Source organism: Lynx canadensis, chromosome B1 (genome assembly GCF_007474595.2).
Source record: "Lynx canadensis isolate LIC74 chromosome B1, mLynCan4.pri.v2, whole genome shotgun sequence".
Classification (NCBI taxonomy): Eukaryota; Metazoa; Chordata; class Mammalia; order Carnivora; family Felidae; genus Lynx; species Lynx canadensis.
In genome coordinates this window covers 179,144,901-179,216,989 of record NC_044306.2, presented here as the reverse complement: position 1 = coordinate 179,216,989, position 72,089 = coordinate 179,144,901, and positions in this window count along the sequence as shown.

The following is a 72,089-nucleotide window of genomic DNA, read 5'->3' as shown; positions in this document are numbered from 1 at the left end:
TATGAAGAGTCTGTTTTAACAATTTGGAAACGTAAAAAGTTCAGGTTATTACTCTGTTCATCTTACACTCATACCTGCCATCTATTAATTTATACTTTACTATTAAACATAACTGCCATTGTATTTAGTAAGCTTTTAAATGTATTGAAATTTAAGTTCAAATATTTGCGATTAATGTTCTTTGCATATACTCATCTGTAAAAAATGATGTAGTAAACAATTTGGAAAAATCTAATATATCTTCTAAGCAGTCGCTCAAAAATAGGTCTTCCTGGGGCGCCTGGGTGGCGCAGTCGGTTAAGCGTCCGACTTCAGCCAGGTCACGATCTCACGGTCCGTGAGTTCGAGCCCCGCGTCAGGCTCTGGGCTGATGGCTCAGAGTCTGGAGCCTGTTTCCGATTCTGTGTCTCCCTCTCTCTCTGCCCCTCCCCCGTTCATGCTCTGTCTCTCTCTGTCCCAAAAATAAATAAACGTTGAAAAAAAAAAAATTAAAAAAAAAAAAAAATAGGTCTTCCTGAAATTAAACTTGTCAGTGGCACTCTTAAACTTCCTATATATCTATTTAGATGTAGAACTTCTTTGATATTACCTATAAATGCCATGATAGAATTCCAGGAATCAGCATTGTAATCTTACTGTGACAATTAACAATAATATTTTTCATAAAAAAATTGGGAAGGGATTTTCAAAGAGAACAGATAATGCCACATATTTTTAGAAGGTTAAGTAGAATTGGATTTTGAGGGACACTTAGTATCAGGAGAAGACTAGAATAAGAACTGATAGCATATCTTTGGGTTCCTAGAAAGAAATATAATTTTCTTGCACCATGTAAAATCAGCTCAAACTATAAATATTTTCTAAACAAGGCTCTAGACCAATTGTGTATCAAAATCACAAATAAAATAAAGTTAAAAATGCATGTTTGAAATACAGTTATATGAAGTCCTAATAAAGAATTATTATTAATTGTGTTAACAATGATAATGTAATATTTTAATGTAAATAAATAACAGAGGGAGCTTAGTATGTTAAAGATCCTTGCAGAAATTAGTGTGTGAGATGATTTAATAACTTGGATTTTAAAAAAATCATGCAGCAAAAGGATAAAAAAAAACAAGTGAAAAGGAATTTGCTAAAACTTATATTCCCAAGAGCTAGTCTCTCAGATAGAGATTGATATTTCTAATGTTTATTGTATGTACTCTTGGGATCAACAAATGCCAGGACAATAAAAGCATCTTCTACTTTGTGAACAGGAAAAAGTAAGCGCATATTGCCATTTTATTCTTTGTCCAAAATATGAAAATGAATTTGTCTCTTTATGTCTTTTAAGTATTTGATATTAAGTGTCCTGAATGCCTTGAAATATGGAAATGAACTTGGAAAAACTTACATGAGCTGTCTGTAGGCTATTCAGACTGTTCAGAATCTACTTTGTTACATTTTTTTTATTGCTAAGTATCACTAATATTTTAACTAACATGTTAATACTCATATGGTCATTTCTGTCATTACTTGCAATTTGCAAGTTGGAAATTATTAGCTCTTAGACTACTTGCTAGGTTTAATGATTTCTTACTTGGTCCATTATTTGCAGCCATGAACCAAACTCAATCTTGACCCTTGTTACTTAATAAATGGTCTATAATCATAACTCAGTCACCATCACTTCAGGGTGAGCTAAAAATGCAGGATAGAACTTGGTTCCGTGACATAATTTTTCGATAAGTAAATTATATACTTTAAAAAAGAAGTTAGGGGGCCTGGGTGGCTCAGTCGGTTAAGCGTCCAACTTTGGCTCAGGTCATGATCCCACGCTTCGTGGGTTCGAACCCCGTGTGGGGCTCTGTGCAGACAGTTCAGAGCCTGGAGCCCACTTAGGGTTCTGTGTCTCCCTCTCTCTGCCCTTCCCCCACTCGTGCTCACGCACTCTCTATCTCAATAAATAAATAAATAAATAAATAAATAAATAATAAAAAAAAGAAGAATGAAAATTAGGAGGAGTAATCAGAAGAGGAGAAATGAGACAGGAGGACAGATCAAAAGGTTGAAAGGAGAAAAGAAGGTGAAAGTGTAGAAGACACTTTGATGAAGGAGTCATAGTGTTCTAACATTGCAGTCCTGTTTTTGTGTGAGGCTACTGGCTCTCAGCTGACACTTAGGCATCACCCAGATACCTTTATCTATATATAGATATACATCTATCCATATCTGTATACCTGACTTGATTTAAATAAAGAAATCTCTGTATAAAAGGACAGTGGAAGCGAAGGCATATGGGCATATGGCCTTTATCACAGGTCCAAAAGGGATATCTGTGGGAATAATGCAACTGGAAGCAGACTTCAGCTGCTTCAGCTCAGGTCATGATCTAGCAGTTTGTGAGTTCGAGCCCAGAGTCAAGCTCTGTGCTGACAGCTCAGAGCCTGGAGCCTTCTTCGGATTCCGTGTCTCCGTCTCTCTTTGTCCCTACCCCACTCGTGTTCTGTCTCTGTCTCTCTCTCAAAAATAAATAAACATTAAAAAATAAATAAATAAAATATAAAAAAATAAATCTTACTCTTTTTTTTTATCTTACTAGTATTCAAAACAACCCCAAGTAAATGTGGGGCCTATATCTAAATTTTGATGAAGAACATATGAAAATGTCTAGTCAAAATTAAAATTTTAATGAACAATATGTGAAAATGTCTACTAAAACTTTGTCTATTGTAAGCACGAACCTACTCTAGGGGAAAAGATGGTCTTTGGAGATCAGCACTTAAAGACTAAGATACTTGCTATTTTGGCACAAATTATATGATTTCCATAAATATCAGATCAACCAAAAAACAACTTATTGCTTGCATATTAAAATAAATGGCTCACTACATATATATATACACATTATTTTCCATGGCAGCTGTTGTCTATAGTTGTACACATAGATATTTTACACTTGCTTAGCATTTATGCACTTGACATGCCCTTGACATATTTTGTCACTAAATCCTTACAAAAATCTGTAATGTTGATATAATTAACTCTAATTTTCAAAGGAGGAAGTTAAGAATCAGAAAAGTAGATATTAAACAAACATATTAAGCAAATAAGTGTAGGAACTAGAAGTTAGACAGTGTACGTCAATGTGAAGAGCCTACATATCAAACATCACATGTCTACATAGGATGTGAACTTGAGTTATTTAAAATGCCAAAAATTTATTTTGAACATTTATTAAAATTTCAGTGTAAAGAATGCCATCAACCATCTTAAAATATGAATATTATTTACAGCATTTTACATGGGTTTTTTTTTGTTGTTGTTTTGGTGCAAATAGTGATCTTCCTTGATGTTAAGTTATATTTTTCATCCAATGTGCAGAAATTAATGATGTAATTACAAATGGTTTATATGTTTAAATTCCATTTACTTTCTCTTTTCCTGAATTGAATTGATCTTTCATTATATACCCAAGGTCCTTAATTTGTTTTTTTTTTTCTGTTACTGACTTCATATAAAAAGACCATATTATCCATTCTGCAATGAATATATTTTCAAGATGTTTTAAGTACTGTGAACATTATTTGAGTAACCGTCTAAGCATATATTTTTCTCAAAACAACTGAAACACAGAATAATGTCAAAAGGTAATTTTTAAGGGGCACCTGGTTGGCTCAGTAGGTTAAGTGTCTGACTATTGGTATCGGCTCAGGTCATGATCTCACGGTTTCATGAGTTCAAGTCCCACATTAGGCTGGGAGCCTGCTTGGGATTCTCCCCTGTTTGTCTCTCTCTGTTCCTCCCCCCACTGGCACTGTCTTTTTCTCAAAATAAATAAGTAAACTTAAAAAAAAATTTAAAAAATTATATGTACTTATTTTTCATTTATGAAAACTTAAATAAAACCAATATATAATTTGCATTAAAAATAATGCAAATAGGAAGATTTAAAACATTTCATATACTAAAATGTGTGTATATAAAGTTTACTTCCAAGTAGTTTAACAACTGCTGAATTTCTAAATGTTATTTTTTTTAAAAGCATATTGTACTGTTTTGTTCAAGTAATTGTGACTTTTCTTTCTCTACCACATTTGTAAAACTCTCTCTACATAACTTCTTCATAAATGAAACACATTTTCACACAAAAGTTTAAAAAAAACATTTATGAACTAAACTGTAAGAATTAAGCATGGAATCCACTATTAATGACATGATCAAAATAGAAAACTTTGAATAATAAAACCTGATAATGAGAAGTAAAATACATGTTTTTGGAATTGGGAGCCATAGTAATGAGGTTTAAACTCAGTCCTGATCAAGTCAATTACCCGACATATGATTTTAGACAAGTTCCTCATTCTATCAGTACACTAGTTTACTTATCTGTCACGTGGGTTAATATTTAGCTCAGAATGTGATTGTGGCATTGAAGTATTATGAGATCATAAAATAAAGCACTTAGAAAAATGACTAAACCTGTGTATTGATAAAAATGTTATTTCTTTTTCTTTTTCTTTAAACTTTATTTTTTGAGAGAAAGAGAGACAGAGCATGAGTGGGGGAGGAGCAGAGAGAGAGGAAACCACAGAATCTGAAGCAGACTCCAGGCTCTGAGCTGTCAGCACAGAGCCCCATGTGGGGCTTGAACTCATGGACCATGAAATCATGTCCTGAGCCAAAGTCTGATGCTTAACCAACGGAGTCATGCAGGTGCCCCCCCCAAAATGCTATTTCTTAACGATTTACTATAGTTAATATTATTTGACAAATATGGAGTCCAAAAATATAGATGACCCAAACTCAAACCCAGTATTAACTATGCCCTATAGCCACCTATTATTCTTTAATTTAATCAGTCCATCTTATTGATTGAGAAACATCTCTGCGACGCACTCTGGATATGTCGTTGAGATATAAGAACAGAAAGAAGCACACATCCTTGGTGTTCCTCCAGCCTGACATAGTTAACTTCCCACAACTGCAGTTTTGGTTTTTTTTGTTTTTGTTTTTTTTTTAATTTTTTTTTTTTTCAACGTTTATTTATTTTTGGGACAGAGAGAGACAGAGCATGAACGGGGGAAGGGCAGAGAGAGAGGGAGACACAGAATCGGAAACAAGCTCCAGGCTCTGAGCCATCAGCCCAGAGCCCGACGCGGGGCTCAAACTCCTGGACCGCGAGATCGTGACCTGGCTGAAGTCGGACGCTTAACCGACTGCGCCACCCAGGCGCCCCTGCAGTTTTGGTTTTTGTAAAACAAACAGTTTCATAAGCCTAAGTGTTCATCAGTTCAAAGGTCTGGCTTGCCAACCAATAACAATAATGAGGAAAACTGCGCATGTGCAAACAGAGGAAAACTGGATCAAACTACTCGGGCCCAAGCAGATTCCTTTAAATAGGCCAGATGCTACTGTGCTAGAAGGATTGATGGGTAATTCTTGTATCAGTCTGCCATCCGACTCCATGCACTTGTATATTCTTGGGCAAGTTAGTTCTCTTCGATCTTCAGGTGATGGAAATTATCCCACCTGATATAACTGCTGTAAAGATTAAAAGAAACCATATATGCAGTGGCCTTGGCACTAAGGGTAAGAAAGAGAAGTACCCTACAAGTGATAGTTAGAATGAGGAAGGGGAGGAAGGGACATGAATCCAGTATTGCCATAGTTTCACATTACCAAGGACAATTTATTAGGATGACAGGTTTTATATAAAATGTCCTCATTTTTAACATTGATCACTAACCCTAAATGTGAAAGAAAAAATATATTTGCTGTGGCCAGTGATCCACCAGTTAGTGATCTGCTCGTTAGATAAACTTAATGACCTTTCTCCTCCAACACTGTCTTCATATGTTATTCACCTGGAATGGAAAAAAAAAAATGTGCTTTTCAATAGATCCTTGTGGAAAGTAATCAAGTCGCTTAGGACATCCAATTAAAAACAAAACAAAAACAAAAACAAACAAACAAAAACCTTCCACCTCCTTTGAAAGAATAACAAAATTACATGCTGACTTTCTTCAAAGGACCTATATAGTTAATCAAATGAATCTGTCTAATTCTACACCATGGATTGAGAATAGCAGACAGACACCATATGTGTGTATATCTGTCACCGAGAGCTGAGCTAGGTCATTCAAGTACTGCTTTCTCATCTTGACAATCCAGTGACATATTCTTACAAATTTAGCTAAGATCCAGTGACCCTAATTCACCCAATCTTTCTGTAAGAAACCTAATATTGCTTAATAAACATTTTCCATTGGCAGAAATTAAGGGCTTCACTTAAAAATTTTTAAAATTATGCTTACTACTTTATCTCATCTAAATAAGTAAATATTATTTCTTCATATTGATAATGTTTCTGTACCTGAATATTCTTTGAATAAATTTTTCATTATACATAAATAGTAAGTTTAGTATACTCCACCATGTAGCATAACATGTAAAAGGCATATTTTAAAATATATTGAAATCATACGGAAACATCTCCCCTCATTAAAAAAATATTTCAACTTGAGTAACAGTAATGTTAAACTGGAATAGACTGAGATTTAAGCCCATTAAAAGCAGGTGTTTTTCCTGTGTTTCATTGCATCATTGGAAGAAGGTCATCAGTTTGGGGCATTTAAATACATTTTACTTTTCTATGCTGAAATGGTTAGTACTAAATTAATACTGCCAAGCACTTTAGTACTATAATAGTAAGGTTAGTAAACTGTAGCAGAAAAAAATAAGGGGAGTAAAAGCACTCCTTTCAACACAGCAATATTGAAAGAAATGGATTTGAGATGGCAAAATGAGTGTTTTTGACAGTAACACAAAAAGGTTGAAAATGGAAAGATTTTTCATTGTAATAACATTGGCTTAGTGTGTGTGTGGGTGGGTGTGTGTGTGTGTGCGTGTGTGACAGAGAGAGAGAATGCATTCAATAATACAATTTTTATTAGTTTATTGCACTATGCTTTAAAGTTTTCAAAGCCAATGCACATATATCATAAATTTGTCACAAGGGCACACATAGAATGTTCATTCCATTTTACAGAGAGCAACCTAAAGCCCAAAAAATGGTTGGTTGATTGTCGTGAATATATTTAATTGTGTTTCTGCTTTCTTCCTCCCAGTCTGGAACTATTTTCACTGGACAAAATTTTGTTGTATTTATTTCAAGAGCAACTGGCTTATGGAGCTATAAGAATATGTATAAAAATACATATTTATAATATATAAGCAATTATATATTATGTATTTACATATACATTTGTGTGAGTACTCTCTGTATCTATTTACCTATCTAAAGAGAGAGACAGAGGCAGAGAGAATTATAAAGATGAGGCAGTGTGCAATTATTAATGTGCATATATTGCATATTTTTTTCTTAGAAGTCAATATCTGGCACGGAATAGGCTCTCACTCAATAAGTAGATATCTACATAAATAAATAATTTAAATTAATAACCATTTCAATAGCAGTTATGATAAGAACAGACTTAGTTTATTTTATGTTAATTTACCTGATATTTTGATGCGACATTAATACATATGCAAGTTTATGTGAGAGAGCCATCACTGTGGTCAGGGTTGAAAAATAAATGTTTTAGAGATGAGGAAGGTTTGGACTTATGTGAAGGCATAATTTAGAAATATTTTTTAAGGAGTGACAATTGTCTGAATGAAGGTGGAAAAGTTCAAGATTCTTTCTAAAGAAAGTTAACAAGTCCATGTTTTTTCAGCACGGAAGCACAGAGAGAAGAGAGACAAGGCTCGAGCACAGTTTTGAAAGGTCATTAATCCAAGTTAAAGAGTTTATTTCACCACAGGAAGAATCCTTATGGGAAGGAAATGGCAACTTGAAAGCAGTGTTTAAGCTGGCTGCCTTATGAAGGATGTGTTACAGTGGTAGAAACTCCCAGTTGTGACTCTAGTAAACTAGTGCTTATAGACATGATTGGTGAAACGCAAAAGCCTGACTGGAGAACTTAGAAACACTTGAGTATATATTTTTCTGTGTGTGTGTGTGTGTGTGTATGTGTGTGTATGTTTGTGTGTGCATTCATTAATGATCTAGTAATTTTCCAAAGTCCCAGTATGGCCTAGACTTAAGCCAAACAGTTACCAGTAGGGTTAATATGGTGGCTTCTAGGGATTTTTGCTTGTTTGTCTTGAGTATTTTTTTTCTTTTTCTTTTCTTTCCTTATTTTCCCCCAATTTCATGAGTTTGTGGATTGTGGGGAGAAAAAGGGCATCTGGCCTAAATAGATTATTGATATGGACGATCTATAAAATAACTTAGCAACATGGCGTGATTTAAGCACAAGGGTACCTTTCCCCCCTAAGTTTTAGTAACACAATTTTAATTTTTTTAATGACCTGATTTCACAACTAGCTGGTGGGAGATAGCTATCAAGGAACAAGCAAGTAACACATTGTTGCATCTACATATCTGCCAATAATGGACATGAGTTTTGTAGACACGGAGGTCTGGGTTTGAATCCAGGGCTTCTTGGCAGTGTGACCTGCAGCAGTCAGTCAACCTTGCTAAAATGTTTCCTCATCACTGCTCCTCATGGTGATAAGATTGAAATAGAAATAATATGTGTGTATGCTTTGCGGAAAGCCTGGAACATACAATATGCAGTGAATAAGAGGCAATGATTGTCAGTAAGCCCCGCCAGCTCAAATCCACAGCCAGAAGTGGCTGATTTTCAGGTATTTCTGCACATTCCTCAGAGGAATTCATAATCGGTGGACACCTTGTTGGAAAAGATCCTCCAAGTAAAAAAAAAAAAAAAAAAAAATCATATGTATGGCCATGTGACATAAAGGAAGAATTAGAAGTGGTTTAGTAGAGTTAGAGCCTAAGGAGTCTAAACGATGATAGACACGTTGGATAACAAATCATGGGGATTTTTATATACCACTTAAAGAATTTTGCATTTTATGATGTGTATACTGAGAAAAAATTGAATGCAAGCAAGAGAAGTGATAATAGAAAATTAATAAAACCATGTAAGAAGGGGTGAGAATAAAGGTAAACATGTAAGGAAATAGTAGCAATAGTATTCAGCAACCCCTTGGGTGTGTAATCCACTAAATATATTGTAGTCCGCGGTCTTTTCAGCATCTCAGCAATATTCATTATAGCTATTAGCTATTAATCCTTCCTTTTTGGAAACCCACAATTCTAGGCTTCCAGGATGCTATTCTCCTCTGTTTTCTCTTTCTCTATGGGGCGTTTCATGTTACTTCTCTTTGCTATTGCCATCTCTTTGACTTTTATTTTTTTAATTTTTTTAATGTTTATTCACTTTGAGAGGGAGACAGAAAGAGAGTGTGAGCAGGGAAAGGGCAGAGAGAGAGAGAGAGAGAGGATTGCGGATAGGCTCAGCTCTGTCAACATGGAGCCCAAAGTGGAGCTCAAACTAACAAACCATGATATCATGACATGAGTCAAAGTCAAGAGTGAGACGATTAATCGACTGAGCCACCCAAGCACCCCTCTTTTGACTTTGAAATAATGAAAAGTCTCAGAATTTGGTTCCAAACTGTCTCTTAATCTATTTTTCCTCCTAAATGAAATGATTCATTTTCATATCATTTGTAGTTAACAAATTTATTAAAAATAGATTCATGTTGGGGTACCCGGCTGGCTCAGTTGATAGAGCATACAAGTCTTAATCTCAGGGTTGTGACTTCCAGACCCATATTGGGTATAAAGATTACTTAAAAAATAAAATCATAAAAAAAAAGAAAAGAAACTCATGTTGCCTGTAACATAAATATTCTGACTCTGAGAACTTGAGTTAACATAAATTAAAATAACACCATACCATTTCACACATATCAGTTTAAAAATGATAGATTTAAAAAAAAAACTGATAATGCCAAGCATTAGTAAGGGTATAGATAAAAGAAAACTTTTCTATACTATTAGTGGGTATAAACGGATTCAACCATGATATGTAAGTTTCATGAAGTCAGAGACAATCTTCGTTTTGTTTATAGCTATATGCCTAGAACAATGATACATTCCTGCCTAGCACATAGTAAATATTCAATACGTATTTATTGAATAATCTAAAATAAATGTAAGCAATTTGAAAATATCTAATTAAATTAAAGTTACATATTTCTTATCTAGAAATTCAGATCCTCTGTGAATTCCTGAAGGACACCCAGAATAATATGCTCAAAGAGACTAGGACTATGATATCCATTGCAACATTGTTGTAATGGCAAAAAATTGAAAATAAAGAAACATGGAAAAAGGTATAAATAGGGTTGCCTGGGTGGTACAATCATTTAAGCTTCCGACCCTTGATTTGGCCTCAAGTCATAATCCCAGGGTCTGGAGATCAAGCCCCACATAAAAACTTCACATTGAACATGAAGCACACTTAAGATTCTCTCTCTCACACCCTCTGCCCCTCTCCTGTGCTCATGTTCACCCTCTCTCTCCATCTCAAAAAAGAAAAGAAAACAAGAAAAAAGGAATAAATACATTATAGATCATTGTATCTCTGGTGAGATCCAAAAAAACCCAAAAAACAAAACAAAACAAAAAAAACAAGATGGGGAAATACACATAAATATTTTGAATTGTATCTACAATATTTTACTCTTATAAAAACAATCTAAAAGAATTATGACAAGATATTAAAATATAACTAAGCCTGGGGATAGGTAGGTTTTAATTATGTTATTTCCTATACTTTTCCATACAGTTAAAATATATCGTAACTTTATTTTTTTTTAATTTTTAGTGTTTATTTATTTTTGAGAGAGAGAGAAACAGGCACAAATAGGGGAGAGACAGAGAGAGAGGAGACACAGATCCGAAGCAAGTTCCAGGCTCTGAGCTGTCAGCCCTCAACCAACTGAGCCACACAGGTGCCCCAAAATATGTCATAATTTTGAACATGAGAAGGCACACTGAAGCAAGAACCATGAGGCTTAATATTATAGTTCCTACTCTGCTACAGTACAAAATTTCTGAGCCAATTTATATAATGTTAGTGCTAGAAAACACTTTATTAACATAGTATGATTTTTTCAGCAAGAAAAAAAATGTTTTCCTTACTCATAATTCTCCTTACTTTTACAGAAGATATAAAAATATTTTTCCTCAAATTCTTCCTCTTCATTTCTGTGCTTCGTCTATTAGCATTCTCAACTTTTACATATCATCATGTATTCTTGCTTCTGTTCTCGTTTCTTTATTTTTTTGTAATTACCCCTTACTTAATAATTTAGCAACAAAATCTGTAGATAAGTCAAAAAACTTATTTTTACCCCACTAATTAATAATAATAATAATAATAATAATAAAGTGATGAGGGAAATACAAGAAAAATGGGCATAAAATTGACTTCTCAAGTTCTCTGTCACAGTAGAAGTCATGTAATGAGACAGATTCGTACCAAGACCTCAAAATACTAGATCTTATTTGGTAAGTGGTGGCTGCTCCATGAATATTGGTCAGATTGATGAGAGAATGAGTGGATGGATGGTTCACCATGAAGGTATTATAATCTTAAATCTGTGTAGCTCAATAGTTCAAGAGCATCATGGAATAGTATAAAGTGGGATATGAATTTTCTTTAAGTTTTTCCATAAGGAAAATCAAGTGGAACATCTATCTCAGGATAGTGTCAGCATTTTTCATTACTACTAAATGTTTGGTTAGAAGTCCCTTCATGCCAGTGGTACAACAATACAGTTTGCTGAAATGCATCAATAAACGAAACTAGTCTGTGTCTATTTAAAATGTTAGTTTGCCTGCAGAAAAACATGATGACCTAAAGTGTCATCCTTAATGAGACAGACTTTATCAGAGATTCTGTAATTTATCCACTCTTACAATTTTTACCAAGTCTAAAAAGCAGTCAATTTACCTCTTAATGTGCGTATATGTTCAAGGTTTGCAGAAAGGAATAAGAATGGCTTCTCATCCCTTATATCTTGCCTCCTGTCTAATCAAAGCATTTTCTAATTCAAATTGCATTAAGTAGTGCACATCAGATAAGTTCATCTAGTCATTGAATGAGGAAAGCATCCCACTGAGGGCTGAGCTGAGGAATCACTTAAAGCTTTTAACTATCAAGCTGTTTTCAACCTATTTATTTTCCATGACATCAATTATCATTTTCACAAGACTGGTTTCTCAATACTTTCTTTTCCTCGTGAGGTCGCATGAAAGATAAAAAATAATAATAATAATCTTCTTTCTCAATTGCATAAATCTTAATACCTAACCCCCATCACATTCCAAACAACTATCCTACCTAAATTCACTGACATAAAATATTACAAACTATAATACTCTCGTCCAAAGGAGGTGTTTAACGTTTTGCTTCTTTTATGAATAAAATGCTGGTGATGCAGGCAGCAAGGACCCAGATGGGGTCTTGCAGGATCAGCCAAGAGTGTCCTTGGCCAGCAGGAAGTGAGAGCAGAATTTGTTGAAGATACAGAGATCAGATACAGACAGAATTATCTGGGAGACTCAGAAAGGAAAAGGAGAGTGAGTCTCATTCTTGATTAGGGTCTGGGATTTTTATTAAGGACCATGGTCTGGTGTACACGTGTCCTCTTAGGCATCCAGGAAGCAGTTAAAATAAGGATGAGTGCTTGGGTGTCTTCCATAAGTCACTTATGCCCTGGAGATAGAGGTCTTGGCGTCAACATGTCTGGAGTCAGTCATCTTGGAAAACGTACATGAAGACCTTCTCCAGTCATTCCTTAGATGTCATCATGCCGGAAGACTTCAAAGCTATCATTAGCTTCTTGACCTTGACAAGGAAGCCATACATTAAGGCATGTGTAAGGCGAGGGTACAGGTCCTAGCAAGCACAGAAGCAGGAAAAGTTGCCAAGAAAAAAAATTCTTTTTTTCATGGGGTCCCTTCAATTTCCCTTGTTGGGAACTTGGGACTTGTTTAGCTAGATATGAGCAAAGTCAAACCATATTAAGTGTAATCATTCACTGTGTGCTTTGACCACATTCATTTAATAATTAAAATATCAAGATCTTCAGACCAGTTTCTGCTTAATTCCTTGATATTAAGCCATTTCTCAGTATACATTGTATTTCTTACTAATTGATTACAGTAACATAAAAATCAGTCTAAAATTGTCTATTTCTCAGAAATCTATCAAAAATAAAAGTGATATCAGAGCACCTGCGTGGCTCAGTCGGTTAAGCATCTGACTTCACCTCAGGTCATGGTCTCGTGGTTTGTGAGTTTGAGCCCCCCATCAGGCTCTGTTCTGATAGTTCAGAGCCTGAAGCCTGCCTCAGATTCTGTGTTTCCTGCTCTCTGTGCTCCTCTCCTGCTCACACACTCTCTTTCAGTCTCTCTATCCCTCTCTCAAAAATAAATAAACCTTAAGAAAAATAAAAAAAAATAATAAAAGTGACATCAATGAAAATTTTAATTCAATTTTAAAATAGAATCTGATGTTCACAAACATTTCACCAGTTTCTCCCGATACCCACAATTCGAAGCCAAATGCCTCATGGTAGAAATTCTTTAATTATATTTAAAACTATGCTTTAAAACTTATGTTTTTGTTCTGTTAACTCCCCCATAACCATGCTAGCCTGTCTCAGAAATTTTTATTTATATTGTATGATATTGATATACCCTCAATGAATGCATGAAAGAGGAGATGAACATCAGAACAAGTATTAAAAGACCAATTATTCTGTCTTGACAATATGCAATTTTGATGATGAAATGAAAAGATGGCTTCCACATGGGACTGAAGCTGAGGCATAGAGATGCTACGTGGCTTCTTGGTCACGAGGACTAGAGAGGCAGAGGAAGCTATTCCACCACACCATAGAATAAAGCTGATGTTTGGAAAAAAACGTAGACTGGACAAAAGAATCCTGATTTCTTGATAATGCCCACAGTAGTTCAGACATAGCTCTTATAAGGGAAGGATCAGTAGGTAACATGCAAAAAATATGTGTACATGTGTAAGTGTGCACGTGATTCACTGACAGACATTAATTGAAAAATTTTATATGACTGATTCAAAGGTCTCAATGAAAAGAAATTGGAGTTGCTATTTTCATGAAAACTTCAGATAAGAAGGAAAAATAGGTGCTATAGATATTATTATAATATTTTGATAAGGGTACTTATAAAGGACTTTTTAATAATATAAAAAGAAGCAGGGGTGCCTGTGTGGCTCAAGGTGATTAAGTCTTCAACTCTTGATTTCGGCTCAGGTCATGATCCCAGGGTTGTGGGATCAAGCCCCACATCAGGCTCCTCACCAACAGCACAGAGCCTGCCTGGGATTCTCTCTGTCCCTTATCTCTGCCCCTCCCCTGCTTGCTAACACATTCTCTCTCTCTCTTTCTCTCTCTCTCAAAATAAGTAAATTTTCAAATAATAATGCTAATATTAAAAAAACATAAAACTGAATGGCTGATATTGGAAGGTGATAGAGAAGTGTTGATCAAGAAGATGGACTTCCAAGTGAATGAAAAGTAAATAATTATGTCAAAAGAGGGAATCTGTATATATTTTACTCAATGTGCTGTGATTATGTTCAATATTTCATCAAGGGATCCACTTAATTGTTAATCATTTTCTAATTATTAAATACCCCAAAAGACTATCCTTTCCCCATTGAGTGGCCTTGGCATTTTTGTAAAAAATCATCTGAATATAAATGTGAGAGTTTATTTCTGGGCTATCTATTCTATTGGTCTATGTCTGTCTTTATACCAGTACCACTTTTGTTTTGAATACTGTACTTTGCAGTTAGTTTGAAATCAGGAAATGTGCAACACCCAGATTTGTTTTTCTTTTTCAAGATTGCTTTTGCAATTTGGAATCTTTAGAGTGCATATGAATTTTTGCATGACTGTTTCTATTTATGTAAAGCAAGTGTTGCTTGAAAACTAGAAATCCACATGTAAAACAATGATACCTTACACCTTCTGCAAAAAGTAACTCAAATGAATCAAAAAACCCTAAATGTAAAAGCTTAAGCTATAAAACTCTTAGGAAAAAAAAAACATAGCAGAAAAACCTTATGATATTTGGCAATGATTTCTTGATATGACACCAAAGCCTCAGACAACTAATGAAAAGATAGATGAACTGGACTTGATCAAAGTCAGTAACTCCTGTGTATCAAAAAAAAAAAAAAACTATCAAGAGAATAAAAAGGTAACTCATAAAGTGGAAGAAAATAGATGTAAACCATATAATTGATATGGGATTAATAAGTAGCATGCATAAAGAACTCCTAGAACTCAAGAAGAAAAAGATATTTTAAAAAATGGGACTTGAATAGACATTTCTTCAAAGAAAATATACAAATAGCCAACACATATATGAAAAGAGCTCAACATCACACATCATCAGAAAATGAAAATCAAAATTATCATGAGATACCATACCACACACATTAGGATGGATATTATTTTTTTAAAAAGGAAAAAAAATAGCATATTGATGGAGATGTGGAAAAACTGGAACTCTTAATCATTGCTCCTGGGACTATAAATGGTTCAGTTACTCAAAAAAATTAAATACAGAATAACTATGTAACCCATCAGTTACACTTCTGAGTATATACTCAAGAGAACTGAAAGCAGGGATTCACACAGGTATTTTTACAGCAAGGTGCATATCAGTATTGTTCACAAGAGCCAAAAGCAGAAATGGACAAACAAAATGTGATATATACAGATAGATAGATAGATGATAGATAGGTAGACAGATAGACAGATAAATAGATAGAATGAAATATTTAACCTTAAGAATGACTGGAATTCTGATACATGCTAAAATATGACTGAACCTTGAAAACTATTATCCTGAGTGAAATAAACCAGACACAAAGGACAGATACTGTCTGACTTCCTTTATATGAGGAACCTAGAATAGCACAATTCACAGGGGCAGAAAGTAGAACAGTAGTTACAATGGGATGGAGAAAAGGAGAATGGGGGGTTCTCATTTAATGGATATGGAGTTTCAGTTTGGAATAATGAAAATGTTCTGGAGGTAGATAACCATGATAATTGCAAAACAATATGAATATATTTAATGGCAGTGAATTATATACTTAAAAATTAAAGTTAAAGTAATTAAAATGGTATATTTTATGCTATGTACCTTTTATGACGATAAGAAGTTCAACAAAATACCTCAATTGAGGTTTTTATTCTTTTCGTGTTCTCTGAATTGAGAAATCCGGTTACTCACCAAGTCCCCTCTCTTCAAGACCAGTTTACATTCGGTAAGATCGGAAATTTCACACATGCTAAGCTCCATTTGAAATATACATGTAAGTGACTTTTAAAAATAATTCATGCAGCCTGAGAAAAAAGATGTTTTTAAAGGCTGCCCCTTCTACATCACTGCAGAAAACAACAAATAACTCCTGTGCGGATGCACAGACATGATACAAACTAAAAGAAAAGCATACTTTTAGATATTCCTGGATTTTTTTCAGCAGAAAAAAATGAATAGAATTATTTAGAACTACTTATAGTTGACATAAAGACTTTATACTTGGAAGTTTGATCTTTGAAGAAATGCTGAAAGAGAAAACTCGCATGGCAGAGTGTCAGTCACTCTTATACAAAATATGTTTTAATACAAGGAAATATGGCATTGTTCCATGATTGTGCTGAATGAGTATACAATAGTATTCACAAAGAAGAAAATATATTGGAAATATGCAGTCCTATAAAGTAGTGGCCAAATGTAGACTAAAATAAGTTGTAACAAAAGATGTTGAGGATAGCTGAAGTTTCACCTTTTGGAAATATATGAAAGGTGTAAGTTTGAATAAATAACTTAATGTTAAGAATAATCCAGCTCACAATGGTGGGCAATAAATAGAATGATATTAATGGAAAATTAATATCATATTATTATACATAAATCAAGATGGCAATCAGCATTTGGCATAAGAAATGTCTCAGGATTACATAATTTAGATCGTAGTATAACATGACCTATGTTCTCTCTCCATTCTTGTCTAATTCCATATGATGCTTTCACTTTAGCTCCATTGAATTTGTCTCAGTACATCTAGCACATTCTTTCTCTCCTAGCAATAAATTCATAGCGATAAATTAAAGATTTTCATATTGAATGGCTTTTTCAGAGGAAAAAGTAATGAAATTTTTTCTTCTAAATAACTTTCTTAGTCTGAAGTATATTAATTGTCATGTCATGACTATGGCTGATTTTCAAAGTTATGGTGGTATGCCACAAGGACTGCACTGATTAGAATGTTAGCTAAACACTCTGTTAGCAGGATAATGTGCCATGGTTTATATATTTTTCAAGTGATATGCCCATTATTGTTTCGGTGTGTTGAATGTAATTTATGTATTTTATGTTTTTATAGATACTATTTTTCCATTAAAATCTTAATGCCTAAGTCTGGGGAAGTTTTCTAAGTTGATTCCCTAAAGCATTAAATAAACCCAAAACGCTGATTTGATTGCAGAATGTGAATCTATATGTACAAAGACAAGACAATTCACAGGTATGATGCTTTGCACAAGCGACTTAAATGGAGTATGATAATGAATATCTAATGATTGAACCAGTGACCCAATGAGTCTTAGTTTGGTTTCCATTATGAAGTATCATCAAATGGTATTATTTAGTTATTGATTGCATCACATTATGTTCAACAAAAGCACAGTAACCACTATGAAAAACCAATAAGGATGTTCCGAAACAAGTACTTTGCGAAATTTATAAATGTTGTCCATAAAGATAAAAGAGCTCAGACCACAAAGACATAATTAAGAGGTGTAATATGTGTGGGAAAAATGCTCTATCTTGTTACTGGGATTCTCATAAATCGAGTTGAAATATTGATAACAATATGCCCACAAAGGAAGTGGAAACTATAAATACTGAGAACCACCTGATGGTTGCCAGAGGGAAGAGGGGTAGAGAGATGAGCAAAATGGGTGAAGGGGAGTGGAGATACAGGCTTCCAGTTAAGAAATGAATAAATCACAAGGAATAGAAGGTACAGCATAGGGAATATAGTCAATGGTATTTTAATAGTGTTGTATGGTGACAGATGGTAGCTACAGTTGGGGTGAGCATAGCATGACATACAGAGTTAATAAATCACTATGTTGTATACCTGAAACTAATGTAACACTACGTGTCACCTTTATTCAAAAAAAAAGTCAGGTGTAACAATAGGAAATTTTTCTAATTAAACAAAACACATCAATGGCTCTTAATATTGAAAAACAATATCATGGCCTTTCTGCAAATAATAGATGCCCGTTTTACAACAGGGTAGAAATATTGAATTAGTGTACGAACCAATAGTTAGCCTAAATATATTGTGTATTCAAACAAGATTTATTTTTTGCTAAACTAAAAATAGTTTTGTGAGTTTTGATGATGGCTACAAGAGATAAATAGTACCTGCATGCCAATCCACATTCGATGCATTCAAAGGGAATAGTGGAAATTAAAAATAAGTATGCAGTTTTGATTCAGTATTGTAGTAAATTTTGAAAACCTTAATATGAATTACCAGCTTCATATAATTTTTAAACAAAGAGAAAAAAATGGGCAGGAACTATAAGATTTGGCATTTCCATTCTAAATTTAACTGTATATTAAGGCAAATGAGATAAAGGGCTATGATTTTATTTGTTTTAGGTACAGATATGGAAAATATTTCTTCATGAAACTGATAATGCCAGAAAAGACTACATCTGTGACTATAAAATATTTATCAAGTGAACACCATGGACAAATGTTTAAATGTCTTTAATAGCCTTTAATTAAATCATAACTTATCATATTTACACTTAGAATGAGAAATTTTCCAAAATAAATTTGAATATTTAGTACAAGATAATAAGTCTTTAAAGACAATAATTGGCAAATGTACGACCTTGGAAAGTGTTATGCCTCTGGTACTAGTGTATAATTTAACCTTAATCCTTAGGAAGAATTAAATCCATAATTCCTCATTGCATGTTTCACCTCCAATATGAGATAGTTGTTGCTATTTGAGGATATTTATAATTCTTTGATGGGAATTTTTAATTTATTCCAAATAAAGAATAAGAAAAACTTACCTGTTGGTATATATGTAACCTGATTTACAGCTTAAGCTATTTACCATGGAATGAGTCATTTGTGCTAAGGTGAAAAGCTACAAATCTTGTCATTTCTCAGAGTTATTTAAAAAAAATAGTTTTAAAAATGATAGATTTTATTTCAGTTATTAACATTTATGAGCACCCAGTGATGTAATTTATATCACATTTAGTGGGCTAATGTGCGTCAATGTTGATCATTTGAAAACTTTCCTCTAAAACAACATGTATATTTTCCTTCTGGGAGGTTAAGTGGCCTGTGTGGGGAAACAACAGTGTGTGTATGTCTTCAATCTTATATCACAAAAATGAACTACTGGGACCTCTTCAAAATAAAAAGCTTCTGCACAGCGAAGGAAACAATCAGCAAAACTAAAAGGCAACCAACAAAATGAGAGAAGATATTTTCAAAGGACATATCAGATAAAGGGTTAGTATCCAAACTCTATAAAGAACTTATCAGACTCAACACCCAAAAAACAAACAAAAAAAATCAGTGAAGAAATGGGCAATAGACATGGATAGACACTTCTCCAAAGAAGACATCCAGATGGCCAACCAACACATGAAAAAATGCTCAACTTCACTCATCATCAGGGAAGTACAAATCAAAACCACCATGAGGTACCCCCTTAACCTGTCAGAATGGCTAACATTAAAAATTTAGGCAATAGATGTTGGCAAGGATGTGGAGAAAGATGATCTCTTTTGCACTGCTGGTGGGAATGCAAGCTCGTGCAGCCACTCTGGAAAACAGTATGGATGTCCCTCAAAAAACTAAAAATAGAACTACCCTACGACCCAGCAGTGCACTACTAGGTATTTATTCAAGGGATACAGGTGTGTTGTTTCAAAGGGACACATGCACCCCCATGTTTATAGCAGCAGTATCGACAATAGCCGAAGTATGGAAAGAGCCCAAATGTCCATCGATGGATGAATGGATAAAGAAGATGTAGTATGTATATAGAATGGAGTGTTACTTGGCAATCAAAACGAATGAAATCTTGCCATTTGCAACTACAAAGATGAAACTGGAGGGTATTATGCTAAGTGAAATTAGTCACTCAGAGAAAGACAAATATCATATGACTTCACTCATATGAGGACTTTAAGACACAGAACAGGTGAACATAAGGGAAGTGAAAAAAAATAATATAAAAATGGGGAGGGGGACAAAACATAAGAGACTCTTAAATATGGAGAATAAACAGAGAGTTACTGGAGGGGTAGTGGGAGGGGGAATGAGCTAAATGGGTAAGGGACATTAAGGAACCTACTCCTGAAATCATTCTTGTACTATATGCTAACTAATTTGGATGTAAATTAAAAAAAAAAAAATAACGTTAAAAAATTCTTTAAAATGGCAACATTTGAAGGGGGCCTGGGTGGCTCAGTTAGTTAAGTGTCTGACTTCGGCTCAGGTCATGAACTCATGTCTGTGAGTTCATGCCCCGTGTCGGGCTCTGTGCTGACAGCTCAGAGCCTGGAGCCTGCTTGATTCTGTGTCTCCCTCTCTCTCTTCCCCTCCTCTGCTCACACTGCCTCCCTCCCTCTCACAAAAAAAAAAAAAAAATAAATAAACATTAAAAAATTTTTATGGCAATATTTCATCCATTAATTTAATGTTTTAGTTAGATTGCAACTCTACATGTATATCTGAAATGTGTGATAAGTTTTATTTACATACAAAGTGGAAATGTTGTGTCTTATATATTTTCAAAATCAGGATTAATTGAATGCCACAGGAGCCTGCATAATTCATAGAAGACTGTACATCACCAGTAATATTTTCTTAGAAGGCTCTGACTTCTAGGAGGTTGACCAGCTCAGGGATTTATTGGTCCTCTAATAATGTCAGAACAATTTCTGACATTCACTTAGAATGGAAGCTATTCAGAAAAAGATGCTTTCTGGGATTTGAACATTATGACTTTCACTAATGCACTCCCACTCTTTTGCCCAAGTATTTTCTCTCTATTATTTCAGAGATGAAATTAGTGCTATTGTCAAAAGTTCATAACTAAAGTGCCATTGTTATTCAGTGTTTATATTATACCCAAAACAATGATGAAAACTGAACTAAAGGTCAAGGCACAGTAGGTTAGAAAACACACACACACACACACACACACACACACACACACACACCTGGCAATTAAAGTTAGAAGCACATAGTGGCAAAACTCCTTCTTGGTGATGAAGTATATACTGCAAGTGAATGTAAAAACCCAAAGTGGTAGTGACAGAAATTAATTTTGCTTATATCATGGGCATTTATAGGAATCACAGCACTAGGCAAGTTCATAGAGTCACAAAAATTGAAAACACAAAAGACTTATTAAAGCCATCAAGTTCATCTCATAGCCAGTGAAAGCTTGTTTAGAGCAAGAATGATGGATGGTTCTCATTCTTAGTCTTCTCTAGTTTGGGATATTTTGAGAAGCAGGGATTTTGCTGTTCCTCATTTCAATTCATTGCAATTTCAACCTAACACATCACTTTCATCCTAAACATGCCCCATGTGTGTACTCAGAGCTCTACAAAAAAAAAAAAAAAATTGCCGCCTCTTAAGCATAGTCAATTTTGTCTTTCTGTGTGTGTGTGCCTTTGCATAGCTTTTTATACAGTTGAAATGGCCTCCCCATATCTTCCATAGCATTTTCCCCAATTTTTCTAGGTCACCACAAAGGCCACCACTTTCATGAAGCATTTCCTCATCTCTTCCATTTTTATTGGTTTATTTTTAATTTTTAACTATTATTTTAAACTAATTTTAGATTTATACAAAAGTTGCAAAAATACTAAAAGAAAAAACACCTCCTTTGTATCTTTTTTTTATTTTTTCCAGTCTTAATATTTTAATTAGCCACAGTACAATTATCAAAAGTAGGAAATTAATATCATTACAATACTATTTAAAAACTGCAAACTATACGAGTGTTGCTAGTTGTTTCCACTCTTGTCCTTGTGTTGATGACCTGTAGGTATCTATATCTATATCTATATCTATATCTATATCAGGTACACAGGGAAATACTGATGGTTCAGGAAAGGATTGTTAATTGTGATAAAGAGGTCCTTGGATGTGGTATTTGATCTTATTTATACAGAATAAAAGTAGGATGTTTGATTATTGTAAAAGAAGAAAAGGTTGTGTTTAAGCGTACAGACCCGAGAATGTCAGTAAATAATAGTTTTGGTAACATGAACATAGCAATTCTCTTCTGTTAGCTTTTATTTTTCACAGTGAAAAAAGAAAACAAGATTATCAACCAAGACTACTGGGAAGGAGGTGGTGAAAATGAGGGCATTTAATGCAAGCAATTTTAATGATCAAACTCTAATCTCAGAGGCTTAGCACAGGGAAAGACCATTTTTTTCTTACCAGTTATCTGAATAATCTTGTCTAAACTAATCTATTGGGTGAATCTCTTCCAAATGGCTCTTGGAGCTAGTTGCCCAATATTTGGCTTCGTAGACTTCAACACGCGGCTTCTTCTAAGATTGCAGAAAGAGTTGTACAGAGTGTAGAAAAGGAACTTAAGTTCTTAACCGCCTTAATCCTCAAGTGATTCATAATCCCAATCGCATTTCATTGTCAAGAATGAGTCACTTGTCTCCACTCAACTGTGACAAGGCCAAGCAATATTGTTTAGGTCTATAACCAACCAGGCAGAGGAAATGGCTTTTGTGAGGCTCTAACTTATCTCTGCTAAGGCAATATTGAAGAGTTGAGGAGAAAAAAAAATGGATAGCATATTATTTTATGTCTTTAGGAAAATAAAAATTACTAGATACAGAAAAACTGTTGAGCAGAATGAAAGTCTCCCTTGAGATTCATAGTTTTAAGTTCAATTATTAACACGGTTTGATGTTAGTTCTTAAAATTATGGTCATGGTTTTAAAGGCAGAATAGCAGTATGATTGTAATGTGTCTGCTTGTGGGGAATTGAAAGAGAGTTGGATTGACCATATTACAGTTTTGCCTGGAAGTTTCTAATAAAGGAAACAAAGCAAAAGAGTTGAAGGAATAAGTAAAGGAGTGATAATAAAAGAGATCATAGAATCCAAGGGAAGAATGTAGGAATAGAACTGTGTGAGTAACAATAAAAATATCACAGAGTTAACGGATTTATGGTACCATTGTGATTTAACAACAACAATAAAAAAAAATGTTGAGTCAGAGATCAGAGGTAATGAGATAGAGATGCAGGAATTGTGTGGTCCAGCATTGAGTGGCTTATAATTGGACAATGAGTGGGGACTCAAGGAAAGAATCTTTGGAAGCGAAGATACTGGAAGTTTCTCTACAGGAATATTAAAATAAGTATGAATTATGACAGGAGAGGTAGAGTGGTTATGAAGTTATGAAGAGGAATAGACTAGGAACTGCAGATAACCCTGATTTTCTAAATTTTTTTTTTCAACGTTTATTTATTTTTGGGACAGAGAGAGACAGAGCATGAACGGGGGAGGGGCAGAGAGAGAGGGAGACACAGAATCGGAAACAGGCTCCAGGCTCTGAGCCATCAGCCCAGAGCCCGTCGCGGGGCTCGAACTCGCGGACCGCGAGATCGTGACCTGGCTGAAGTCGGACGCTTAACCGACTGCGCCACCCAGGCGCCCCAGATAACCCTGATTTTCAAAGGAGCTTGGTGTTTTATACACTAGAAAGCGTCATCTGGGACTGACAAAAAGGGGTGAGGAAGATGCCTATTCTGCTTTGAAGCAGTGATATGTTTGAGAGGTAAAATAACACCAGCAGGGCACCGCAAGGAAAGCCAAATCTCAGGGCAGAGTAACAATTTTCTTTTCAAGATGGTAAAGGAAACCTGTAAATAAGGAATTTTGTGGATGAGAAAGCATGAATTTCAATGGACAAATAGAAGATTCATTATTGTCCAGAAAAGTTAAATTGGGTCAGATGAGGGGATTTGCCGAGTTATTTCAGGAGGAGAATCTTGTCAATGAGGGATGATATTAGGGTAGTAATTAATTCCGGTAACTTTAATCAGTCGACTGTTAGTTTACATCTTTTCCCAACGATCCCTGGAGCACAATCCCTCTGGTTAGATGGTGGTTTAACCTCACAAAGCTACACACATAGACACATACTTACACGCAAACAAAGGAAATATGCCCTGGGATATAAATTGCATGTATAATACTTGAAAGGCCAGACATAAATCAATAAAAATGTCAAATGCATCATTAAGGCTAAAATATTTTGATAACCAAAGGGAAGAAGCTAATTTATGTAAGTATTAGAGGATCTTTTGTGTGTATTTTTGTTTTTGTCAATGGTCTTATTTGAAGGAAAATAAATTATTACCTAAAATCAAGCGAGTGCTTTTCTTGTGATTATAATCATCAGTATTTGGAAATACTAAGGGTTCCTCACAGTAATTTAAACCTAGGAAATTGTAATATTCTTCTTTAAAAAATTTTTTTTTAATGTTTATTCATTTTTGACAGAGAGAGAGAGAGATAGAGCATGAGTGGGGGAGGGGCAGAGAGAGAGGGAGACACAGTATCTGAAGCAGGCTCCAGGTTCTGAGCTGTCAGTGCTGAGCCTGACAAGGGACTCGAACCTATGAACTGTGAGATCATGACCTGAGCAGAAGTCAGACGCTTAACCAACTGAGCCACCCAGGCGCCCCTCTAATATTCTTCTTAAATTCACTAACTGCTATCATAGCCCAAAGGAGAGACAACTATGGTTCAGATAAATAAGGGACTCATATCACGGATATACAGCCAGGACTTTAATTAACATTTGTGCTAATTGGTCTTTACTAATTGGGATGATGAAATATTGTATGATAATTAGATAGTAATAAAAACATATCCATATTTTGACAAGATTTAAATCAACCAATACTTCCAGAATGGTGCCGTAGGTTTTAGTGGTAGTAATCATGGCCAGTCCTCCTTCTAGGTACAATCAGTTGTGCAAAAATGTTTGTTCTGAACATACAAATGAGTCTGATGACTGATATACTAGGGAACTGTTTGAGCAACATGAGAATATTGTATCTGCTTATGTGCAAACTCATCATGAGAAACACTAGGTGAACAGAGAAAACTGTACCCATTGAGCCACGCAGGGATTGTACAAACTGCACACCCCTTCCAACATCCCTGCCAGCTGCCTCAGTTCACTGTGCGTATTAGAACTTTCCATCCTACTTGCAGTAACTCTTTCCACTGCTTTGCAATAACCCCCAAAATGTGATCATTCTGACTCTCACTTCCACATGTAAACCTCAGATCTGTTTCAAAGGTAGAGTGCCACTGTTTCTTGTAGTATTTATATAACTGTACTACTATTTTTATTCAGTTCCTAAGGTATGTTGTTGTTGTTGTTTTTTAATTATGTGTCATCAATGACGTTTTTGAATGCTGTTCCCCTAACCTCATCTCTTTGTATAAGGTCTGTGGTTTTTATTCATGATTGCTTAATGTTTATTTTATTTTGAGAGAGAGACAAAGAAAAAATATGAGCCAGGGAGGGGTAGCAAGAGAGGCAGAAAGAGAATCCCAAGCAGGCTCTTCTCTGTCAGCACGGAGCCCAACGTGGGGCTTGATCCACAAACCATGAGATCATAACTTGAGCTGAAATGAAGAGTCGGATGCTTAACTGAGTGAGCCAACCAGGCGCCCCCATGATTTTATATTTGGGGGAAAGAACTGATTGTCCTGGAAATGTTTACCCCTCAGTGTCCTTTCAGTGGGGTAGGTAGGATCCTGTGACTTAATTTGGCTCTGGGCTGTGAGCATTGGTAACATGTAACTTGTGGGAGAGAGTACAAAATTGCAAGCAAACAGCCCTCCAACTGTTTTCATCCCCCTCATCAACAGGGAAGTAAAATGTTCCAGACAGTGCAGCTGCAGGAGGGTGGAGCCTCTGTCAACGACATCATTTTGTCTCTGCGTGAAAGACATTTTCTTTCAAGAAATTTTGGAATAGCATCTGACTTTATATGAAAGGAAAATAAGCATTTATAATGTTAAGCTACTGAGATTTTGAGCTTGTCTCTTATTGAAGCTTAACTCTAGTATTTTGACTTTTATAGAAGTCAAAATCAATTGCATGAGCGTGAGGTACAGAATGTTTCACCATAAGCTGATTTTTTTTAAGTTTGTATATATAGATTTTTAATTTTGAAACAGAGAGCTAATGCATGCACACGAGCAGGTGGAGGGGCAGAGACAAAGAGGAGAGGGAGAATCCCAAGCAGACTCTGTGCCATGAGTGCAGAGCCTGACATTGGGCTCGAACCCATAAACGGCAGGATTATGACCTGAGCCAAAATCAAGAGTTCGACACTTAACAGACTGAGCCACCCATGTGCCCCTCACCCTAGGTGTATTTTGGAGTTTTTAATATTTGTCATTACTAATTTTATCTTGAATGTGCATAAGGTGCTCTGTATCAGAGGTGTTCTGATGTTTATTAAAAACATCACAGTCAATTAAGTCTCCCCAGTCCTGCCCTTCTGCAGCCCTCGTCCTGGCTCTTAAACCACTTAATGAGAGTCAGATCAGTCATCCTAAGCAAATCACTGGACAACTTATAGATGAGGAAGGAGAAAAATTATTTTCTTGTGTTTATAAAGAAAAAGAAGCAGCTGTCTCTCTCTCTTTTCCCGAGAGTCTATTCCTTACTCCAGCTCTTCGGTATAAAAATAAAGTCTCGCCAGGAGCCAGATAGTCAATAGTTTTTCTGCTTCATCACCTAGAGTTGTCTCCAACTTCCTGACTCCATTGCTCCCTAAAATGCAAATACCCAGAAAGAGAGACGATCGAGTCTTCCTGGTAGTTTGGGAGTTTAACCTAGGTGCCTCCTTTGAGATGTAACCATTGCCCCTCTCCAAGAGATAAGAGAAGTTTTATAATCCTTTTGGATAAAAGCAATTAACGAGACAAATGGCTACAGACAGAATTCCCATGGTTTGGGAAGAATCTTAGGAGGCTGGGGCTTTTTACGGAAAACACTGAGAAATCCAGGAAATTTTTATTTCCTCATACCTATTAATGCAGCGAAGAGTGTATGTACCTCCTTTTTTATTGCCTGTTAGCAGATCGCCACAATTATTTTTCGGGCCCAAATTGACTTTGATAGTGGCTTCTGACAAAGTTGGCAAGTTATGTTTTCACTAAGATGGGATTAATAATTTTGTGCTCCATATAAGAGCAAACACTACGAAGATATTTTTTCTAGATTTTCAAACAACAACTTCCGGTTTCTGATTTAATATATATAGATAACACCTTTAAGACACAAACTTTGGGGCAGGTACTATTTTAAATTTATATTATATTCACGTATTTGTTTCCCACAACCCTACATTTAAGTATATATTAAATAGAATATACACTTTATATAATATATAAAGTAAGGGACTGACTCACACAATTATTAGAAACTGATGTCCAGCTCAAGTGACAAGGCAGAGCAGGTAAATTGTCCCTTTCTTCATCCTTTTGTTCTGTCAGGTCCTCAGTGAATTGGATGATGCCCACCCAACACTGAGGGGTGCAAATCCCCTCTACCCCAAATGTTAATTCTGTTCTGGAAATAGCCTTGTTCATAGACACATCAACAAATATATTTAAACAAATTTCTGGCATTCCATGATCCAGTCAACTTGACATATACAATTCACTATCATAATGGGCATGAAAACACTAAAGATAGATTCTACGTGATGATAACAACATAATGGGTTTGGGGTTTGTCTTAGTCCATGTGAGTTGCTACAATAAAATGCCATAGTCTTGGTGGCTTAAACAAGTTATTACTCCCAATGTTGGAAGCTGAGAAGTCCAAGACTTAGTGTCTGCTTGAAAAACCCTGTTCCTGGTTTGCAGACAGCCACCTTCTTTTTTTCTTTAAATTTTTTTTAACATTTATTTATTTTTGACAGAAAGAGAGAGAGAGAGACAGAGCATGAATGGAGGAGGGGCAGAGAGAAAGGGAGACACAGAATCGGAAACAGGCTCCAGGCTCTGAGCTGTCAGCACAGAGCCCGATGCGGGGCTCGAACTCACGGACCGCGAGATCATGACCTGAGCCGAAGTCGGACGCTCAACCGACTGAGCCACCCAGGCACCCCAAGACAGCCACCTTCTTGCTGTATCCTCTTATGACAGAAAGGGGGGACTCTGGTCTCTTCTTCTTCTTATAAACTATCCCATCATGAGGTCTCTACTCTTATAACCTCATCTAAACCACCCAAGGAGCCCACCTCCAAATACCATCACTGAAGATGAGGGGTTCAACATGACTGTTGGGTGGGTCACAAGCATTTAGTTCATAGCAAGGTTAGAGATGGTATTTATAGAGAGGTAAGAATGTGATCACATAAAGTGACTATGGAACAAATATAAATTAATATAGGATAATTATAAATTTTAAACTTTATGTAATTATAAATTATAAACGTTATTTGTAATTAATAAACTGGGAAAAAAATTAAAAATCATTATGTATATATAAATAAATATATAATGTCAACTTAAGAATCACCTCAAGAAAAAAATTTAAATATACAGATATGAAACAAGCAAATAAAAAACTAAGATATAAAAATAAATTACAGAAATACTTTTAATAATAATAGCCATAGAAAACATGACTACAGATGGATGAAATACTAGACTAAAGTATTCAATATAATGAATATCAATGTTTTAAACTCACTGTTAAGAAAGGAAAGACTCAAAGTTTGGGAGCTATCAAACAAGATCTGATCATAGGATTTCTATAAGAGACAAATTTAAAAACAAAGGACCCATAAATGATAGAAAAATGTGTCAGGTAAATGTTATGCCAAAGAAATGCTGTGGTGGAATTTTAAATTTAAAAAATCTAGACTATAAAAAAAAAAAAAGCTCTCAAAATGGGCAAAGAGGGACCCCATTCACCAACAACAGGAAAAACAAGAAGGCATAATCACCATGAAAATAAATGTACCAAATAAGATACCCTCTAAATATATCAGGCAATAACTGAATAATCATAGGGAGAAGCAGACAGACATAATTGCAAATTTTAACCTAGCACTCTCAGTAGTGGAGACAAGAAGCAGGCAAAAACAAACAATTAAAAAGATTTGAAAAATAGGACTAATTACTTTGAAGTTCTTTTTTTTTAATGTCTATGGCATGTCTCTGTGTGTGCATTCTGTTCGATAAGAAATAATCGTAACAGATTTTTACGCCAATAATATTGCTGCTGAGCAAAGTTCATCTAAAATGCTATCTTCTTAAAGCTAGAGGACTCCTAATGATTTATATACATGAGATCCTAAGAAACAGTGGTGATATTTTTCCTTTCAAGTCAATCTAATTAATCACAATGAAAGCAATCAGACAAAGGCTTTGAAGCAAAGGACATGTATTATGTACCCAAGACAACCAAAATAACAAGAAAGAATGTCAAAATACTTAAGAATGATACACAGCTCCTTCTAATATGATGATTAATTATTTAATGTATTTGGTTCTGAAATACCTGAATATTAAATGACACATTTTTATTTAAAGAGATAACTTTGTTAGAGTGTTTCAAACTCTCTCTTAAATGGAAAGATATATAAAAATAACCACTGGCAATATAAGTCTTAATTCCAAGGAATTTGGGTACATTATATCCCTCCTCAAAAAATAAAGATTTTACTTTTAGCATAAAAAAAACCTTGCTTGGCATCTGTACCTTTAAAGACCGTGATTGCTCATATGCATGGCAATAGATAGGATTCAGGTTTCTTCCTTATTTTTGACTTCTTTTCAACTTGGCTCTGGTTAACCTTTGCAACTTGTTCAATGAGAAACTCCAGTGAACTGTATCACCATACACAATTAATGGTTGAGAGGTCTATAATAAATGAAAATGCCACCACCGCTTAGCAATTAGCTTATGGATCATCTCCAACCACTTAGAACCTCTTCCGTCTGCCCCATTTAAACATGCTGGGTGATTTAAATTATACTTAAAGCGAGCAGCAATATTCAATTACCAGTGGGTTCATTGTGTGGAATTGTCACCATTATGATTAACAGCCCTTATGAAAAACAATTAATTTGGTGTCTTGTTGCTAGGTCAACTATAAAAGCTAATTCCCTTGAGGAAAAAATTATGTTTATCAGGACATAGCCTTTTAAAATGCTTTGATGGAAAACTTTGAGATGATCCCTTTAAGAAGAAGGTGCAGAACTTAAATGTGAAAATATATATTCAACGTTGATTTAGAAGAGTCCTTTATTATTCTTGAGAGAAGAACATAGCGACAGGTAAAGGGAAACAAAAACTTCAACTTATGCAGAAATTAGATATATTTTCTCATATTTTAAATCTATCTTTGGGACTTCAGTTACCCACAGTGGAGGGAGACATGGCTGGTAGACAAAGGCATTTGACTGGTTTGAAAGAGTTCAAGAACCAAGGAGATATGTTTCATTTCAAATGCAGTAACATAACAAACCAGGATCAATCTCATCCGACTAAACCGTGGAGTTAAAAAGAAACCAAGCAACCGCCAGTCTTTTCCAGCAAAGGTTCTCAGTAGGTATTATATAGAAATGTTCTTGACTTATTTATAATCCCTTGGATGAGGTGAAAGAAAACACCACTATGTTCTTCAAAAAAAAAAAAAAAAAAATCACTCTCTGTTAGTATTTATACTCTTCCCTGAAAGACTTAAGATTTCATACCATTCTGTTCTTTGCAGCCCTTGGAATCAAGCCAATGAATTGGATGGCAATGGTTTTACAGTGGTTGCATTTGTTATATTTATGTGTATATTTATTTGATTTGTAGGCAGTTATACCTACAGGCAGTCTCAGTGGGTCTATTTGGGCAATGTCTTAACCTCCTTTCTAGTCTTCATTTATATCCCAAAATGTTGTCCAATCTCATTACTTAATCTTTTACAGTGTATCTCCATCATGACTAATTATTCTTTTTCCATTAATCAAATTCTTTATCTGGGTTCATACAAAGGTTTCTTACATCATGAATTGTTATTGCTCTAGGTTTCTTATGTATCTTGACCAAAAATTAAAATTAAAATAATAATAATAATAATAATAATAATAATAATAAATAAAATAAGAAAGAAAGAAAGAAACCTTAAAAATTCATAAAACTATGTAAGTGGAAAAAACTTGAAGGACATTGGGTTTATTCATTATATAAGTGACCGTCTAAAAACATTTTGGGGAAATTTTGTGATTATAGTTTCACATGGCAATTTGTTGTCTGTCTTGATCTTACTGAACAATTTAATGACAAGAATTTGCCACCTTTTTGCGCCACCATCACCCTATGTATGTTTTTATTTTGCCTTTCCACTTTGCATTGTAAAAACATCTAGGAATCATTCTGTATCCCATTAGGAGTACTTAGTAATAGTAATTGTTTTTATTTATTTTTTGTTGTCTGAGGTTTTTATTTGAATTCCAGTTAGTTAACATAAAGTGTAGTTTCAGGAGTAGAATTTATTGATTCATCACTTATATATAACACCCAGTGGTCATCACAACATGTCCTCCTTAATACCCATCACCCATTTAGCCCATCCCCCTACCTACCTCCCCTCCAGCAACCCGCAGTTTATTCTCTATAATTAAGAGTCTCTCATGGTTTGCCTCCCTCCCTTGTTTTTCCCCTTCCCCTATGTTTATCTGTTCTGTTTCTTAAATTCCACATATGAGTAAAATCATATAGCACAAAGCTGTAGTCATCAATACAGTATGATACTGGCACAAAAACAGACACATAGATAAATAGAATAGAATACAAAACTGAGACATGGACCCATAACTATATGGTCAATAATCTTTTTTTTTAATTTTTTTTTTTAACATTTATTTTGAGAGACCGATAGAGGCAGAGCATGAGCAGGGGAGGGGCAGAGAGAGAGATACAGAATCTGAAGCAGGCTCCAGGCTCTGAGCTGTTGTTAGCACAGAGCCCAATGTGGGACTCGAACTCACGAACTGCAAGACCATGACCTGAGCTGAAGTCAGACACTCAACCAACTGAGCCACCCAGCCGCCCCTATGGTCAGTAATCTGTAATAAAGCATGAAAGGAAAGAATATCTAAAAAAATATCCAATATCCAAAGAATATTCAATACAACAGTGTCTTCAACAAATGGTGTTGGGAAAACTAGACAGCAACATGCAAAAGACTGGAAGTGGACCACTTTCTTACACCATACACAAAAATAAATTGCAAATGGATGAAAGACCTAAATGTGAGACAGAAAACCATCAAAATCCTAGAAGAGAACATAGCAATCTTTCTGACACTGGCCACAGCAACTTGTTACTAAACACGTCTCTGGAGGCAAGGGAAAAAAAAAATCAAAAATGAACTATTGGGACATCCTCAAGATTAAAAGCTTCTACACAGTGAAGGAAACAATCAACAAAACTAAAAGGAAACCTACAACCTACTGAATGGGAGAAGGTATTTGCAGATGACATATCGGATAAAGGGTTAGTATCCAAAGTCTGTAAAGAACCTATCAACCTCCAATACCAAAAATCAAATAATCCAGTTAAGAAATTGGTGGAAGATATGAATACACATTTTTCCAAAGAAGCAACTGTTTTTTAGCTCCTATTTTATTTAGAATATGGCCTACAAATATTTGCTAAATGAATACATGAGTGAAGTCATAACTGATTTTTATTTTATTCAGCAAATGTATTGAGAACAGAATTGTTCTATGAGACGTATACACAGTGATAAACAAAATATCCTGGTTCAATAATACTGTCTGATAATAGTTTCTACTGATAATACTGGGATATCTGAAAATCCTTATCAGCATGACATAATAAGCTTCGGAAGCCAAGTGGCTTACTCACAGGGGAATTAGTCTGACCAAAATCCAAAAATAGATTCTCAGGTATTTGATCAGGAATAGCATTACGTAGGTTACAAAAAGATAAAAATCTAACAAACAAAAAACAACTATCACTTTCTCTAATCTATAAAGGACTTTATGGTTTATGAAATATATTTGGGGATGATTTTTTTTGATGCTCAGAAAATCGCAAAAATAGTTTGATTTGTTATACCTAATTTGTAGTTAAAGAAAGTAATTCCCCAAAATATAAGGGACTTCCACAAGATGGTACAGAAACTTGAACCAAGAAAATTCTACAGCCTTCTCGAAGTATATTCCTTGCATAGTGGCATCAGCATTATCTGGGACCTCATAGGACATGCAGAATCTCAGACCTTAGACGCATAGAATCAAAATCTGCCTTTAAACACGTTTCTAAGGTAATAAATAGCCATGTAGAATATAACATTTGAGAAGAACTGGGCTAATTATCTTCATATTGTATCATGCTTACCATTACATCAACTTATTAGATATTATATAAAATGCTGTGACATTTCTAGAAATAGCAGAGACTGAGGGTTAAAATGCAAATCTGCACACATACAGTGTGGTGAGAAAAAATTATTTGTGAGTGTTTATGTTACTTGTTTTACAAAGAAAGCCGTTTTGGGGTGGAATAAGGGGCTTAAGAATGAACGATAAAATATAATGCAGGGAAAAATTAAGGTTCAGTGTTTTGATGAATTGAGTATATAAAACCAAGTCTAGAATTATGTTTATGTGATTTGTGAACTCTTACAGACGCTGAATGCAGCTTCCTTCCTTTCTGTCATCACAGTGCCTAGCAAGTGATTATATTTGTTTGAAGAGAATTTGCTAATTGTGACAATTAAGTAAAAACACGGAAATGAAAGGGTATCAGAGAATATCATTCTATAACATGCATTAGAAACTGTAATGCACATGATTGCCAGATTGCATTAGAATTTTGTGTGTTTTACCAAAGACAGAATACACCAAAGTGCAAAGCCATTTATGAGGCTTTGGAGGGTTTGTTGTTGTTGTTGTTGTTGTTGTTGTTGTTTTTGATCTATTTATTTTTGTCACTTACGTTGACTATTTGTTCTTTCCCATGCTGATCCTTAACGTCAATATGGTATAACATCTCGGAAGAATATTTTATGTAAGAAAATATAAATAGATATAGAAACATGTAGTAGAGCTGAAGTTGCCCTGTACTACCTATAGTTTTCCCAAATGAGACCTAAAATGTATAAAGTAAAGAAAACAGAGAAATTCTCTGTCTAAACTCAAACAAATTGCTGAATCCTGTAGAGGGTGAGTAAAAGATTCCTTTTATTCCATTTGGGTGGAGAAAAAGAACCAATCAGAGGTCTTAAATGTCTGAACGTATGAATAAGAAGCTCCTAGTTTGGCTACAAGTTCATACTAAAGATTCCTCTGCCCCTTGGAGTCTCATCCATCCTTGATATTGATAGTTTGTACTAAATCTCTACTGAAAATTGCATTCTCAAACAGAACACAACATGTCAAAAGAGAAAAGTTCTGAGCCCTCTGTCGCCAGCCTTTAGTGGCCTAATGTTGAAATGGTCAGCCCCCAAACAATAGTCTAAAAAGTAACTGGTGCATAACTTTAAAGGGGGTTTAAGAAGAATTGCATCATGAGACACATGCTTCAAAAGAAAAACAGTGTGGACGGCACCTCGCTGGCTCAGTCGGTTAAGCATCCAACTCTTGGTTGCAGATCAGGTCATGATCTCTCAAGCCTCAGAGCTGATGCAAGGAGCCTACTTGGGATTTTCTCTCTCTCTCTCTCTCTGTCCTTGTGTTTGCACTCTCTCTCTCAAAATAAATAAAAACATTTAAAAATTTTTAAAAAGAAGTAAAGAAAAACACTGATGTAGCATAAATCATTCTACAATGTTAGCTTTCCCTGTTGAGTTTGGAACATTGGGAAATGGAGTGAGACTCTCATGTCTCATTTTCAAATGAGGATAAAATCATTTCTTTTCTTCTTTCCTACTTTCTCACAAAAATGTTTATTGAGTGAACACAACAAAGAAAATCTTCACTTTAATGGAGGGTGGGCAGTTTAATGGGGTGCTAACAAGCAAACTACATGTTATCATCTAGTAAAGAGTGCTGTGAAGAAATTAAATGAAAATGAAGTGATAAAGAGAGATAGAGATTATTAAAAACTATTTACATATGAAAGCCATTTCTGAAGAGATAATGTTTGAGCGGAAGTAAAAAATGACAAGGTATGAATCACTGGAAGAACCAGGAAACCATATCCAAGGTACATAAGATAACGCTTTTCAGAGCTGTGAAGATTATGACACACGCAGACACACGCATTAGGTATCATTTATTGAGTGTCAGGTAATCAGTTTTTACTTATAAGTTTATCTCTTATTTTTAAATAACATTAAGGAGCACCTGGGTGGCTCAGTAGATAAAGCATCTGACTTTGGCTCAGGTTATGATCTCACACTTCGGTTCATGAGTTCCAGCCCTGAGTCGGGCTCTGTGCTGACAGCTCAGAGCCTAGAACCTGCTTAAGATTCGGTGTCTCCCTCTCTCTCTGCCCCTCCCCTGCTTGTGCTCTCGCTCTGTCTCTCTGTCTCTGTCTCTCTCTCAAAAATAAAAAAAAATTAAAAAAAAAAATAAGGTTAAAAAAAAAAACAACCTTTAGAGGTGTATTTATTATTTCCATGTGACAATTTCAGAGATGAGAAAACAGAGTTAAGAGAATTTCAATAACTATATGATCTTATGCAAATAAATGATTTAGCTGACCATTGATCCTAGATCTGTCTAATTACCAAAAGCCTCTCTTTCTGTTACCAAACAACCTTCATTTATGCATCATAAATTGTGAGCGCTATGGGAGAATGCAAGGAAGACAGTTTAATCCCATACATCCGAATATTTCTCTAAATCAATAAAAGTATTTGTAAAACATTTCTCCTTTAGCTTTAAAAATTATAAATAGGAAACCATATATCAGACTAAGTATTAAACATCATTGTATTTTCTCTATGCCAATTCCCTGTTATATTTGAAACTGTGGTATTGATTATACATCACTTTACATATGAAAAAATTGCCAACTAACTTCTCAGCATTTATTGATTTAAAAAACATATGATTGTCACTTAATCATGAGGACACACACAAAGTGGCATGCCCTCTGTTCTAAAATATACATATCTGAAGATCCTATGTAGGTGAGCCAATGCCAGCAGAGTGAACAGAATGTCTACAAACAATGTAATGATATTTATAAATTCGGCTGTAGTTTTGAGATTGATATCGCCAAATATTCAATACACATTATGGAAAAAAAAAGAAAGAAAAGAAAGATATGTAGCATCCTAAAATACATATATTTCTATATAGATAGAGAAGACAGAAGAGACTTAGTCCTATAGCTAAGTTGTGACTCCATGTAGCAGCAATCTTCATAAACACATGCCTGCCCACCATTTTTATTTATTCACAATTGCAAGATGCCCAAAAGGACTCTATGGGATTCTTAGTGAATTGTTAAACCATCTTTATATGCTTGGAAGAGATGGAAAAGACTATCTAGTCCACTTTCTTTACTTTAAGAAGATTGATTAAAAGATGTCACTTATATGTATGTATCAGTCAACAGTACTATGGATCTCAAGGTCTGTAAATGATTATTGGACATCTGTTTGCCTTTAAGGATCAAATCATTTAGCTACACTCAATAAAATTCTTTAATATTATGAGTAAAGAAATTAACAACAACAACAACAACAACAACATATATTTGCTTCTAAGCCTCAATATTTTGTGTCAACATTTTTAAATACTTATCTTGCAATTTTCTTTTGCAATGCCACACTGTAATGTAGGAAGGACTAAGAAGGCACCATTAATTTCAGATAATTTCTCATTATATATTAAAGGAGAACCACAAAAAATTAAATATAATTTTTTACCACGGAAAAGAAATAAAATGTCTACTCTGGAAATGTGAGGAGAATGAGAGAAGTATGCTCTGGAAGAGAGACTTATATACCAGGATACCTATGAACTGTTAACAGTGAAATTATGCCAGGCTGAGGGGATTCAGTACAGACAAAATATATACATCATGTATAATTTATAGAATTCTGTAATCATGTTTTCTTTTTCATGGAATTCTCAATGAAAAAAAATTAATAATATTCCTAATTTTGGATTTTACTATGAGGGGTTAGGACCCAGATAGAGAATTCAATAGTGCTTTTCGAAAATTAGACTTGCTATCTGAATAATATATTTTTCCCGTCAAATCATATTCAATGTTTTTGTTTAGTTTTTTTTTTTTATTTTTTGTTTATTTTTTTGCTATAGTCTAATTATTTTCAAAATCATCTAGGACATGTTATTTTCATCAATGGACTCATGGAATTTTATTGTGGCTTAAGGCAACAATGTAGCACAGTTTATTGATTTTTACTGCATGCAGAACATGCATTTACACTCTATTCATTAACCTTACAAAGAGATTTGACTTAATGAAAACACTTGGAAATGTTGGTTGTTGCATTTGTTATCAACATATCATCCAGTGGGAGGACTCACTAAACCCAAATGATTTCTTGAAATGAGGCAGAACATAAATTGTAAAACTTTAAGAAGGTAAATTACTTCATTTTCAAAGAAGACGTGTCTACATTGTAGAAAGTATCTGTATTAGCCATGTCCTTTATTTTCTTCATTGAGACTGACATCTGGAGTCTTAATGACTCCAGTGATAGTTGTAGTAATAGCCCCTCCCAGGGTTAGTCAATTCCCAGAGATAGTAAACAACCCACCCATGAGAGCACTTTTCAAATACAAACCAACCAGACCAGAGTTCCTTGCCCAGCTAACTCCTTTATCAAGCTCTCATACTCTGGGCACAGTCCACCAGCCCTAATCGCCCCCAACTAGCCAGAGGACAGTCCCTATACTTCACTGTCCACTGAAATTACTCAAACTAGCCAATACTAAACCTGCTTTCCCTGCCTCACTCATTCCTTCCCATGGAAGCTACAATGTAGGCTCTCACCACAATTATTCTCCTCCCCCCGGACTCCTGACTGACCTGGTGCTTCCCATGTGACCCCGTGAGCTGTAGAGGGCCTCTTGCTCTTGGGATCTATGAACGTAATAAACTGTATTTTCAATGACACTCACATCCTGATCTGTTGACCTTATCATGACTGAATAATAATAAAACCTATGTTAAAACAGTATCATGATTATATTTGGGGGGTTATAAAAGTTTATTGCTATATTTTTAAGTTTAAAGAGGTCCTTTTTGTTTGTACGTTTTTGTAGTGCTAAAAAGCTAAGTGAAAGATACACGTTAAAACTGTTTATTTCTTAAAGTCTTAAATTCCATATATGAGTGAAATCATGTGGTATTTGCCTTTCTCTGACTGACTTATTTCACTTGGCCTAATACTCTCTAGCTCCATTTAAGAAACAAAATGAACAAGCAAAAGGGAAAAAGAGAGAGAGAGAGGCAAACCAAGAAACAGACTCTTGACTACAGAGAACAAACTGAGGGTTACCAGAGGGGAGGTGGGAGGGGGAATGGGTGGAGCAGGTGATAGGCATGAAGGAGGGCACTTGTCAAGATAAGCACAGGGTGTTGTATGGCAAAGTGTTGAATCACTAAATTCTACACTTGAAACTAATATTGCATTGTGTGTGAACTAACGGGAATTTGAATAAAAACCAAAACAAACAAACAAAAACGTTATTCACTTTAGATTAAGCTAAAATGGCACAGTGTATTACAATTTGAGGTCAAGAACTCTGATCTTATCAAAGATATCACCCACCATTGAGGATCTTGTTTCTTTAAGGTTGGTGTCAAAGTTTCTTTTTTTGTTTGTTTTTTGTTTTTGTTTGTTTGTTTGTTTCTCTATGTATCTCTTATCTGTAACTTTTACCTTTATTTATATATTTTTCCTAAAAGTTTCCATCAGCTCAGTCTGGTGGAAGTTCAAGACAATGAGGATGTCTTTGGACTTAAAAACCAATGCATACCAGAGAGAATTCAAAATGGAAATTTGGAATAAGGCATCGTATTCACAATATACAAGTAGAACTCTAAAGATCTAAATGTCTCGTATATTCTTCTTGATCCTATTTCTATAAATCATGGAGAAACAAAAAAAAAAAAAAGAAAGAAAGAAAAAAGTGAAAATAGACTATTTTTTTGAACTTGTTTAAAATATAAATTTGTGAAGAATTTGTTTAAAATATAAATTTGTTGGGGCGCCTGGGTGGCGCAGTCGGTTAAGCGTCCGACTTCAGCCAGGTCACGATCTCGCGGTCCGGGAGTTCGAGCCCGCGTCAGGCTCTGGGCTGATGGCTCGGAGCCTGGAGCCTGTTTCGGATTCTGTGTGTCTCTCTCTCTCTGCCCCTCCCCTGTTCATGCTCTGTCTCTGTCCCAAAAATAAATTAAAAATGTTGAAAAAAAAATTAAAAAAAAAATAAAATATAAATTTGTTAAGACACTTATAATTTACACTTGAGATATATTTATTTACAAATTAATATTCATTTCTGTGTTCTGTACCATAAAGCAAAACTTTTTTTCAAATTTTAAAAAATTTGACCTTTGACCTTAACATTTATTGCAATGCTAATAGAATGCCTTAGAATTAGGAAAGTAATAATTTTTCAATGTTTTTGCCTACTTGCTACAGAATCACGGTGGTTTTAAAACACCTTTGATAAGCCTATTGGTTCTTATTTGTTAAGAAAATGAATAAACTGTTTTTGACATTTGTTACTCTTACAAGAAAGCTGAATCTTTTAGCTATTAAATATTACCTTAAAACATTAATTTGCCAGGTAAATGCAAATTTCCTAAGGAGAATATACTTACAAGAAATAAAGTAGAATTTTTGTATTTTGATATTAGATGTGGAAGTTAAAAACCATAGTTTAAGTATAAATTCCTAATTATTAACAAAACAGAATATTATTTATAAAAGTAGGCCTTGTGGTATATTTTACAATACCTTATACATGTTACTTTGGCTCATGACCTAGCCTAAGGAAGGTATCATTTAGCTGAAATAATTTACTGGCTAGTTACTATTAGTAGGTCTCAGAAATATTCAATTTTTTCACAGGAAGTCATTTATGAAAGTGGTTAATAACATCTTGTAAGGCCTCATTAATTCCGAACTCTCAAGGAAAATTTATGAGTTTGCATTTTAAGGAGAGATACTTGAGAGCTCTAATTGTATTTTGTACAGTAAACAACATTGTAATATTCATGTTTTCTTCTGTCTTACTAAACATTTGTACTTCCGGTATTCATGAAGAAATTTATCGTTGTCTAGAACTACGTAGATGTTTCTATGCTTTTGAATAAAATGGTCCTAAGCACAGCAAAGCATTAGTATTTATTATAATCACATATTTTTAAAGTCACAAAACATTTTGTTTTTACTATCCCCTTTGGGGATCGCTTTGAGTTTCCACTAAGAATTAAAACATCTTCCCTTATAAAACACTATATTCCTTTTCTTCTTTTCAGTAAGTCAATATATAACCCAAAGGGTATCCAGAAAACTGAAAGATTCAAAGATAGAAGAAGTCTCTAGAACCAACGTGGAAACTTCTTCTTGCCCTAAAGTGGTCGCAAGTGACTGATACATATGGAATGTTTCAATGGTTGTTATTTATTATGATATTCACTTAAATTTAACCCTGAATACTTTGGATACAGATACCTTCAGGATAATAAGAGGAATGCCAAGAGATACTAAATCTGGAGAACACACTTGGCATATCTTACTGAGATACATATTTTACTCTGAATTTTTTTTTCAGTAAGCATTTAAATTTGCAAGTTATTTAAAAACACCACTGTTGGATTCCAGTTTCCCTTCCAACAAGTAAAGAGCTTGCAAGTCATTATTTCCACTCACAAGAAAAAGAAAACTGAACAAGTTGAAATACAATAACTTTCTTTAGATCCATCAGAGAATTGAGGTCATGCTGCAAACTGCCACCTTCTAAACTGGAGATACAGGCAAAATCAGGGAATACAGATCAGCTTATCTGAAGCACAAGTCACTGGAGCCTCTGAACAGTGACTTTAATAAACTGCCAGAAGCTGAATGTAGACTAGCTTAAACGTTAAAAATTCTTGCTTGCCTAGCCTAAGATGGTACTCAATACTTGAATTTTACTCCAAGAACTCTACCAAGTTCTCCAGATGAAGCGCAAAGTCCTCTTTTGTATTGTCAGGGAACGGGAAGAAATAATCATTTTTAAACAAACCCCAAGTGTTCTCCATAACAAAGGCTTACCCAGAAAGAGAAAAGACCTCACCGAAGCTTTATCCCACTTGGGGGCAGGGAAATTACCCAACTCTAGCCCCCTCTGGTCTGCCTATGTCACCTAAGCTAAGAAGCACTTGTGAAGGTCCTAAGATAGGGACACAGATCCTCTAAAAGGCTGAAACCTAATCATGAGTTTACTGAATAATTTCCCTCCCTTAATATCTTAGCAGTACATCAACAGGGCTCCTGCATAATAATAGGGGCACACAGCTGAAAAGTGTTTCAGGGCTCACACTCTGTTTAACAAAGAAAGAGTACCTAGGGAAAACCAAAGACAACTGGAAGACAAGAAAGGACATGGAAGGAAATTGAAGCCTCTGACATCTACAGGTCCCGGAAACAGTAACCATAGCCCAATTCCGAGTCAGACGAGCATAAAACTTCACATTAAAAGACTATCTGTCTCAGTCCCTATTATTTGATACATCATGTACAGCTTTCACTAAAAAAAAAAAAAATCACAAGTCATGATAAAAGGCAAAACATGCACATCTACACATATATACACACAAATACACATGAAAGCCACATGCAATTGACTTTAAAGGAAACATTTTGTGATCTTGGAAATTATTTGAAATGTGGAACACTTTCTAGAAATGTGGGACAAAATTAAAATGAGGGGAAAATATGTGGGGATTACTACATCCCTAACAAAAACCCAATCACATACATTTGTTTATTATTTTGTTTTTTATATTTAACATATTGAAGAATACTTGGCAGATGTAAGCAATGCATCATTCCATTTTAATGTATTGTGATACAAGAGTTATGCCAAATCATTTTGGAATGGCATGTGCATAAAATTATTCAGTACTTTATATTTTATAATGTCTCCATCATCAGTGTAGTAATATAATGGATAGAAATAAAAAAAATAAGAATATTCAATTTCAACACTGTCAAATGTACAAAGGCTGTAACATTACACAGGTATTTCAACCTGCATTTCCATCTTAATGTTGCTTTTTGCTAACATATCCAGGTACCCATCTTCCATATAAACAATGTGGAACCTGGCAGTCAAAACCAATAAGTGTTTGAAATGCTTTTATTTTAATGTTTTACAGTGAGCATTAATATTTTTCATTTTCAGTTCATCGAAAAGAACGTTTTCCATTCATTAAGGAAGATGAAAACACAAACCGATCAGGCTGATAAGTATGACCATACAGTATATTGAAAAATACCTACTCTCTGCATTCAGCAGAAACACTGAATAATAGGCACTGTTTGATTCTCTTACTTAGTTTCATGGATGATAAAAAATATTTGACAGATTAAGAATTTCCAGTCACATTTTTATTTGCCTCACAGTTAATTAGAAGCTACCACTAAATCAGAGTGTAAGGGAAAATAACAGTTTTTGTGGTTGTTTTGTTGATCTATTTTATTGTGTTTTTCTAGGAAGGTCAGAAAGGTTTCTCAATTGCAAAGTACATTTCTTAGAAAATAATGAAAGTCAAGCACAATTTTTCTAAGAATTTATTGAACAGCTTCCTTTTGCTTATCATTATGCATTGTGCATAAAAAAAAACCTCAATTTCTTTTCACTCTCCCTCCCATTATCAAGGTCATATTCCTAATATACATAGACAGATAGATGATATAGATATAGATAGATATAGATATAGGTATAGATATAGATATAGATATAGATATAGATATAGATATAGAGTTATGCCACAGATTATTATTTCAAGTGTTTAAATGGCTTTGAGATTTTTTTGACATGCTGTAGTTATAATAGTTATCATAATATTGATTTGTGAATGATACATATGGGCTTTTAGGTATCTTTGGACATGAGAAATTCTCTGCCCTCATGAGGACATCCATAACTTCCAAGTTACTTAAATACTTTTATAAAATTAAGTATGTCCTCCACAAAGACTTCATTGTCTGTGGACAAATTTGAGTTTAGTGTGTCCCAATGAAGTACAGTTGTACTTTGAGCATACAAACACATTTTTAGATCATGGGGGTACCTCAGTTCTTGCGTCAGACAGACCTGAGTAAAATCCAAGATCTGCCATTTGAAAATTTTTCTTTGCCAACATTTCAAAATTTTCAAAAATTTTGAAAATATTTCTTAACCCCACTTCATCTAAGATTTTATGTTTTGTAAAAGATAAAGATAATGCCTGATAGAAATATAAAGAGAAAGGACTAGTAAAAATTTTTCTGTAAAGGGCCAGAGAGTAAGTATTTGGGGCTTTACAAGCCATAAAGTTACTATTGCAATTACTCAGCTCTGCCATTATAGCACAATAATGCACAAATAGGTATGGTTATGTTCCTATGGAAGTGTATTTATAAAATACAAGTGAATCAGACTTGTCCCATGGGGCGTAATTTGGTAATTGCTCTCTATGGAAAAAAGCTGTTGAGAATTATGACACCTACTTCCCACTTCTAAACATATACTTAATGGAAAAACAAAAACGAAAACAAAAGCAAAAACAAAACCAAAACACACATACACACACACACACACACACACACACACACACACACAAACCAAAAAAAGAAAAGCTTAGAAAAGTAGACTATGTAATGGATAGTGGGAAAGAAATAACTACAAGTTCCAAGAAATGCCATGAACATAATCAAAGGCAAAGAAAACATTAAAAAAAAAAATAAGTTTAAAACACACAGCACAAATTAGCAATTGCTTTAATAATTAAAGCATAGATACAAAAAAAAGCAAAAGATCTATTCAGTAGAAAAGTCAACAGATCCTACCAACAGATGTTTCACAAAAATGAAAACAATGTTGCTGTAAAATATATGAGAAACATTCATTTCATTCACTGTAAGATTTTACTTTGTCAAATTACCAGTTTAATAGTGTGTATCAGTTTATTTGTTTAAGCTAAAAATACATGTATATCTATACATATAATATATAGATAGATCCATACATACTATTTAGATTCAGTCAGTCTTACAAGATGCTAAAAGCCATAAGCCAGGCTACGGACAAGTAAGCACTTTGATTTATTGATGATTCAAAAATAAATTGGCATAGGGCAGCTGGGTGGCTCAGTGGGTGGAGGATCATACCCTTGACCTCAGCTCAGATCATGATCTCACAGTTCATGGGATTGAGCCTGTCATAGGTCTCTGCACTGACAACATGGAGCCCATTTGGGATTCTCTCTCGCTTACTTTCTGCCCCGACCCTGATCACATTCTCACTTTCTCTATGTCTTTCTGTCTCTCTGTCTCTGTCTCTGTCTCTCTCTCTATCACACACACACACACACACACACACACACACAAATAAATAAATAAATAAACAAACTAACTAACTAAATAAATAAACAGGCACAAAACTGTTAGGGGCAGTTGGGAATGTCTACCAATTACAGCTCTAAGAATTTAGCTCAGCGATACAGTAGATATGTGTAAAATAATGTATGTACTATAGTTGAAAATTTGTGTAGTGTTTTTTTGCTATTTTTTTCTCAATAGTAGCAAAAGTTTCGCAATGAAATATATACCATAAATTATGCTATATCAATACAGTAGAATACAATCATCTTAAAAACTATAAAAGCTTCCTATTCATTGATATGGATAGATTTGGAATACATAGTTAATTTCAAAGAGTAAGGAGTAATTTCAAAGATCAAGAACAGTGTGTAGACAATATGACTTTTCTTAAAAAATAGAATATAATTCTTCTTAAATAAAGAAAAATATTACATATATATATATTTTTTAATTTTTTAAACATTTATTTACTTTTGAGAGACAGAAGGACAGAGTATGGGCAGGGGAGGAGCAGAGAGAGAGGAAGACACATAATCCAAAGCAGGCTCCAGGCTCTGTTCCGTCAGCACACAGCCTGACGTGGAGCTCGAACCCCTGAACTGTGAGATCATGACCTGAGCTGAAGTCGGACGCTTAACTGACTGAGCCATCAAGGCGCCCCTATAAAGACATATTTTTTTTAAGTTTCTAAAGAGACATATAATTGATAATAGGCAGTAATTGAAGGATTAAGGGTGAGAGGAAGGTATTACTCTTCACTGATTACCTTTTAATTTTTATTGAAATCAAATTACAGGTTGGGAATCAAGGGTGAGAGGGAGACATTATTTTTCACAGATTAAATTTTAACATGTATTGAATTTATATAACGTAAACATGTAATTGACTCAAATATTTAATTAAAAATAAAGTACATATAGGGGCGCCTGGGTGGCGCAGTCGGTTAAGCGTCCGACTTCAGCCAGGTCACGATCTCCCGGTCTGGGAGTTCGAGCCCCGCGTCAGGCTCTGGGCTGATGGCTCAGAGCCTGGAGCCTGTTTCCGATTCTGTGTCTCCCTCTCTCTCTGCCCCTCCCCCGTTCATGCTCTGTCTCTCTCTGTCCCAAAAATAAATAAACGTTGAAAAAAAAATAATAAAGTACATATATATACATATACAATTCACCAACATATAAAGTTAATTATTCACATATGTCTAAAATCATATCTTAAATTTTTTATGTGTATTTATTTATTTATTTATCTTTTGAGAGAGAGACATAAGTGCGAGCAGGGGAGGGGCGGAGAGAGAGGGAGATATAGAATCTGAAGTAGGCTCCAGGCTCCCAGCTGTCAGCACAGGGCCCGATGCGCGGCTAGAACCCACAAGACGTGAGACCATGACTTGAGCCGAAGTCAGATGCTTAACCAACTGAGCCACCCAGGCACCCCTAACATCATATTTCAGACACTGATGTTAACAAATAAAGAAATTTAGATGTTAGTAGATTATAATTGTTGAATGGCACAATTACAAATTCCACTGTACTGGAAATTTTCCCATACATTGCTATGTAGCAAACAGATATCTAAAAAAAAAAAAAAAAAAAAAAAAAAAAAATGAGCTCCTACATTCTCCCCCAAAGCCTAACTTTATAAATGGAACTGATAAAGGAAGACAGGTTTTATTCCATTAATTGGCCATGACAATAACATAAAGAACAAGTTTTTAGTCTATATTCTGGGACAATAATGCCCAGCTTATTTGACTGGTGAATAATAAATGATGTACTTAAATTTTAGAATGTCTAGGTTATAAAGAAAATTGACAAAGAATACTTTCTTGTCATTGTTAATAATTACTTGAAATGTTATTAAATAAAAGAAGAATAAACCATGATGCCTATTATCACTGTAATAATGCAGCACATAAGGAGCATTTGTGGAGGGAGAAATATAGTACAGAAATTCCAAAACCATGATTAAAATCTTAGCTTCACCATGTGGGAAGTGCTGATTAACTTCTCTAGCTTACTTTAATAATTTATACCATATTAAAAATATTACTTTTGTCACAGAATCACAGTCAGATTTAAATGTATGGTAAATATAGAAGTGCTTATCATCACACTATGCACTCTACGAGCATTAATTAATATTAGTTGACTTTCTGTCAGCATCTGTATAAATATAAAAATGACTTTTTAATAAACTACTCTTAGAGTTACTATCCAATCAGAAAAGAAGATTGTATCACCTGAGAGATTATTTGGGCGTTTTTCTTTGACAGAATCCTTAGTTTTGATAAATACATTTCATTAAGCTTTATTCACTGATTGTCAATTTCATCCCTTTCCAAAACGTTTTTGAGAAATAGTCTGAAGAGAGCCTGTCCCACTTTTGAACTAAAAAGCATAGTGAGCCCATAGGTACACTGACCTGAGATTATAAAGCAACCACAGATCATCCTAATACTTTTACCAGAATCAACAGGCTTACATTTGAAATATTTTATGCCACTTGAAATACAACTTATTCTTGCAATCCTTAAACATAAATGTCTGCATGCTTTGCCAAAAATAATTGCTACAATAACAACCACCACAAAGAATTATGCTTTCTTTTCCTAAATCAGAAAGCAAGTCTGATAAATGTCCCCTCTTTATTCTCCATCTATACCCACCACCTTAAAATTTATATCTATTAGATAAAAATATATGACCTGTATAAATATTTGACCGTATACAATTATGCAGAGTCAATACAAATGTAAATATAAGCCTAATAAATAATCTGTACAAAAAGTTCTGTCAATGTCAAAAAAATTGAATTCTTACAATATGCCACAATTCAATACATACAATAAGTACTAATCAATAAAGCTGTTTATTACTGGCACATAAGTAGACAGATTATGTGAAAGGAGAATCACTTTTAAAATGCACTGAAAATCATTTGCCAATTTAAGATACACTTAAGGTATAACCCAATATGTAGAGTAAGTGAGCCAGAGATTAATAATTGACATTGTGGGGAAAAAAAATTAAGCAAATCCGTAACTTATGCAGCAAAACTCTGAAACTAGTCAAGTATTTAAAAAAAAATGATGAATATAATAGACTAGAAAAAAGTTCAAGGGACTCATTTACACTCTTGGAGAGAGGAAAAAAATCCCAAAGCCATAAAGACAAGTTTGAAATGTTCTTTCAGTATCTATAGGTAGAGATACAGATGCAGACATTGGCAGAAAAATGTTACTACACTTACCATATGCAAAAGAGTAAGATCCCAAAAGTATAACGATCTTTACAAATTGTTTAAAAAAAAACAGTAGGAAACAAAGAGTATGGAAAGATGGGCTTCAAATAAGGAGAGACCCATTAAACTTAGAACAAAGCATAGTATATTCCTAAGAATAAGACAAATACACTTTAAAAGTACATTGTGGTACTGGTCTTCACCTATCAGCTTTGTAAAAGCCACATGTTCAATAACACCTTGTATTTGTGAAGAAACAGGCTGATAGGAACATAAATTGGAAATCAACAACAGAAACTTGGTATCTTTCCGTATAGAGAGTAATTTTGTTACATATGTGTATATGTGTCTATTTATCTACCCATCTCTACATTGATAGTTTTACATCTCTATCTATATAGATTTAGGTCTGTGTCTAAGTGTATGTCTACATCCATGGCTATGGATACCTTTTAACTCAGAAATTCCACTATTGGGAATTTATTCTAGATATACCAGATACACATTTCACATAAAAGGATAGAGATAGGTGCATAAAAATTGAAATGACCAGTGTTCAAGTTTATTCATCCCAGTATTGTTCACAATAACGAAAGCAGAGAATCAACTTAAATACACACCCGTGGGTACCTGTTAAACACATTGTAGCACATCTTTAAAGTCCAGTAGTCTTTAAAACATCACATATACACACAAATACACAAATTAATGAAGACGGAGGATGCTCTTTATGTCCAGATAGGTAAAGACCACCAACATGTGCTGTTAAGTTAAGCAAGGTGACCAACAAAGGGTATAGAGCATCCTATATTTTACATAAAACATTAAAAGCATAAATATGTACTTCTGTTATTTAAAAAAAATGCTGCTGGAAGTTTGAACAAGAAACTAATACAAGTGTTTGTGTTTCGTGGGATTCTCCATTGGAAGGTAAGGATCCAGGAGAATGGAGAACAGGTGTGAAAGCAAAAACCCTTTATACTTTTTACCTGTTTCCTTTATTTGACTCATGCGGTTGTACTATGTACTTAATGTAGAATTTCTAGAAAAGAAAAACTGTTGAAAACAAAGCAAAACGGGATAGCTGATTTCATTTGCTGGAAGTCATTAGTTGTAGAACAACCCAGAGGCTTTGGTGGTTGCCCAGGACTATTTTTCCCACCTTGCCTGGTTCAGTTGCATAACAATGGCTGGCCTGAGGGTGTTTTTGTCTTTTCCTTTCTAGACCATTTTTCCCCAGAGCCTTTTTTTTCAACTAATGTACAAGAATTTAAACTTCTTCAGTCACAGTCACTATAGATAGAAACAAAAAAATTGTTAACCATTTTTTTTTGAGCAGCATTTTAAGGTTAATTTATATCTTTTTAGCATTAAACCTGAAGGACAGCGGCTCCCTCCAAACACTGGGATAGAGAAATAGTGCACATGGAAGAAGAAACACTGTTCACGAACATCATCTAATTTGATATTCAAACAACTACTAAGTTGAATTATTACTCCAAAAACAGAGGTGAGACTAGAGGACGCAGCTCGTTAAATTGTCTAAGGTCACAAAATAAGTGTTTCAGGCTCAGTGCTACTACATTATTAATTTCTTACAATATTCTGTCTCCAGCATGCTGCTAGCACAGAAGTCTTTACACAGGAACTCTCTCTTCAATAGATTAAGTTAGTACTATTAATCACCCACAGTCCTAGATGCTTCTATGGAAATAAACGCTTCTGTGGAAATAAATGAAGAGCAAACAAATGAGAACAAGCGAAGACTATTTATTAAAGCTCGCTGTAACAAAGGAGTCAGCCACCATCACTTGTGTGTGGCAGAGACTCAAAGGCAGACAGAGTGGGAAAATTTGAGGGTGAAAAAAGGGAAGGCCTTGAGTCTGTTCTTGTTGGAGCTTATTGGCGTGGAGATACTGGAACTGGCTTACAAGAAGCCGGGCATCCTGTGTGATGGGTTAGGGGAGCATGATTAGGTTTCTCTGGTTGGCTCTAAGCTGTCAGTGACTGAACAAGTCCCGACCCGACCGGGCTGCTCCACAGATTGTGGGGGTCAGAGTACTATGTTTATATATGATCTGGACTTTATCCCTTTCTTCTCTCTCTGCCCTCAAGGAAGACACTCTCTACTGCAGGAAACCTATGACCAAGATGGACTTAACTTTAGACAATGTTCTGCTTACTTCCCTTAATTGGAGCATTTACTTCACAAACTTGTCATTGTAAATTCTTTCTTTGTAATACAACTTTGATTGTAATTCATTTTAGAATAATCTTGTCAGTTTTATAGCCCAGGACTCTTTCCCAAGGACTTGGGAGAGATCCCTTTTCAGTGAAATCATCTGGAAGATAACACCCTATCTCCCAGTCCCTGTGGGAGGGTAGGAGCTTAACTTCGTAGAGCATCTTGTTCCAAATTGTGAAACTGCCTTAATTTCCTTTTGCGTAAGGCCAATTAAGCAAACACAGAAGGTCTGTGACTTCACCCACCTGCCCCATCCTTTGTTTCAAAGGAGCTGAGTTCAGATTCTCTCTCTCTTATTTTAGTAGCCTTATATAAAGTCCTCCTTACCTGTTGGACTTCATCGAATACAAATTTGGCTTAGTCATATACCTACATTTGCTTTGCCCATAGGTTTGTCTCATAACTTTATTATTATATTTTTTTTCTATTCCATATTTTAAAGAATAAAATAAAATAAATAGCTAAATGTGGAAGGTAGAAAGACTAAAGCAAAAACAATTTAAAATATTATCAATATAACAATGCCTAAATGAACATTAGATAAAACTCTTAATTAGCAAGTTGAATCTTAGTTGAAAAAACACTTATTAAAAAAAGAAAAAACATAAACTCTGATTAAAAATATTAAAAACCTATTATTAAATGTTAGTTAAATGTGGGAATACAAAAACCTCAGACTAATGAGCTCAAATTGGTCCAGGCAGGGTCATTTTTCTTTCTTTCTATCTTTTTTTTGACATCTCTCTCAACAAGACTACGATCATTGTAGGGGGTCCTGGATGGTGTTATCCTAGGACGCTTTTTTCATATATATATAATTTTGTTTAACATGACAATAATTTCTCTAAGAGTGGTCATTCTCTACAATTCTCCTAACATAATCATTAACAGAATATGTTGGATTAAAGTTGGCCCATGCAGAGAGGTGAGCTTTGAAATGGCTGCAAAAACAAACAAAAAGGGTAGATTATTAGCTGGTCTAAAATTGAACATCTGAATATAGGTTTCAAATTGTTAGTAACATTCCATCATTATGTTTAGATAATTATCTTGTACAATCTCTGGAAGGTTCTTTAACTTGGAATTTTATGCAGGCAGTTAAATATCTAAGGGTTACTCAATCATGCCAACTTTCACACAAACAAAAACTTTAACAAACCTACATGTAGAGAGAAAAAAAAATACCAATAAAGAATCATTAACATGCATTTCTATATCAGTAGGGGGATGGTGATAGGATTAGTCAGTTATCTGTCTGACATGATCTGACTTGTTATTCTTTGTCTCCCAGAGTTAGTAACATCTCCATCTATGTATTCATTTAATGCCTGGGGTTCTTCATGGCTCACAAAGCCCTACATCAGAATGGACACATACTTCTTTTAGGAATTTAGCAGGAGCAAATACAGTTTGTTGTTTTTGCCTAGAATATCATAAAATCATAATCATATTGGAGATAGAGTTCAGATTTATGTTCATTAAATGTTTCAGTTTCCAAAACTATCTTCTTCTTTTTTTTTTAATGTTTATTTTTGAGAGAGAGAGAGAGAGAGAGAGAGAGAGAGAGTGTGTGTGTGTGTGTGTGTGTGTGTGTGTGTGTGAGCGGGGGAGGGGCAGAGAGAGAGGGAGATACAGAATCCCAAGCAGGCTCCAGGCTCTGAGCTGTTAGTACACCTCACCCGACTGAGCCACCCAGGTGCCCCCAACACTATCTATCTTCCTAGTTGTACTAGACTAGCAAAGGTCTGGGTCCCTTTAATTCGCTCTGCAAATGCTTGCCATTGCTGTCAATTTCCCAGAAAATAGTTCCTCTGTATCTAATCTGTATCCTTAAAACTGCTGCAGCTGGAGGGTTCACTCTTCTTAGTTTGGGGGGGAAAGAGAAATTTCCAGAATACTTATAATCTAGAAAAAGCTCTCTCAATGAAAACAGCCGTATGTTACTCAATGCATCCTGTCAAAAATTTGCACTGACTACAGAACATTTATAATCCTGTGATACAGTCATTATGTGATATAATTATTATTGTTCCTCAGTGGGGAAGGTAGTAAACAGCAGAACCCACACCCATTACCATTATTTAATAATGACTTCCCATTTCCCTGATGTCTCAGGAAATAATACCAGTCACTGCTGTGGCTGCAGCCAGAATGGAATATGGTCCTAGCTCATGATAGCCATGGCCTATATATCATTTTAAGTACAGGGGACCTGCATTCAATCTCTCATTCTAATAAAGTTACTGGAAACACAGCCATATTATTATATAATATAATCTCAGTATTATAATGTATAGGCATCAAATGTTATAGGAGAACAGAGTTTGACTCTCTCAGCAAAAAACAAACTAAAAAACTAAAAGTTAACATGTGAAATCTAAAAAGCACCCACAAATGAATACACAAGCAAAAAGCAGAATCAGACTTATAAACTGAGAACAAACTGATGGTTGCCAAAGGGAAGGGGGATGCAGGGATGGGCCAAACGGGTGAAGGGCAGTGGGAGATCCAAACTTCCAATTATGGAATGAATAAGTCAAGAGAAGAAAAGGGACATCATAGACAATATGGACCATAACATTGTAATAGCAATGTACGGTGACAGATGGTTAACTACACTTGTTGTGAGCATATAATAATGTATAGAGAAGTGAAGTCACTATGTTGCAGCCCTGAAACTAATGTAACTTCGTGTGTCAACTATACTCAAAGTTTAAAAAAAAAAATTAAAAAAATAAAGTTAATATGGCATTTATATTGTCTTTTGATTTGAATTACTATGAATCACTAATAGTTCTAAGTGAAAATATATAATCTAGACCATGTCCTTCTTTATTATTTTAAGGGATTTTCATGTCTGAGTATTTCTTTGGCATTTTATCTCCTCACATGTATCACATTGTAATTATTTTCTCTCTAAAGGCCCACTTGGATCCTCAGAGAACATCTAAAGATTTTTTAAGAAAAAAAGCGTATTTAAACATATTGACAAAATAGGATATATGCATTGTTCTGATTACTTTAAATCTGTGTGTATAAAATGTGCAGCGTCATCTCAGACAACCCCTGCGTCATCTCCAAACTTTTGTTAAAAAGATGTTCCAGGGGCGCCTGGGTGGCGCAGTCGGTTAAGCGTCCGACTTCAGCCAGGTCACGATCTCGCGGTCCGTGAGTTCGAGCCCCGCGTCAGGCTCTGGGCTGATGGCTGGGAGCCTGGAGCCTGTTTCCGATTCTGTGTCTCCCTCTCTCTCTGCCCCTCCCCCGTTCATGCTCTGTCTCTCTCTGTCCCAAAAATAAATAAAAACGTTGAAAAAAAAATTAAAAAAAAAAAAAAAAAAAAAAAAAAAAAGATGTTCCAGTGGAACTGGTATTTTCCACTTTGCGTAGTTATCTAAAGCTTCTTGAACTCAGTTTCAGGTGAAATTACATCTTGTCCTAGGAAGTAAAAGGGACTTTGTTGTTCTTCTTTGTCTCATGGCCCCATTCATCATTAGAGAAGACTTAGGGATTCTTTGTCAGACCTTTAAAAATAAATACAACATTTATGAAGCATCTTGTCCATGGTCCAAGTCTGAGAATCATGATAAGAAGGCCTGGTTTATAAGGAAGAAGCAATATTGATTCAAGCAAAGCTGAATAGTAATTGACAAGTAACATCAAACTCGTAGAGATAGGGCCAAGATGAGAGAATTATCCAAGAGAGCGAATTACAACTTTCTGGGCTTAATTGTGGATATTAGATGTTGGGAAAAAAAACAGACACTAAGAAATTCATATAAGTAAAAAAAAAAAAAAAAAAAAAATTACAGCTGCATAAAATTCCGGGCCTATCTATACAGAATGGATTGGCACATCCAATGTGTGACAGAGAGGGTGGGTTGTTTCTTTGACATTGCTTACTAGAATGACTATAGTTCCCATTGTTGGGCTAATGATACATAATAGTGTTCTATAGAGAGTTTCAGTTAAAAACATTACATTGGAAATGGAGATTATATGAAGATTTACATGTTTAATACTATGCTATCTCATTTTATTAATATTTCCATTGGAAATATACTCATTACATGTTTACCATATTTTCCTAATGTTCTTCAGTGATATGCATGACTTTTTTTGTCAGGAAAAATACATACTACTAAAAAATAGCTAATATATAGTTATGTTTAAACCTGATAGATGAAGCAGATACTGAAAATGAAAGCATTAAAATAACCTTATTTGGGTATTTTAAAAAATGACTCGTGCAAAGCATAGTTCATTTGGTGATTGTCCGTATTTTGTGTCCCAAATATTATTTTTTTCTCCGTATGCCTGAATATGAAAAGTCACAATAAATATGGACTGTTACCACTGTTGACAAGTTCTATATCTTTATTCAGTAAAATATATGGACTGGTCACAAATTCTTAAGGAGATGTGGAAAAAAACGGATGCAATGAATAACTAAGTGACTGACAAATGCAGGAATAATGTATTCTAGTTGTGAATATTCAAGTTGACTTGAAAATAAATACGTCCTGTATGGGTAGTGCAGAAAGAATGAATGAATTTAACGGTATCCTTGTGATTGATGTCAGTTATTCCGAAGTGAGGCATGCCCCTCTGACATCCACAAAAGGCATCTAGGTAAAGCCATCATGCTTTACTTCTTAAAGTTTGGGAAAATCCTGTATCTTTAGGCATGCCACACAGCTTTTAGCGTATTTTATAGCATATAGATAGAATTGATAAAGTCATTAAATTAGACTTACAAACATACAATTTGGAGACCATAAATGTTTTTAAGAGATCATTTAATCAACTACCCTTCATTTATTGAGGGGACATAAATCCTGCAAGTATCTCCCCACTTCACACAATGACTTAACATTGGAGCCATACCTTAACATCCTGGACTATCTCGGCTTCCTTAAGGACACATGAATACACATTGGCAGGATAAAAATGTGTAAACTTTAAACAGTTTGATTAAAAACGTAACTTAAGGAACACAGTGTTTAATACAGCAAACAAACCAGAAAAATGTTTAAAACAATAATGTCTGGTGCGGAATTACCAGATTTTGTTGTGTATGTATTAGCAAATATATAACCTTATTTTTCATCCACTACCACCTTAACTTTGTGTTTTGCAGTTGTGATCTCTAACTTAAATCAACAGATATAAGTGCAATAAAATGCAATGAAAGAAAAAAAAATCTAACGAATGTCAATATTGAGAACTGCAGAACTCTAAGGGAAAATGATTGTATTCAAACGTTAGCACTAAAGACTTAAGTCTAGCCTGGCTTCCAGTAGCCTAAGAATCTGAGCCTAAGATGACCCTAAGTCCCCTTAAAATGCCTGCCTGAGAAAGTTCAGTACCACCAGGTAAATTAGCTGTTTGTTCCAGCCTCTCTTTGAGCAAGTTACTTTAGAAATCTTGTAGTTTTAAATTCTTTCTCTGCCCATTGAGATGTAAATCTACCACCCAAAACTGTTTCCTCCAGGACCTGAGATCTGGTTCTTTGAAATGCAAATATGCAAGGAGATAATTTTCAGCCCCGCTCTCCCAATCCTTGTGGAAGAATCAGGTCCTGACGTCAGTGGGTGCCTTGCTTACCTTTGCTCTGTCTTAAAGGTAAAAATGTGTTTTCCTCTGGGTAAGTGCCCATTAACAAATGCAGGTGGCATAGTCCCATGGACTAATTCTCCTTGACATCCTTCAGTACCTTCCGTTTGGTACATGCCAGTCTTAAGAAGTCTCCAGTCTTTTGTTTTACGAATTTGAGTTCAGTTCAGCTGGATTTTATTCCCTGTTGCAATACTATTACTGCAGAAAACCTACCCTTACCACTTTAGTATGTTGCTAAGGTGGCCAGAGTCGGTGGATCAAGTTCAGACCATGAATGACTGAGTGAAGTCATCCCACTACAATTAATCCAGGGGTAGTATCGAGATTACATTGTGATATGATGCCACCAACGTGTACTCCATTTCACACTATATTCTGAGATTAAATATTTTAAGCATGAATATTTGATTGCTGAATGGCAGCAGTGTAGATGGCGGACTCTACTGTTAATGCTGTAGAATTCCCCAACCTTGTTTCAGTGTTGAAAAAAAAGTGAATCCTCCCTAACTTCAAGGCAGATGTTACATACTCTTAAGTCTTCAAAATTCAGGCGGATTAAATGTGTGAAGTCTTTGTTATAAATGATGGGAGTCTAGGATACAACAGCTAATCAGAGTATAAGCTACGTCAACATATTCAAATTTAGAATAATTTAAAAAATCCTGACTAATGCATAAGTTCATTTTAGATATCTACTTTTTCACCCATGGTCTAAAATGATAGTTTTATTATATGCATGAAAAAATATTAACTATTTCTTTAGGTTTACTTATAAGGCTATTGCACTCTATGTCTTTTGTATATTTATAAAGTGCTTTCTATTTTAATTAGGAATCAAATTGACTCTTTTAAAAGAAAACCAATTTTTTGAAATCTAATATGCTTAAAAACTTAGCTTTTAATATTGGATAAGTTTGAAGAAATAACTTGTTACTTAATTTTAATTGTATCTAAACATCATTAAATTGCAATGCTACTAAAATTACTTCGCTGGGTTTTCAGAGGTACGTCAAAGCTATGAACATATCAGGTACTGAAAATAAGAGTGCCTGGTACAATATGACAGTTTTGAATATGTCAAATATAAAACCACCAACAACAAATTTTTTACTAAAATCTCAGAAATTTAATTTATTTAACTAATACCAGGCTCTGCGCTAATGGCACAGAGCCTGCTGGGGATTCTCACTCTTTCTCTCTGACCCTTCCCCATGCACACGCACCCTCTCTCTCTCAAAATAAATAAACTTAAAAAATTAAAACATATTTTAGACATTGAGTCTCCTTTCAGTCTCTCCACCTTTGGTATGAATTAGTTCACACAGATTTATTTGTCGAACAGTTAAAAACAAGAAATTGTGAAGTTTGTACACATTTATTTTTATTTTTGTCTGAAAAGAATAACTGTTGAACTCGAAGGTCCTGTGAGCAAACCTGATGTTAGGAGAAAGATTGTGCCAAGATTTAAGAGAGAGACCATGTGAACCAAACATAAGAAGGAGCCAAAGACAATTGACTTGGTAATTTCCCAATGAAAAGTGCTAGATATAAACTTGGCTTTGTTACCTACACTAAACAATATCAACAGAATGGCTGGGGAATCTGAAGCTCATGGTAATTTTATACCAGTCAATGTGAAGTGTTTCCTGGGTGCCTATTTTATTCAAGGTCTTGTGCTTTGTGCAAAGTCTGGAAAGTGCTATTAAAGAAGCTAAACATTTACACAAATAAGTACGATGAAGAGCCATATGTGAATAATCAGTTTTGTTACGTTTATTTCTAAGTCCATCCATTTTCTTTCTCCCATGTAAAGAAAGCATCCAAAAATATCGAAAAAAAAAATTTGGAAAAGCATCGGAGCTTTGGTAAACAGGTTGAACAGTCGTTCATTTTTAGCAGGAGCTGTAGAATGGTATATTTGAAACAATTTTTAAAAGCAGTGTTTATATGTAAAGGGTTTTAAGACTTTGATAAAAATTTAAAAGAAAAAGTGCGAAAGAAATAGCATGCAGCAAGCAGAGAGGTCCACAGAATTAGCATTCTATATGTGTCTCCGGATCTCAGATCTTACTGCTGTACCCTACTCAGTCTTCCTTCTCCTGCTAGATGGCTTTGGCTGCCTTCTATCTTCTACTTATTAATACTAAACATCTTAAAACCTATCTAATAGGCATGTGCTCTAAGCCTTTCAGATTTTAAAAAAAGATAAAAGAAAAAAAATAATAAAGGACTTTATCTAAAAAAAAATAGCTGGCTGGTTCTCAGTGTGGCACATACTTCTTCGGTCACTGCAAACCCACACATCTATGTCCCCATGCCCCACAAAGATACAGTCAGCTTCCTTGGGAGCAGTGGCAGATAATGGAGAGTAGCAGGCATGACGAAAACGCTCAGACCCAAGGGACATTTGGTTGATAGCAGGACTCATACTTAGATTACCCAAGAAAATATTGAAGTGATACAAGGCTTTAGTAAATAATGCTACCTACGCTGAAAAATCCAGTATGCCTCTATATAGATACCTATCTTGTAAGCAATGGAGTTTAAAGAGGAAGAGAACCATGTTGTGGGTTCAGGAAGAAAATATTTGAAAAATATTCAATAATAAAAGTAGTAGTGAACTCTACTTTTTCATTAATAATTTGCCTCAAAAATAGGATCTGAAATATCAGAAATAAATACACTGAAGAAATACAATTATCATATGTAATTTTAATAATATAATATGATTGGAAAGAAAGTGGCTTTTACCACTTATATGTCTCTCAGATTAACACAGGGGCAAAAATTTACGACAAAATGGATGGACCTAGAGGGTATTATGCTAAATGAAGTAAGTCAGACTGAGAAAGACAAACAGCATGTGATCTCACTCATATGTGGAATCTAAAAAAATAAACAAATGAATAAATATGTAAACAAAAAGAATCAGATCTATAAATACAGAGAACAAACTGATGGTTGCTGATGTGGAAAACAAAAGCAAAATTAAAAAAAGACATTTCCTTACAACTTACAGTCCATTGACACATCCTTGAAATAGGCCTTGAAACTTCCTTTATCTCTACCTCCCTCCACCCCAGGATATATGTTGGGAATCATACTCCAAGATAATGGCTTACTGATATACATCTAAAGGCTCTCATGACTGAGGGTTTACTAGACAGAAGTAAATGACCTTTTCCTAACACTAGTTAGACCCCTCAAGGTCCTGGAAACCTTGGTTCCAAAAGTCCTTAGAGACTTATGTTATCCCTAATCCTCTCCCAACTTGAAGGTATGTAACCCGTCACCTGTCACAACCACCGTTTTACATTGAAGACATGTCAGAGACTTCATCTTGGCTGTCTCTGAACCTTAACATTTTCTACATTAGTCGCCAGAGCGGGGGGAACTGGGGAGGTCAGCAAAATGGGCGAAGGCAAGTGGGAGATACATGTTGCCACTTATGGAATGAATAAGTCACAGGAATAAAAGACACAGCATAGTCAATGACATTGTAATAGCATTGTATGGTTGACACGACCCTTGTGATGAGCATAGCAACGTACAGAGAAACTAGGCTGTACATCTGAAATTAATGTAACATTATGTGTCAACTACACAAATAAAACATTGGAAAAAAGGGAATATACCAAAATATCTCCAAACTTTAAAAGGACAAAGAACTATGATTAAATAATTTCGTTTAAAAGAACAATCTCCCCTCCCCAAAAAACAAAACCCTGGGGTAAAAGCTGAGCGAACATTTATTCAATTCACAAACAAATTAAAATGTATGGTACTGATGTGTCCTAAAAATAATCACACCAAATTAATGTTTAATGATTTCAAAACAAGGGACAGCTTTTAAAGAGAAAAATCTACATTTGATTACTAAAATGGAACACATCTAGGTGACTTAGTTATTTTCTATTGAATTACACTCTTTATAGTATTTTCTATTCTAAATTGACTCACAGAATTAAGAAAGCCAAAGCTGTGAATGAAAAGATGCAGAGAAACAAAGACATCATTATTTCACCAATAGGAGTCCAAAATAATTGAGCCAAGAAAATAGAGCTCTAGTAGGATGTACTATTGATACTATGAATGTCTGAAAAATGGATACAATCAAGGTATGACTACACCTGTTCTCTTAATTCACCTGTGAACAGTTTGCACTATAGAATGTTCTTTCTTTCTGGGGCCTGTGGGTGGCTCAGTTGGTTAAGCGTCCAACTTCAGCTCATATCCTGATCTCAATGTTCATGAGTTCCCACCCCGCGTAGGACTATGTGCTGACAGCTCGGAGCCTGAAGCTGCTTCAGATTCTGTCTCTCTCTCTCTCTCTGTCTCTGCCCCTCTCACACTCGCACTCTCTCTCTCTCAAAACAAACAAACAAACAAAATTTCAAAATGTTATTTCTTTACTTTTCTTGGAAAAATAAAATCTTGCAATATTAATTTAAAAATTAGAAATGTGGGGTGCTCGTGTGGCTCAGTTGGTTAAGGGTTTGACTCTTGTTATCGGCTCACATCCTGACCTCAAGTTTCTGAGACAGAGCCCATGTCCAGTTCTGCACTGAGCGTGGTGACTGCTTGGGATTCTTTCTCTTTCCCTGCCCCTCTCCTGCTCATGCTCTCTCTCTCTCTCACAAAATAAATATACATTAAAAAAAGTATAAATGAAAAAAAAAAGACTATATGATGCCTTACTGCTACATTTTATACTTAAAATAATATTAAATATGATATTTAGACCTGTGCTATTCACTACTATAGCCAATAATCACATGTGGCTGTTGAGCCCTTTAAATAGGATTAGTACAGGGGCGCCTGGGTGGCGCAGTCGGTTAAGCATCCGACTTCGGCTCAGGTCATGATCTCGCGGTCTGTGAGTTCAAGCCCCGCGTCAGGCTCTGTGCTGACAGCTCAGAGCCTGGAGCCTGTTTCAGATTCTGTGTCTCCCTCTCTCTCTGACCCTCCCCCATTCATGCTCTGTCTCTCTCTGTCTCAAAAATAAATAAACGTTAAAAAAAATTAAAAAAAAATAAATAGGATTAGTACAAATTATATGTTAGAAGTATAAACTACATACAAGATATCAAAGATGAAAAAAAGAATATAACTATTTTGAATACATGTAGAAAGAATAATATTTTGGCCATATTATGTTAGACACATTATTAGATCAGTATTGTCTATTTCTTTTTACATCTTTAAATGTGGCTATGAGAATATTCTATTTTATTTTTTTCAGTCTGCACAGCTTTTATTTCAATCAGGAAATAATCAAGTCTATATACAATGTAGAAAATTCTAAATTATATTATGTGGCTCACATTCTATTTCTACTGGATGTCACTACTTTATAGTACCAGGATGCTATTTAAGATATGTTACAAGTTGGGGCGCCTGGTGGCTCAGTCAGTTAAGCGTCTGACTTCAGCCCAGGTCATGATCTTGTGGTTCATGCGTTTGGGCTTCACATTGGACTCTGTGCTGAAAGCTCAGCCTGCTTTGGATTCTGTGTCTCCCTCTCTTTCTCTCTCTACTCCTCCCCTGCTCACATTCTATGTCTCGCTCTCTCTCTCTAAAATTAATAAACATTAAAGAAAATTTAAGATATATCAGGAGAAATGAAAAAAAAAAGTTTTTTATTCTACAGTGCATTAGATGAAATTCAGGGCATAGATCTAATCTGAAGTTTGGAAATCTTTAATAATATAGCAAAACATAGGGACAATAATTTTCATAAGAAATTATTTTGAAGTTCCTTATAAGAAAATATGCAGGCAGCATTCTATTTCAATAATGTATATATTGTGCAAATAGTAGATACAACCAAAACTAGAAACAAAGATTTTTAGTATTTCAGTTTAAGTGAAAAGTTTTATAGAAATATTGATGATTCCAAAATCTATGAAGCATTTTCTTCTAAAACCTGGCTTCTTAGATACTTTTGCCCTTCTCCTCCAATGATCTTGTCCTCTACCCTCACATCAGTCACTCACTGTCTTAGCGATAGCTCACACTTTTCCCCTGAAATAGTTTCATTACTCTTGCCCTGCAATTGGTTTCATACGTTCTGCTCTAGGACCACCTTCTTCCTTTGTTACAGTTTCTCCCTCCAATGCCCCAACACCTACAGCCATTCAACACAGTGGAAATTAGAACTATCGATCTTTCCATCATTTTACAGCTACTAGCTTTATTTCTTCCTGCCTTATGCAGCTTAAAGTTCATGATAAATCATTAACATCACTCTCCTGTTAGGCACCATTTTTTATTTATTTATTTATTTATTTATTTATTTATTTATTTATTTTTCAATAGCATTGAGGAGAGCAAAAGCAAAGCCTCCACTGCCATGTCTAGAGCTTTTGTGACAAACACCCAGAGGACGGGAACCATATATTTTTGACATGACATATCTTAAGGTACTAGTAGAGAAGCTGTCAAATAACAAGTGTGCAAATATTTGATAAACACACCAGAGAATGGAACAAACAACCTAGGGTTTCGTTCTTCCTTCCCTATCTCACCAAACAACCCCCCGTTGTACTAATTTGCAAAACAGTACATTATCATTTCTACTTGATTTTGTTTTCAAGAGTTGTTTTGTCTTCCAACTATCTTTTATTTATTTTATTTTATATTTTATTTTATTGCTAAAGTTTATTTATTTATTTTGGTAGAGAAAGTGAGAGTGTGTGAGAGAACGTGCATGAGCAGGGAAGGGACAGAGAGAGAGGGAGAGAGAATCCCAAGCAGGCTCCACGCTGCCAGCACCATCAGATGCGGGGCTCAATCCCAGGAACGGGGAGACCCCAGGTGCCCCTACTTGTTTATTTTAAGTCACAAATGGAGAAATTGCCACTAATAGAAAGTTATCACTAATTGAAAACTGCAAAACCTTTTGTACAAAAAGGGATGTATGAAGTAAGTGTACCTTTTGTATTATTGTTTAAATAATTGTCTCACACAAATATGTAGTTCATTGACTGAGCTTACCATTTTCATGAATTGACTTCAACTTTATGAATTCCATGAATAGGTTTTTATATAATTACTCACTCAAGGGTTTCACTTTTTCAAAGAAACATTTAACTTATACATCTTTGATTTTGTTTTCCTTTGATGAAATAGAACTTTAAAAAATCTCCTTTATTTATTTTTTTAATGTTTATTTATTCTTGAGACACAGACAGAGTGTGAACAGGGGAGGGGCAGAGAGAGAGGGAGACACAGAATCTGAAACAGACTCCAGTCTCTGAGCTGTCAGCACAGAGCCGACATGGGGCTCGAACCCACGAACTGTGAGATCACGACCTAAGCTGAAGTCGGACGCTTAACCGAGCCACCCAGGCGCCCCTAAAAAAATCTCCTTTATTAACATATAATTTTCACGCTATTTCCACCACTAAGAGGTAAATATGACTGCCTTATTGCCACATGGTTCATAATGAGCTTTATTAATTAAAAGTCAAAGTCTTTGAATAACTCAATTTAAGAATTTTCAAACAGATTAAAAAATTATATTTTCATTATTGTTTCATTGAAGTATTATATATATATAGTTGCATTTATTGAAAGTTTGACATTGATTATTTTAAAGGTGTTTTAAAAGCACATGATTTTAGATAGGAAACATAGCTTTAATGTTATTCTGTGTGCCATACAACACATATGGAAACTGCCCCACTGTGGGTCCAAAATTTTGCTCATTAACTATCACAAGTACTGCTGGGTATTACATCCCATAAACTCAAACCAATCTTTTTCACTCACAATTTGCTGTAACAGAGTTTTTCATTAATCGAGTATTTTTTTAAATTCTTTGAATAGCTTTCTTTTTAATTTTTTTTTAATGTGTACTCATTTTGAGAGAGAGAGAAAGAGAGAGAGGTAGAGAAAGAGAGAGAGAGAGAGAGAGAGAATGGGGGAGGGACAGAGAGAGAGAGGGAGACATAGAATCCAAAGCAGGCTCCAGACTCTGAGCTGTCAGCACAGAGCTTGACTTGGGGCTCCAACTCACGAACCACAAGATCATGACCGAGGAGAAGTCTGACGCTTAACTGACTGAGCCACCCAGGTGCCCCTAAATAGCTTTCTTTTAAAACACATATGCCTAAGAACAAAAAGGTGTTAGCATATTTTTTATTTTTTATTTACTTTTATTTTTTTAAATATAATTTATTGACAGATTGGTTTCCATACAACACCCAGTGCTCATCCCAACAAGTGCCCTCCTCAACGCCCATCACCCACTTTCCCCTCTCCCCCACCCCCATCGACCCTCAGTTTGTTCTCAGTCCTTAAGAGTCTCTTGTGGTTTGCCTCCCTCCCTCTCTGTAATTTTTTTTCCCCCTTCCCCTCTCCCATTGTCTTCTGTTAAGTTTCTCAAGATCCACCTATGAGTGAAAACATATGGTATCTGTCTTTTTCTGCCTGGCTTATTTCACTTAGCATAATACCCTCCAGTTCCATCCACATTGTTGCAAATGGCCAGATTTCATTCTTTCTCATTGCCCGGTAGTATTCCATTGTATATATAAACCACATCTTCTTTATCCATTTGTCAGTTGATGGACATTTAGGCTCTTTCCATAATTTGGCTATTGTTGAAAGTGCTGCTATAAACATTGGGGTACAGGTTCCCCTATGCATCAGCACTCCTGTATCCTTGGGTACATTCCTAGCAGTGCTATTGCTGGGTCATAGGGTAGATCGATTTTTAATTTTTTGAGGAACCTCCACACTGCTTTCCAGAGTGGCTGCACCAGTTTGCATTCCCACCAACAGTGCAAGAGGATTCCCCTTTCTCCGCATCCTTTCCAGCATCTATAGTCTCCTGATTTGTTCATTTTGGCCACTCTGACTGGCGTGAGGTGATATCTCAGTGTGGTTTTGATTTGTATTTCAATACAATTAAACTGGTATTTAGAGAGGCATTCTGTGTGAAAGTTAACACGCTAAGTTATAACCCGTTTTGGCCTGGAAGAAAGACACACTTGCAATTAGCCAGTGACTTTAAAAATTAAAATATACTAGGGGCGCCTGGGTGGCGCAGTCGGTTAAGCGTCCGACTTCAACCAGGTCACGATCTCGCGGTCCGTGAGTTCGAGCCCCGCGTCAGGCTCTGGGCTGATGGCTCAGAGCCTGGAGCCTGTTTCCGATTCTGTGTCTCCCTCTCTCTCTGCCCCTCCCCCGTTCATGCTCTGTCTCTCTCTGTCCCAAAAATAAATAAACGTTGAAAAAAAAATTAAAAAAAAATTAAAATATACTAGCTATGTTCAATACAAAGTAAATGATTTGCCTTAAACTCCCTTATTTGGCAGTGCTTTGAGACTGTGCATTCCATTTTAATAGTGACTCAAATTCAGTGTGATGCAGAAGAAAGAAAAATAACTTCTGAATTTGGCAGATATGAGTTTAAATCAGTGTCTGCAACTTGATGTCTGGCTCTGAGCAAGATTTTAACCTCTTCCAGTTTTTGGTTTTTTTTATTTTTAAAGTGTAAATAAATGTCATTCTCTCAGGGTGCCATGCACGGTGCTTGGAAGACAGCTGGCACTCCAAATAGGCAAATACTTCTCTGACATTATATAGTAACAGGTGCCTGTTGTTAAAATTCGTAGACAGCTAGGTAGAACTTAAAGTAGAGAAAAAGATAGGAAGAAGAAAAACAGATAATACTTCCAAAATCTAATCGAACTGTACTGATGATTACTCACTATTTGAGTGTGGAAGAGAACTAGGGTAAAAACAATGGTATAAAGTAGTTCAGATAGAGGAGAGGGGAAAAAAAATAAGATTTTCTCCAGGGATTCTCAACAACTTTCTTACTACTTAAAGAATGAAATACAAATACATGGAAGCCATAGAATTGTAAAGAAATGACTTTATAGATGATATAAAACGGGTTCTTATTTTACAGCTGAGGAACCCGCGGTCAAGAGCTCTTCGATTAATTGCTACAGTCAACATAGTGAGACAGTTGAAGACGTACGATTTTCCTCAGTCTGCCAAGACCTCTTACAAGAAAACAAACCACTTCCCTTTGAAAAGCCACACACTCATAGGTACGCAACTTAAGTCAGAAAAGAAAAAGAAAAAAAAAAAAGAGTAGGAATGTTAAAAAAGCAGAAACAAGAATCTTAAAAAGGACTTACAGGTAAATACAGGTAATTATAAACTGCATCTTTCTCTGTTTATCTTTACTATTCTTCCCAGAGGGAATTTAGATAACATTCATCCTAATTATTTGACTAAGACCATTCTATTTTTAAGAGTTATTTACTCATTGATGAATGTAATATTTTGGAGGCCATTTATTTGGTAATTGAAATTATTTATGCTTAATGTGTCATCAAGGAACCGTAATCCCCTATTGACAAAATGTCAGAATTGCTAGTGATAGTCAGTCTGTTTGTAACAGCCTTAAAATAATGATTTGCCACACATGTATACCATATTTGTAATTAAACTACAACATAGAAATCTGGGACAACTTTGTTAAAGAGTTGCTCTGTTCAAAATTCCTAAACATGATACTGAATATCTGTTATAAATGATCTATGGTAATGAGTGAAGTTCATATTCTTATTCAATTAAAAATAATACCTAAGTTTAACTTGAAAAAGTCCCCTTTTATCATATTTGTTCATAATTAATTATAATGGGACATGAAATCAGTATAATTGGTTAGAAAATGGTTTTTAAGACATTTGTGTGTATTTGATATGAAATTCTTTTAAAAATATCACTAGATTTAATTTGTAGTTTTAATTGTGGAGCAGTGTTAGTTTTATAGCAAAATTGAGCGGAAGAGGGGCGCCTGGGTGGCTCAGTCGGTTAAGCGTCTGACTCTTGATTCAGCTCAGGTCATGATCTCAGGGTCGTGAAATAGAGCCCCATGTTCGGCTCACCACACAACACAGAGTCTGCTTGGGATTCTCTCTCTCTCTCTCTCTCTCTCTCTCTGGCCCTCTTGTGCTTGTGTGTGCGTGCACATGCTCTCTCTCTCTCTCTCTCAAAATAATAAATAGACTTAAAAAAAATGAGCAGAAGACACAGAGATTTCCCATATACATCCTTCCCCTAGGCAAGCATGGCCTCCTCCATTATCAACATCCTCCACCAGAGTGATAACACTTTTTTTTTAAATTGATGAAACTACACTGATACATCATGATTACCTAAAGTCCAGACTTTACATTAGGTTGTTGTTATTCTATATTTTTGAGCAAATGTATCTACCATGATAGGATCATGCAAAAATTTCCAGGGTCCTAAAAATCCTCTGTACCCCTCTCTTCCTTCCCTCCCAATTTGACAACCATTGATCTTTATACTGTCTTCATTATTTTGCCTTTTTCAGAATGTCACATAGTTGGAATCATACAGTATGTAGACTTTTCAATTTGGCATCTTTCACTTAGTTATATATGAGTTTCCTCTATTTCTTCCCATGACTTGATAGCTCATGTCTTTTTAGCACTGAATCCTATTACATTACTTGGACATGCTACAGTTTCCTTATTCATTCATCTACTGAAGGCATCTTGGTTGTTCCCAAGTTGTGGCAATTATTAATAAAGCTGCTCTCAATATCTGTGTGCAGCTTTTTGTGTGAACATAAATTTTCAACTCCTCTGGGCAAGTGCCAAGGAGTATAATTGCTAAATTGTACGGTAAGAGTATATTTAGGTACATAATAATCTTTTAAGTGAAATAACTTGGGCTTATTAAAAGAATAAGAAAATAGTATCTTTTAGAAAAGGAGAAATAGTTTGTTCTTTTTTTATTCCATCTTCTTAAAAAACAGACAACAGAAAATGAGATACCTGCTTTCCAGAGATGATGAACTTTTATGGTTGACGAAAAACACTTGATCTCCTGTCAGCCTTACGCTAACAACCAAATTGCTTGGCATTAAAATTGTATGCTATTCTCTTCCCAGATATAAATCATTTGAATAGTCTCATGGGTTAAATAATATTCAACATAAAATAGCCTAAATATTATCTTTAGACTACTTTCCACCAGGTCCTACTGAAATTTAGAAACCAACTATACATGTTTTTAATCTAGCACATATTATACAGCAATCAATCTATTCTAATTGAATTTAGTACACCCCTTAATTTTCACGAGAATTTATCTTACTCCAATTGATCTTTGATATATGTGGATATTCTCCAAACTACTCATATAATGAGTATGCCTTACTCTGGGTTCTTTCAACGGAATATACCCTAGAACTCCATGAATCATCATTTAATTTTAGGTATGATAAGTAATACCCTTAAGGGATAAAACGAGGAGTATATAATGCATTCATTCTGTAATTGTCTATTTTTATTGCAAAACCTAGTTGGACCAGAGAATTATATTGTCTATGTTATTTTTTTCATCTTCCCCAAAACTGAATCATTTTATTTATTTATTTATTTTCATGAAAAAAATTTAATGTTTATTTATTTTTGAGAGAGAGAGCACAAGCTGGGGAGGGGTGGAGAGAGAAGGAGACAGAGGATCCGAAGTAGGCTCCAGTTAGTGAAGAGCCCGATGCAGGACTCAAACTTATGAACCATGAGATCATGACCCAAGCCGTAGGCAGATGCTTAACCAAATGAGCCACGCAGGTGCCCCAAATCTGAATAATTTTAAATAAAATTCTTTAAAATAATAATAATAATAATAATAATAATAATAATAAGGGTACTTGGGTGACTGAGTCGGTTGAATGTCCAACTCTTGATTTCAGCTCAGCTCACGATCCCAGGGTCATTGAATGGAGCCCCTCATTGAGCTCTGCATGGAGTGTGCAACCTGCTTAAGATTCTCTCTCTCTCTCTCTCTCTCTCTCTGCCCCTCTCCCTGGCTAGTGCTCTGTCTCTCTCTTTAAAATAATAATAATAATAATAATAATAGGCATCCTTTTTTTGATACAGAGCCATTAAAATATTCACAAAATTAAAACTACATCTGCTTTTAGTGTTATTTAAGATATTGTCCAATATAGGCATATTCTGGTTTGGAAAATTTGGGGAGGGTGTTTCTCTCAGAGGTCAGTTTTAGTAAAAAGCCGTATCTTCCTGACAAACTTGTAACGACTGGTTAGTATCATGTATTGCCAACATACAGCATTTACTTTCTATATTTGTTCCAGAAATCAGTAAGCTCCTAGTCAGCTTATTTTTCAGCTAAAAAGATACATATTGTGTAGCACCAGATAAAATGAGTTGTTGAATCTCTCCTGATTATAGAATTTATAAATTAATTAATGGCTTCAGTTTGCCCTGTTTTTTTTTATATTTCCAAAATAATTATACTTAAATGTTGTTTTTAAAATCATTTTGATTTCTTTAAGACAAGAAAAATTTAATAGAAACAACTTCAAAATCAAACGGTTTGTTCAAAATGTGCTTACTCATTTAGCTAATTTAAGACTAAGTTTAACTAATTTAAGATTGAAAATACCCTGTATTTTATTTTGTCTTCTTAGAATATGCCCACTGATAATTTTGACAGAATTATTAAGAATGTTGGAATATTAATCAAATGCTCCTTTTCAAGAAAATGGGACTGGCAGATGAGTCTTCAAATTCATGTCATGCCTATGTGCCAGAGATTTACATTGATTCATTCAAAAAATGTTGAACTTGCTGAAGCTATATATTCAGTAATACTTTGCACAAATAAGTGCTTCAAATATTTATTGAATGTAAACCCAAAGTGATAAAATCAATGATCTATTTTTAGTTTATTTTAAGATGATTTTGACAGGGAGTAATCTGTGAAATGTGGAAACATTACCAAAATAATGGAAACACTTCACTGGCCTATTTATGTATGTTATAAAATTCTTATTATTTACATTTTTACCTTAAAAAGATTCAGGATGTGTCAAGTGTCTAATTATATAGAATTTTCAACAATAAAATTACCTATTTGCTGATATATTGTAATATGGTAGCTTTTACTCAGTTGATATGATACCATATTTCATGTTTTATGATTACCTTCACTTTCTTGGTTTTGCATCTAGAGAATCGTAATAGTCCAAATAAAAATTTTGATAAGAATTATGTATTCTTTTTTTTAATATTTATTTATTTTTGAGAGAGAGAGAGAGGGAGAGAGATAGTGTGCATGAGTGGGGGAGGGGCAGAGAGAGAGGGAGACACAGAATCCGAAGCAGGCTCCAGGCTCTGAGCTGTCAGCACAGAGCCTGATGTGGGGCTCAAACTCATGAGACATGAGATCATGATCTGAGCTGAAGCCATACCCTTAACTGACTGAGCCATCCAGGCACCCCTGAGAATTATGTATTCTTAAATGGCCAAACTGAAAAATGTTATGAGAATTATGATGCCTTAAAATGTCTTATAAGGCTATATCAACTACTTTGTGCTTAGTCCTGATGACACTTATCTCTATTTAATTCGTATTCTGTGAAAATCGAGTTTTAATGCAAAATTACAAACCATATAATGTATTAATAAACACACTATTAAAATCTAACCCTCTAGTCAGCTACATATATGGAGGTTTAAACATTTTGAAACAATTAGACAACTTTTCACAAACATAAAGTGACTCAAGGCACTGTCGTTGAAGCAGCAGTCACCCCAGCAGATGAACTTGGCCCCAAAATGTCAAAGGGCATTAGCATAATAACTTGTATATAAAAACACCAATAAGACGTTCATAATAATCCCCAGTGAAATCATCAAAAATTTCATCATAACATCCCTATTTCTTAAGGTCATAGATTTATGAGGAAAATATATGTTGAAAAGAACTGTTGCTTATGTCTCTCAGAATTTAGAAAATAACTTGGTTTTTACCCATAGTTTGCTCTGAAATTCAAGGTTGTGAATTTTCAATAAACTTTCAAGAGACAAGAAATTTGAAGGGGTGAAGTCTGGAAGCTAACAATTCATTTAATTATCAGCTTTCTGGAAAAGCTAAAGTAACCTCAGATCAGAAACCTGGAAGACACGTCACAGACAGCATCTGAACAGGTTAGGATGCAGTCTCTCTACTGAATGGAGTCACGGACTATGTTTTTCTCGGAGTGAGATATTCACGGAAAGTACCATAACTCAAAACTTCTTATAGATGTGAACTCACAAAAGTGAATATTATTCAAGATATTTTTGCTGAATGTATAGCATGTGATATTTTTGTTGAGACATGCTATAAATCCTACAATTAATAATACAATTATGAGATATATGGAGGGATAAAATGTACAGTAGAGAGAATAGATATATCATAAAAGAATTAGGAAAATGCCTTTCTCTTAAAAGATGAACAGATGGTAAAATAAATCATTATTGCAGAAGAAAACTTTTGGCCAATGGGCAGAATTAAAAAAAAAATCAAATCACATAAAATAAAATAAATTAAAATATATGCATAGGATTTAAATCTACTATTTGGAAAGGGAGAATAAAAGGGAGTCCAGCATGAGGAAAGATTTAGATGCGTGTCAAAATCAAACTATTTAAATCATGTTTGAAGAGATAATTTCAAAGGTATTAGGAGATTTATCTTTAACTAGTCCTTTAAGTCTCAAGTTATTTTTGAAGTAGTCGAAGTGCTATTTAAATATATTATTTTGGTTTGTGTAGAGTAGTGTTGAAGGGATACATATTAAAGCAAGTTTGGGCCAAATTATAAAAACAATCTTAATGCCTGGGGAATTTTTCTTTTAAACTAAGTTCAATGAGTTTCTGTTGAAGGATTTGACCATGTCTAGGGCATGATCAAAGTGAAACTTGAAATTTAGTTCAATGATAAATTGGTCAGAAGCAAACATGTTAAGTGACAATAGTTAGAAACTTAGAGAATTAAAAACAAAAACACTTTAATTGGAATCTGAAGGCCTGTGGTTGGAGACTGATCAGTCAAGGTACTTTCAGTCAAATTACTTGAACTACCTTTTGTATTGAGATTATCTTTGTAGCTCTTTATTTTAGCATCAAATGGGGCAGTATATCACACACACACCCTGTACAGTTTATGTTTTCATATAAATACAATATATAGCTTTATGGAGGTGAAGAATATATAAATGGGATTTAAAAGACTAGTTTGTTAGAGGGTCCATATCGATAGAACTTCATAGCTGACTAGATAAGTGGAGAAGGAGAAAAGGAAGATGGAACGAATATTAGCAAATTTATCCCCAGATGTAAAATAGGATCTATAATTAATATAGTTGCTCAGTCATCCCTGACTACTAAGTGTAATGCCATCTGAGTTCAAGATCATAAAACAAAATAAACGAGATTGTCAATTCCATCAAGATAGTGAGGAAATGA